Genomic DNA, 70,665 nt, shown 5'->3' with positions numbered 1-70,665 from the left:
TCATTTTGGCAAAGCTCATAACCTGCTGATTTGAGAACAGTGCTTAAGCTGACTGTACCAAAAAGGTAAACAAATAAATTGATGATTTTCGATAGTTTTTTATTAACAAGTTTTGCACCAATAAATGAACTAAAAATGGATGGTTCCGTAATGAGATATGTATGAGGGAACAATTAATGTTTTCTGCATTTTGCATGTTAAGATGTTAAGCGAGGCCATGTGAGGGAATCAGGTTGTGGACCTAAGGCATTGTGAGTATGAATGAAAAAAAGTGGAGAAAAAGTGTTAAAGGAAGAAACATGGGTGAAGAGCAGTTCAAAAGTAGTGGTGCAATGAAGTGAAATAAAATACACTGCGCGATAGGACAGTGCCGTTCAACTGTTAAGGAGCCATTTTTTTCACGAGAGAGGAAAACTGTTCAATTCTAACTTTATTAACACTTCATTGGAAATAATAATAAGGAAAAAAGATAGAGAAGAGAAGAATGGTTTCTTTTTCTCTTATTAATCTTTAAGTAGTCAATGTGATTATATACAAATGTTGAATTACAATATATAAAGATAAAAATATATAAAAATAAATAAATTATTTAGATTACGTGAGTGCACAATCATGTTATGCACACTATGAAAATGATGTGATTGTTTGTTGAAAATCTATTACTCATCTTAATTTAACTTAGGATTTTATGAGGTGATCTTTGATTAAGATCTTTTCACAAATTTAACCTAAGGATTGTAAATGTTCAACTTAGAAAAAACTGCTTTGAATGTTTTAGGATGAAAATGTTTCGAGTGAGTAGATTGTAATTTGACAAAAAAAAGAAAGAGACACGTAACAAGTGAGTGACATTACCTTAAAATTTATTTTTATCAATGACAATAAACTTTACTATATTTTGTACACTCATGAAATGTAAGATTTTTTTGTCATATGTATATACTCTATTATCACAAAAAGTTACAAAAAAAGGTAAGAATAAGGAGATTCAAGTTAGTGCATAAATAATACAACTGTTGGAGTTCACTAGCGAGTCCGGCTAATGCTTTATATTCTGTTTTATAAGAGGATTTGGAGACAATCTCTTGCTTCTTGGACTTTCAATAAATCAAAGCATCCCAACAAAAAATACAATGTCCTGTAATAGAACGTTTACTGTGAGGACAACATACATGCCCACTTAGAATATAAAAAAGCTCGAATACTACATTTGTTTCGTGAAGGAAAAAATAAGACAATATCTAGAGATCCTTTGAAATATCTGTGAACATGATGAACAACTTGCATGCGAGGTTGCCTTGGTTGAGAAACATATTATTGACTCAATTATTAGATAGTAAAACAAATGTTTGGACATGTATTAGTTAAATAAAGCAAATACCCTATAAATCTTAAATACTCATAGGGGTTATGCAACAATTCTCCTTCATCAATGCACAATGAGTAAGATGGATCCATAGGAGATGATGCAAGATTGCAAACATGTCATTGCCATAAAGTAGGTCAGGATAATACTTTCTTTAGTTAAGTTTTGTACCATTAGTAATGTTCCTATCCTAAGAAAAAACGAAGAGAGTCAAGGTTCTTGATCCCAAAACTAACTTTAAGATGATTTTTTATAACATTCATTTCTTCTATATTGTTTCAAGTGAAGAATAAAAGGTACTTGAACAAAGCCCAAAGTTATAAGAATGGAAGTAAGTTTAGAATCTCATTCATACTAACTTGCTTTAAACTATAAAGAGACTCTTTTTTTATATTTGGAAACTTGTTATGGAAGAGTAAGATGTAAGCCTGGTGGTGGAATCATATATACCTCTTCTTGCAAGTCATAATGAAGAAAAACATTGTTGACATCAAGCTGATCTAGAAACCAACCTTTTTATTGTTACAACTGATAGAATAAATTAAACAATATTAAGTTTTTCAACTGGAGAGAAGGTTTCAAAATAATCTAAGCCTTTTGTTTGTATGTATCCCTTAACAATCAATCGTGCATTAAATATTTCAATTGTACCATCAAACTTATGCTTAATTTTATAAACCCATTTACATTTAATTAGGTGCTCAAAAGAGTAAGTAACTCCTTATTCATGGCTTCTTTCCAACAATCCTATTTAGACACCTCAATAAAGGAGGTGTGGGCTCATTTTGAGAGGAAATGTTAGAACAAGAAATCGTGTGTGATTGAAGAGAATTAACAAGAGCCATAAATTTCGAATAAGATATTTAATACCTAAAAACAAATGGTTACTAGCTTGAGATATAAAACTTGTGTGAAAATCCTTAAAGTACTCATGTCCTTTTCTTATACGATTAGACGTATGTATGATGAACTTATTTGTATTTTTGTTGGAGTAATAGAGTTGGTAGATTGATTGTAAAATCCATTGGGACATAATTGAGTCCAATATTTTCTTCACATGAAATGTTGGTGTGATTATTATTCTTATTAGGTGCAGAAGCAAAAGATTGATACATAGGGTAACTACCATAAATCTCACGGAAAGAACTTATAAAAGTGTTTTCCATAGGTTCTTGAGAAGCACTTGATGCGTCTTGATCAACATGGCCAAAAGAGAACACATTTCATAAAAAGCACCTTTGTTGAGCTCTTGATCTAAGTTTATCATGTGAGGCACTGAGGGTACTAGCAAATGCTAGACACCCAAGTATTTTTAAATGACTAACATTTGGTGAATGACCATGTAAAATCATAAATGGGGTTTATTTTTTAATAAAGGATTTGGTGTTCTATTAATGAGAATAACATGATAACAAATTATTAGAGTTGTAGTAAATTTTGATTGAAAGATGAGAGCACGAACAACGTTCATAATGTGTTGGTGTTTTCCTTTTACAATATCATTTTGTGAAGAAGTTTCAGCATAGCAAGTTTGTTGAACAAATCTTTTATTGCTAAAATAATCGTGCATAGAAAATTCAGGTCCAATATCATTTCTCAAGATTTTTAATTTGCTTTCAAATTGATTTTCAAATCTAATTATTATATTTTTGCAAACTTGTTCTTACATCATATTTTACTTTTAACAAAATATCCAATTGAACCTAGTAAATCCACTAGAGTACGGAAATATTTGTAACCTTTAAAGACGAGATTCTAAGTGATCCCCAAATATCAACATGTAATATCTTTAGAAATCTTGATAAAGCATATGTTTCAAATCATATACCACTCATAAAAAATATATGGAAGTCACTGAAAACTTTATTATTTGTTAAACTTTCTCACAACTATAACAAGCTTAACTATTGATACTGCCGACAACTCGAACGTGGAGGAATCGCTTCGTAGCACTCTCTGCCCCGTCTACGCGACTGTGTTCTCTGCAAAGTCACCCTCAGAACCTTCTCTTGGATCTCCAAACGCGACCTGCAAAACACACAGACGGCGCCTCTAGCGGCCGTTTGCACTTCGACGATCAAGTTAGACCACAGAACCACCAAAAATGAGAGAAACTGGTAGTGTGTGTGAAAAACTCTTGCTCTTTCTGTTCTATCTCCCCTGACTCTCACCCTGATTCTCTCTTTTATGTCTCTGCCTGTATCTGGGCCTAACAGAATTCTGTTATGCCTCTCTGACATGTGCCAGAACCCTGTTATGCTTTTCTGCGACAACGTACCTCTAGAATCAGTAGAGTGAGAGCGTGAGAGTCTGTGCGTGTCTGCGCGTCTCTGCGCCTGTCTGTACCCTTAGTGGTACGGAGTGCACCTTTATCTGGACCGCGCCCCTCTCAGATGATGACACGTGGAGGCATGCAACTCACATCTAACCACACACGTGTCACTTACTGGAAGGGCTTTAGCGCTTCTCTTTGGGTGCCTAAGTTACTCCCTTGCGGAGTAACTTAGGATATTTCTTCCACCTGGGTAAATCGCATACTCTCAGGAGAACGCCAGGTGTGGCCGGTCTAGGCACACTCACCGAGCGTTGCTCTCTGCGTAAACGGCTTACCCTTCACGGTGTCGCGCACGTGATGGGTTGAGGGAATCACCATTCACTGACCGGTTTACTAGCTCCCTCAGGCCACTCTCGTGCACGATTCCTTGAGATGTGCTCATGCGAGGTCCATGTGTAACGCACTCGCTGGGAACCTCAGTCCCAGTTTAACTGCGTGTAACACGAGACCCCGATGACCATGCACTCGATGACTGATCGGTGCTCTATTGCTTCCCGCGTTCTGCCCCCAGGCGTTCATTTGGGAACTGGTCTGTTGGTGGCCACTTGATTACTGACCACCGATCACCGTTCTGGGTGATCTATCCCCCTGACTTCGCTGCCGCCTGATCTGTCGGTGGTCATTTGGTTAGTGACAACCGATCTACCTGTCACCTGGTCCGCGTGTCACCTCGCGAACGGTCCACGTGGTTCTCTGCTGCTGACGTCATCGACTACCGATGACCGATCGGATCACAAGCCCCCCAGTCTCGAGTCGTGAACTCGTTCTCGGCGAAGAGACTAAGTGTCGTGCCCTCAGTCCACGTGGCAAGTGGGACCGCATCACGTGCCACCTCACGTGTTGCTTCTTTAACGTTTGGACTTCCTTCCTTAATCTCGCGACACGTGGCCCCATCGACGGCCATCGTGGTGTGTCGCTAGCGCTTCCCTTATTCAAATAGGCGCGCGCCTTCACTGTTCCTTCATCTTCTTCAATCAACTCTGAGACTTCCTGCGAACTCTCTCTCTGCGCACCCATCCTTCTTCAAGTTCTCTGCTTCCAAACCTCTCGCGATCACCCAAAGGTATGGTTTTTCTTCTTCCTGGGTCTATTTAGGTCATTTTTACCGATTACATTTATCTTTCTCGTTATCATGCATTCATCTTCTCTGTTTTCCCTCTCTCTACCCGCGCTAGGGTTTTTCGCGTTCTTGCTCTGATTCCTACTTCTCCTTCTTCCTCTTTTCACCTGGGCATCTCTTTCTCCTTCCCCTTCTCTGTTTTCACCGAACCATTCATCATTCCCTCTTCTTCCATTCATTCTGACTTTTCGTTTTTCCTCCATTGCAGCTATCTCGCGATGGCTCGCTTGAAACAAACCGCTCGCATTATCGCCTCGTCTTCTGGTGCACAGCCTTCCGCAAGTGCGCCAGCTCCACCTCCACCCGTTGCAACCTCCTACCATGACAACGCCAGGGTCTACGACTGGGCCCCCCTGGCGTTGCTGGCCGAAACATCCACCCTACTACCGCAGGGTCATCTCACCTCCCTTCTGAGCCATGACCCGGATGAACCTTCGTGCGCCATAGACAGGGAAAACGATTTCAACATCCAAATCCGCATTCCTCCTCGAGGGATGCCCATCTGCGCGGACGATAGGGCCACCAATGGGGTGCCCTTCGTCTTCATCTACTCCGCCATCTTCAAAAGGTTGAAGCTACGCCTGCCATTCACCTTTTTCGAGAAGGAGCTGATGATGGAGTTGAACGTCGCGCCCTGCCAACTCCATCCAAATGCCTGGGCTTTCATCCGGGCATTCCAGATTCTCTGCAATTACTTCGGACTCAATGCCTCCGTGGACGTGTTCCTTTACTTCTTCGAGGCGAAGAACCCCAGGGACAGGTCCTGGGTGAGTCTGAATGGGGTTGCTGGACGGGTGCTCTTGGGCCTGTACCAGCAATCCTTCAAGGACTGGAAAGGCAGGTTCTACATGATATCTGCCACCCCACAAAGTCCAACCCTGCTCGAGGGGTACCCCCTCTACTGGGTTCCTGGGGTTGAGTTCAAGAAACCCCGGGACCTCGAAGCCATGACCCCCTATGAGCGCGAGCTATGTGGGCTGTTCCTGGGGGCCAAGTACAGCTCTGCTCGCCTCATCAAAGATGAGTTCGATGTGTTGGCCCTGAAAAAGTACATAGGTAGCTCTTCTTCTTCCACCTCTTAGGATACTTGCACATTCTCATGCATGCTCGCATTCATTTTGACTTACTTGCGTAACTAGGCCATCTAACTTTTCTTTTTCCCATCGATGTAGATTCAATGTCAGGGAAAGACAGGAGGAAAGCTTTGCTGGAGCTTGCCAAGCTTCGGGGGACCAAAGGAACTGGCTCCTCTTCTTCCACCACCGAGCCCATTGCAGCCCCTCCTCTCTCGGTCGCGCCAGCTGAAGGCCCCGAGCAAGGAAGGAAGAGAAAAAGATTGGTGAAGGCCTCTACTTCACCTACCGCTGTTGCTGTTGCTCCCTCAACCGAAGAGGAAAGCTCTGGTTCTCCTCTTATACACCGCAAGAGGAAACTGCCAGCGGTTGAGGGGGCCTCATCTCTTCAGCCTGGGGAGATCGAGGTGGTGGAGGTAGAGGAAGGTTCACCCCCTCCTCCCTCTACTCAACCTGCCCCAGAGCCCACGTGCCTCCCTTCTCCCTGCCAACAGCCGCCTCCAGCTTCTCAACCATCATCTCCCCCCCAGCAGGCCAATCTCTTGGTCCATCTGCTCCTCCTGCTAGGGGCGCTTCTGCTCATTCGGGGGGTCTCCCGCCACCACTGCCAACCTCCACTGCTACTGCTGAATGTGGTGGGTCCAGCTCGCGACCAAGCGTCTCGAGGGCTAGCCACGAGAACTTCAGCCGGGTCATCACCTTGGTTCGACAACTCATCAGCAACCGAGAGCTCGTCGAATGGAACGGTGATGAGGTGGACATGCACCTGGCTAGGCAGATGGTGCTCTCTTTGGAGTTTTCCACCCAACACTGCAAGCAAATAGCCCTGGAGAAGAGGGTAAAGGAGCTTGAGCATGACAAGGAGTCACTGCGAAGTGACTTCGAAGCTGCCCAAGGGTCCGTAGATCTGATGCGGGGCATGGTGGAAAAAGCTAGGAGGGAGTACCTAGCGCAGGTCCAAGAGACCATCAAGACTGAGATCTTGATGGGGCAAACCGTTAGCTCTCTGGACTGCGAGGTGGTGCAACTGAGGGCCGAGACCTCCTCCCTACGCCAACTGAACTCTCAACTAGTGGGGGAGCTCGAGTCCACCAAGGAAACGGCCGCTGCTGGAGAGAAGAAGCTTGAGGAGGTGGTGGGCAAACTATCTGAAGCCTAGGGCCAATTGGAAGAAGCTGCCTCTTCCCTTGCTGCCCTTACCACCAAGAAAAATGCTGCGGAGGCCTCAAGGCAAAAACTGGAGGCGAAGAAAGCCGATCTGATGAACGTGGGTGCTGACGCCCTTACTGACGGATTCGAGCTGGCACTCGAGCAAATCCGATGCGTTCTCCCAGACTTGGACCTCTCGCAATTCAGCATTTATCACGAAGTGGTAGATGGAAAGCTCACCCCTCCTCCTTAATCTCTTCTCTTTTTTGTAAATTTATACTTCTGCACAACTTTTTAGTACTTGGAATTTGTATAAGACTTGGTGTGAATACATATTCTCCATTTGTATAAGCTTCTTTTCTTGTATTTTTCTTGAGCTTCATTTTTCCTTATGCACACGACTATCTGTTAGCTAGCTTAGGTTCAGCGCGATCTTGTACTCTTCGATCTTGGCCTCTACTTTGATCGCGACTAACGACTTCCTTAGCTTTGTCTTTAACAGCCCTTGTGCGCGGCTTTGTGCCACTAACCAATCACTGACGACTCATCGGTGATCATTCTTCGATCTTCACTTAGCTTCTCTGTCGCTCTAACGCTAAGTGCATAGAGGTCTTTGACATCGATCGCTCGAGGTGATGCCTTGTTTTGGGGAAAGAAAAGTGTTTATCGCTAACCCCTCTTACCTTCCCCAAGGTCATCACCCTTCGGCGGATTGGGTCGTTCATTCCCTGCCTCACTCCTGGGGTGAGAAGGGTTTCGAACTAAGAGCCTTACTGGGCCAATATTGGTGTATGCCAAGTGGGTAAGGACATTTGTCAAAATCTTTCCTTTCCCTCTCTTGGTCTTACTAGCACCCCTGACTTTTCAAACCCTAGTCGCCTGCACTCACACCTGGGGTGAGGACGACCTAGATCAGTGCCAGTACTCGCGCCTAGGGTGAGTAAGGCCTAACCGATCACCTGCACTCGCGCCTGGTGCAAGGAGGATTTTAACTTTAATACTTGCGCACACTTGATATGCTGGAAATTTTTTCATTGGGTGGCCTCGTCAAAAACCCTCCTTAGGGAAAAGAGTGCCCCCTTGTCTGTTCAACTGTTTCCACTACATACAAAGCATGTATCTTTAGCGCGAGAACGCAACTACTTTACAACTTAACTGAAGTAAAATTTTAAGTGGGTGGCGTTCCACGTCCTGGGGATTGCTCCTCCCTCCAGAGTTTCTAGCCGATAAGCTCCGTTCTCCAACGTCTCAACCACTCTGTACGGGCCTGTCCACTTTGGAGACAACTTGTTCTCCATCTCATTCTGATGCGCCTTTCTCATCACCAGATCACCTTCCTGGAAGCGCCTGGGCCTCACCTTAGAGTTGTGCCTCCGTTCTACTCTTCTCTTTACGGCTTCAGCACTGACTCTGGCTTCTTCTCGCACTTCGTCCAGTAGGTCGAGATTCACCTTTCGCTCTTCATTGGACTCTTCAGCAATGAAATTCAAGAATCTGGGGGAGCTCTCCTGTATCTCCACGGGAATCATGGCGTCGGTCCCGTAGACAAGTCTGAAGGGTGTCTCATGGGTGTTGGACTGTGGGGTGGTATGATAAGACCATACGATTCTGGGGACCTCTTCTGCCCAGCCTCCTTTAGCCTTGTCTAGTCTTCGCTTCAGCCCCCTGAGCAGTACTCGGTTGGCCGACTCCACTTGCCCATTGGTTTGCGGGTGTTCCACTGAAGCGAAAACCTACTGTATCTTTAACTCCTCGCACATCTTCCTCAGCTGATGACTCGTGAACTGGGTGCCATTGTCGGAGACCAACCTCTTGGGTATTCCGAAACGACAGACGATGTTCTTCCAGACGAAGTGTTCGACTTTCTGTGCGGTGATGTGTGCGACTGGTTCTGCCTCCACCCACTTGGTGAAGTACTCGATGGCCACGATGAGAAACTTCATCTGCCTTATCGCCAGGGGGAAAGGTCCTAGGATGTCGATCCCCCATGTGTGAAATGGCCACGGGCTATGGATGGATCTCAACTCCTCAGGAGGTGCCTTGGGCCAGTCTGCGTGAAGTTGACACTGTTTGCAACGCTGAGCAAACCTCACGCAGTCTTCCTTCAGCTTTGGCCAGTAGTACCCCGCGCGGAGTATCCTACTTGCCAAAGCGCGACCACCTACATGGCTTCCGCACACCCTCTCGTGCAGCTCAGACATGAGTCTGGTGCATTGCTCGCCGTGCACGCAGATCTGCATAGGGTGAGAGAATCCAAATCTAAAGAGGTTTCCATCAACTAGAGTAAACTTACTTGAACTCCTCTTTATCCTTTTTGCCTCTGCCACGTCAAGTGGGAATACACCATCTTCTAAGTATAACTGGTATGGCGTTATCCAGGTGTCGGGTTCCTTCACCGCGCGGACCTCCATCGACTCATCGATCTTCGACGGTCGCGCTCTCACCCTCGGTGCTTTCAACGTTTCTTGAGTCAACGACCGATGACCGATCGTCAGGCGCTCCATTGATTTGTACACATGAAGTACCTGGTTGTCTGACACGAACGCACGCGGTACCTTCAAGGTCTCCTGAATGACGGTCCTCTGCTTCCCCCCTTTGCCTGAGCTGGCTAGCTTGGCAAGCAGGTCTGCTCTGGCATTTTGCTCTCTTGGCACGTGCACCAATTCAAACTCGGTGAAGGACGTCTTCAGGAGCTGTACATACTCCAGGTAGGCTGCCATTTGGGGATCCTTTGCCTGGAACTCCCCTGTAACCTGCCCGGTGACTAGCAAAGAGTCGCTTTTGGCCAGCAGGTTTCTTGCTCCCATTTCTCTTGCTAGCAACATTCCTGCGATCAGGGCTTCATACTCCGCCTGATTGTTGCTGGCCTTGAAGGCAAAGCGGAGGGACTGCTCGATCAGTACCCCGTTTGGGCCTTCTAAAATGACTCCAGCGCTGCTCCCCTGCTGATTAGAGGAGCCATCCACCGATAACACCCATCGGAAACCTAGACCTTCTGCAGGTGTCGCGATCGACGACAGCTCGACTACAAAGTCCGCGAACACCTGCCCCTTGATCGGTCCTCGGGGCTCGTACTGAATGTCAAATTCTGACAATTCCACCGCCCACTTGACCATCCTTCCTGCTACGTTAGGTTTCTTCAGCACGTTTTGGATGGGCAGATCTGTCATTACCACCACTGTGAAGCTGTGGAAGTAATGCCTGAGTCTCCTTGCTGAAAATACCACCGCCAGGGCAGCCTTCTCGAGGGCCTGGTACCTTGTTTCAGGGCCTTGCAGCACCTTACTCACGAAGTACACAGGCCTCTGGGCCTGGTCTTGCTCTTGCACCAGGACTGAGCTGACTGCTCTCTCCGTCACAGCGAAATATAGACGAAGAGGGATGCCTACCTGAGGTTTTCGCAAGACTGGTGGGCTCGCCAGATACTCCTTCAGTTTGATGAAGGCCTCCTCGCACTCCTGTGTCCAAAGAAATCTGCTGTTGCTTTAAGACACTGGAAGTACGGATGACCTTTCTCCCCTCCGGCGGACATAAACCGGGATAAGGCTGCCAAGCGACTGGTGAGCTGTTGCACCTCCTTCACCGTCGTTGGGCTCCTCATTGCCACGATTGCTGCGCACTTCTCTGGGTTAGCTTCGATTCCCCGCTCTGTTAAGAGGAAACCCAAGAACTTCCCAGCCTCCACGCCAAAAATACACTTCTCAGGGTTGAGCTTCAGCCTGTACTTGGCGATGGTGGTGAATAGTTCCTCCAGATCAGCTGCATGATGCTTCTTCTCTTGGGACGTGACCACCATGTCATCTACATATGCATGTACGTTCCTTCCCAGCATGGGCGAGAGCACCCTATCCATGAGTCGCTGGTAGGTCGCCCCGCGTTCTTTAATCCGAATGGCATGACTCTGTAGCAATAGCAAGACCGTTCCGTCATGAACGCGTTCTTGCACTCATCCATGGGGTGCATCCTGATCTGGTTATACCCTGAGAAAGCATCCAAGAAGCTGAGTAGCTTCCCCCCTGATGCGCTATCAACTAGGGCGTCTATACTGGGTAAGGGGTAAGAATCTTTGGGGCATGCCTTATTGAGGTTAGTGAAGTCCACGCACATTCTCCACTTGCCGCTTGCCTTCTGAACCAGTACCACGTTCGCTAGCCACTCGGGGTACTGGATCTCTCTGATGTGCCCTGCAGCAAGGAGCTTCTGCGCTTCGTCGTGGATCACCTTCCTCTTTTCCTCGTTGAATTTCCTTCGCCTTTGTCGCACAGGTCGAACCTTAGGATCCATCGACAGACGATGGCAAAGGAAATCGGGGTCGACTCCTGGCATGTCGGACGCTGACCATGCAAAGGCATGCATGTGCTTCTCGATAACACCGACAATCAGCTTTCGCTCTTCTTCAACGAGGGATCCCCCCAATTTGAACTTTTTCCCCCTGATGTCCACTTCGACCCATCCTTCAGCTGGGTGGGGCCTTCTCTCACTGGCGATGACCGCCCTCGCGATCCCTGACTCGCGAGGAGTGATCGCGCCTTCTTTTTCTTCTTCAACCTGAGCTACCTGGGAGCCCCCCACTGTAGCGTTCTCCATCCTCTGAGCGCCCTGTGTCTCCCTAACCACCGCTCGCTCTTCGCGCACACCTGGTGGTGGCGTCGTGGTGACGTGACATACACTTCTCTTCTGCTTCAGGCTGTTCTCATAACAGCGTCTAGCCTCAGCCTGATCCGACTTGATGGTTATTACGGTCCCCTCCATCGACGGCAGCTTTAGCTTCATGTGCCTCGTTGATGGTATCGCGCCCAACCTATTGAGGGTTGGCCTCCCCAACAAAACGTTGTACGCAGAAGGGGCGTTCACCTCCATGTACTTTATCCTTTCGGTGCGGGCTGTCGTTCCATCAGTGAATGTTGTCCTCAGCTCAATGTACCCCCGCACCTCTACCTGATCTCCTGCAAAACCGTAGAGACACCCGGTATACGACCTTAGTTGATCAGGGGACAACTGCAACTTGTTAAACGTCGGCCAGAACATGACGTCTGCCGAGCTTCCTTGATCTACGAGCACTCGGTGCACTCGCCTTCCTGCCGTGATGAGGGAGATGACCACAGGGTCGTTGTCGTGCGGGACAACGTCCCGTAGGTCAGCTTTCCTGAAGACAATATCTACTTCAGGGTAATGGCTCTCATTTACCGAGTCTACCGCCATAACCGACCGAGCGTACCTCCTTCTCTGCGACGCGGTGCATCCCCCACCAGAGAAGCCTCCCGCGATTGTTTGCACTTCCCCGTGCACAGGGACTTCATGCTGCTGTTCTCCAGCCTGGGATCCCGACGCGCGATCACCCTGCGGCTCACGCAGGTAATCTGCCAGGAATCCAGACTTCACCAACTCTGCCAGTTGGTGTCCCAACGCCAAACAGGAGTGAAGTGTGTGGCCAAAGGCCTGGTGAAACTCACACCACTCATTCTTCTTTCTACCAAGTACCTTATCTGTCTTCTCCAGTACGCGTAGTCTTGCTGCTACAGCAGGAAGGGCGATGAGATCCGCCAATCCCACCATGCAATTGTATCTTGGGGGTGCATTGTTCTCCCTTGCACGCCCTCTGCCCTGGTCCTTGCCTGGTGCGTAGGGACGAGGTTTTTCCCGCACCTTTTTCCCCTCCTTGGCCTCATGCACCCTTGCTTGCTGCTGCGGTTTCCCTTGCCCTCCACGCGGTCTTGGTGGTGCAGCACTCCCTCTTTTCTCAGAAACCTTTGTTTCTGCCACTATGTGCGCCACCGCGCGACGTCGGATCTCTGCAAAGGTGCTAGGATGGCTCCTGATGAGGGACTCACTGAAGGGGCCAGGCAGCACTCCCTTCTTAAACGCGTGCACCAGCATATCCTCATCCTTGCTGGGCAGTCTAACCACTTGTGCTCCAAAGCGGTTGAGGTAGTCCTTCAGTGACTCGCCTTAGTACTGTCGTACGTCGAACAAATCGTATGACACCATTGCGGGTGCTTTGTTGACGATGTACTGCTCAGTGAAAAGCTTTGAAAACTGAGAGAAAGACGTGATATGCCCTTCTGGTAAGCTCACGAACCACTCCATGGTGATTCCGCTTAGTGTGCTCATGAACATTTTGCAGTACACAGCGTCTGAGCCCCCAGACAACATCATCTGGGTGTGGAACGCCGTCAGATGCGCCTCCGGATCTTCTGCCCCTGTGAACGACGCCTTCACCCCCACCAGGTTGGGGGGCACCATGGTTCCCATGACTTCAGGGGAGAATGGCATGGGGAACGCTCTTGGGGGCGACGGTTGCCTCGACACCCTTTCGTCAACCGCGTGTTCCCTCTGTGCCTGTAACGTCCTCCTCAGCTCTTCATTGACGCGATTCAGCTCGTCGTTCCTGCTCTGCGACGCAGCCAACTCCGTCTGCATCCTTTCTTGTTCAACTTTCGACGCTGCGGCGTTTTCCTGCAGCGTGCGCACCATCTCCAGGACCTGCGCCATTGTCACAGCTCCTTCGTCAGCAGATGGCGCAGGTGATGGTTGTCTGTTCCTTGGCATCTTTCCCTAGCAAAGAACTTGGTGAAAACTTTAGTGAGCTTAAAAAACTGTGGTGTATATGGGACCACGATTCACTCGGGCCCCACGGTGGGCGCCAAATGATACTACCGACAACTCGAACGTGGAGGAATCGCTTCGTAGCACTCTCTGCCCCGTCTACGCGACTGTGTTCTCTGCAAAGTCACCCTCAGAACCTTCTCTTGGATCTCCAAACGCGACCTGCAAAACACACAGACGGCGCCTCTAGCGGCCGTTTGCACTCCGACGATCAAGTTAGACCACAGAACCACCAAAAATGAGAGAAACTGGTAGTGTGTGTGAAAACTCTTGCTCTCTCTGTTCTATCTCCCCTGACTCTCACCCTGATTCTCTCTTTTATGTCTCTGCCTGTATCTGGGCCTAACAAAATTCTGTTATGCCTCTCTGACATGTGCCAGAACCCTGTTATGCTTTTCTGCGACAACGTACCTCTAGAATCAGTAGAGTGAGAGCGTGAGAGTCTGTGCGTGTCTGCGCGTCTCTGCGCCTGTCTGTACCCTTAGTGGTACGGAGTGCACCTTTATCTGGACCGCGCCCCTCTCAGATGATGACACGTGGAGGCATGCAACTCACATCTAACCACACACGTGTCACTTACTGGAAGGGCTCTAGCGCTTCTCTTTGGGTGCCTAAGTTACTCCCTTGCGGAGTAACTTAGGATATTTCTTCCACCTGGGTAAATCGCATACTCTCAGGAGAACGCCAGGTGTGGCCGGTCTAGGCACACTCACCGAGCGTTGCTCTCTGCGTAAACGGCTTACCCTTCACGGTGTCGCGCACGTGATGGGTTGAGGGAATCACCATTCACTGACCGGTTTACTAGCTCCCTCAGGCCACTCTCGTGCACGATTCCCTGAGATGTGCTCATGCGAGGTCCATGTGTAACGCTCTCGCTGGGAATCTCAGTCCCAGTTTAACTGCGTGTAACACGAGACCCCGATGACCATGCACCCGATGACTGATTGGTGCTCTATTGCTTCCCGCGTTCTGCCCCCAGGCGTTCATTTGGGAACTGGTCTGTTGGTGGCCACTTGATTACTGACCACCGATCACCGTTCTGGGTGATCTATCCCCCTGACTTTGCTGCCGCCTGACCTGTCGGTGGTCATTTGGTTAGTGACAACCGATCTACCTGTCACCTGGTCCGCGTGTCACCTCGCGAACGGTCCACGTGGTTCTCTGCTGCTGACGTCATCGACTACCGATGACCGATCGGATCAACTATGAAGTGTAATATTTTAATGGTGCAGTGATTGTCACTTTCTCACACCATAAGAAATGATTGAAAATTATAATTGATTTAAATAATTTTCTCTTAACAAAACTGATAAGTGACTTGTTCTTACCTACATGAACCTTATTCATAGAATCTCTAATTCTAAAGGTTGAGTTATTATCACTTGTTTGTTTTCAAATGACTAAAATTTCATCCCCTCAATGTTTGTAACATAATATTTTTTGTAGGAGTTTAAGCCAAAAGGGATAAACCAAATTCATAATTTACTTTACAAACACAAAATGTTTCTTGATCGAAATTACTTTATATTGTAATTTCTCAATTTATATTTTTAATAAAATATTCACCACGAAATTCTTCATTTATCTTAAGAGTAATAAACTCTAATTTCATAATTTTGTATAATTAATCTCAAATTAAGTATAATGACATACTCATTAATGATTTTTTTTTTAACATTTGAACAATATATCCAATTAACATCATTATGTTTTTCCAATACATTGGAAAATTCAACACACCATAATTTATATTACTTGTCAAGCATGTCATATTATCTAAAATTTTATAATATGAAGAATATGACATTCCATGTTGTATCCAAGTAAAATTATCCAAAACATTGATCACAACATATAAATTATTGATATCTCATCCAAAAGATAATTATTTTCAAAAGTCACATTTAAAAAACTAACTTCTTAAATAGATGTTTTCTTACAAAGAAAAAAGATTTTACTCCCTAAGAAAATCCAAACACACACAATTATAAACATTTCCATCAATCAACCATGTATACTTAATCTTTTTTTTTTAGTATGATGATGTTAGTCTCATTTGGTCATGTACATGTCTTAAAAAAATATCATCACTAATAATTTACGTGACAATTCTCAAACCACAACAAGATTCATATTAGAAAATGGCTTCAACTCCTTTTGATTCACACTCAAAAATAGAAGTTTTTAGACCGAATTCAATGCATAAAATCATATTCCATCGTTAAATCCAAAAAATATTGTCATCATTCAACTTATTTTAAACTTAGCTCCACCATTCTTCTGTTTAATAAAATGATTTCTTAATAACCATAAAGTCAAGAAATATCACTTTTAAAATCTCTATAAAGGCTCTGTTTTATATACGATCAATCTTAAAACTCTACGACAAATACCTCACAACCATGACTGTCATAATATTATACACAAATCAACACAAATGAAAAGTTATTAATGGTTAATACATACCAGAGCAGGATGTTCAACACTAAGGATGCGTTGCAATTAGTTTGTGGGTAGGTGCTTTTAAGGGTATGAGTACAGGACAATCATCCTTAGCCATGTTAATGACATATGGATGTGACACCGATCAAAACCACTCCATATACTGTTGAACGCAGGCGCCAAAATAAGGTGCTACGTCCATATCCTGTATGTCATAATCATTGAAATGTAACCATCACCGATCTACTTGATTTGTAGTTAGATCGCCATCTTTAACTACAGATGAGTGTCGAGAGATCATCTGCATATATCCACACTGACGGAGAAACGTTCCGGCTAGTGTAATTTTCTCTAATTTCCAAGCCTCAGATAACCAGAGAGTAACGATATCAACTCAAATGGACGTTCTTCCATGTGCTCGTCATATGGGAAACATTTCTCTGGTTAATACAACCTACAACGAGGTTCCTCTTTAGAATACTATGAGTGTCGAGGGATCATCTGCACGTATCCATACTGAGAGAGAAACGTTTCGGCAAGTGCAATTGTCTCCAATTTCCAAGCCTCAAATAACTAGAGAGTAACGATATCCACTGGACGTTCTTCCCCGTGCTGTTGTATGGGAAACATTCCCTAGTTCATACATCCTACAATGGGATTCCTCTTCAGAACATCGTGATTGCACACGTCTCATGCCTATAGACGATAAATGCTCATAAATTCAACCTTGCAACAAAGTCACATAACCAGCTAGTTTCCTAGTCTTTGCATAACTACATCTACTAACTGCTTATACATGTGGGTTAACGCAACTGCCACCCAAGCATATCCCTCAGTCAGCCTCAGATCAACAAAAAATCCAAGATATATCACACTGAAGTAGCACTCTTGTCAGCAAAGATAGTGCAACCAACAAAGTGAAGTAAATAAGCTTTGGCAACTATAGTCCACTGTCTCCTTGAGCATGCGTCCTCGTACACATCTCTCAACCAACTAAGGCGCACATGAGCTCCCCAGCAGTGTTGTATCTCTTTAAATGCAACTCCCCGATCAACACGTAGGGATTCTACCAACAAACAATTCGCTACATATGCAACTAATAAAATTGGCCAACAATGGGCAGATGCAACAAATTTGACACATCATCAAGAGTGATGATCATCTCCCCAATAGGTAAATGAAATGTGTTTGTCTTTGCATGCCACCTCTCTACAAATTCACAAAGCAATCCTCGGTCTAAATTCTCATAACTTGCATGAACTATACCACCTAAGCTAGACATGTCTACTGCAACCTCTATGTGTTCATGTAGTGCTCATAACTTATTCATCTTTCTCCCATGAGAAACGACCTTCAACTCACAATGATCCTATAATAATCAACAAATACATACATAAGACACTAAATTAATGTTCATTACTTACCAAACCATCCTATAACTTTCTAGCCACATGATCTTCATAATTAACCAGTAATGTCTTATCCACTAGCCCTCCTAGATAGCCTTCATCATCAATTTCCACTTTTTCTTGTTCAATATTCTCTTCAAACTCCTCATTTACAATTGAAGTACTAGGACCACCACACTTTCTTCTCACGGATGCAGTTGGTCGCACATGGTCCACATTAGAAAATCCTCTTCCTCTAGTCCTCACCATGTTCTTAATCATAAAATGTCATCAAATGAAAAAACAAAAAAACGCACACACATTGACTTCTGAGTTTTCACATCCAGAACCATTGCCTTCTGGATTCTCACATTCGGAACACTCGCAAATATCCAAATCCAAAGGCAAGAAATTCCAGATTTCACTTCCGGACACAACCATCCAGGACATACATATTCGGAAGTCGGTGAATTTGAGAAAATTTACTGAAGTTATGCACTACACTGTGTATCAGATCCCAAGCCTTCTCCACGTCTTCTTCGGTGCACACTTCTTCTCCTTTGTCGACATGACAACTCCTTCTCTCTCCATTGTCGTCGTGCCTCAAGGAACGATCTCAGTGATGTGTATGTTGGATGTGTAAGCAATGCAGTGGTTAAATCTCATAAACCTAGGTTTTAATTCATTAAGGGTACAAAAGCCTTTTCACATAATGTTGTTGAATGCATGTCTTAAATGATATGGTGCAACCGGAAGTATCAACTAACCTTGAGAAGGTGGGCGAATTCTTTCCCCCAAATCACCTTTGATATTTTTTTTTGTTCTTTTTTTTAATTTTGGAATGTGAAACCAAATATTATCGGATTGTAGAATCCAATATTAAACTTTATGATTTTTTTGTATTTTTGGATTGTACCGTCCAAAAAATCAAAATACAAAAATTTGTATTCCATAATGTATAATAAAAAATAAATTATATTTCTAATTGCATAATCTAAAATACTGTGTAATCCATAATATTTATATGTATTTTTAGATTGTACACTACAAAATAGAAAATTTCTTGTATTCAGTCAGAATTGCACCGAGAATATAACATATCTCAGAATGGATATTTTTGGAATTTTTGAATGTATGAAAGCACGGGTAGAAATCATGGAGATGCGGGAAGAAATCACCCAAAAGGGGATGCCATACATATTATTAACCTATTTTGATGAAACAGCAACTAACAAGTTTCATGAGATATCAACATTCTTGAGTCCAGAGTGCACATAAAAAAGTTCATACTGTTATCAATGTTTACAAATGATAGGACCTAATAATGCCCTAGTGGTTCTTGTAAAATGCCATATATACACTTTAAGTAACACAACCTAGGAAATACTTAAACGAGAACATCCTATGAAAAGCTACATAGATACAAAGTTTTTGTTTTTTTTTCGTGGTAAGTCTCATATGCAAGTTGATGCCTTTGAAGTCCGTTGATTCATCCCAAGCATGATCACAATTACGGTTACATCGTCATGGTACTTCCTTCTCCTCCCAGCTGGAATGTTCATCAACTCTTCCATGCTTAAACCTGCATGAGCATTTCTTAACCAATAATCATATAATAAAACAAGCAACATTTATATTGATGAAAATAAAATTCAATTTAGCATAAGATATGGAAAAATGACCGGCAGAAACAGCTGCTCTAGCCACGAGCTGCTCTATGAGAAACTTTGCTGGATCACCAAAAGGGGTGCTCAAGATATAAGACTCTACAAGCTTTACTGCCTCATCATTGCTGAAGAAGTCAAATAAACCATCACTCCCAACTATAACAAATTGATCGGAACCTGAGATTCTATGGACATTCAGTGATGGTTGAGTGGATATGTATGGTGGGCTTTTAAGATCACGAACTCGAAGGATTCCCATCAAAGCATCATTCAAAATTTTCTGCACCAGAATAAAATAAGAAAATCAAATCTATGTTTAGTACTTGGTAGGACAAAGATATATTCTTTGCAACCATCCACTCACAATCACAGTATGTAGCTTGAATTTAAAGGTTTATAATTATCACCTTTACTTGCTAAGACATCAGTACCAAAGTCTTTTGGTGATCGGAGAGAATACCAACCTTTTTCAAGTAGCCAACTCCAAAAGCGCGAGTAACCTTCAGTTTCCCTTTCACTTTTCCTGCTACAACGATCCTGGGATCATCGGGATGTTCAGCCAGAAGTCTAGTTCTTTCAACTTCATTATCAACAGTGTGATTATCTGTAAGCTGTATAGCCTTGAGTCTCTCACTCGTATCCATTCGGTAACCTGTAATGCAAGTTGCCAAAACTGCTCTGCTGTCACCTAGATTAAGTGTATACAAATCATTACCATGAAGAATCACTAGTAAAACACAAGATCCAATAGAAACTAAATCTGGACGTTCCTCCATTTCCCGCTCCACCATGTAAAGGAAATCATTCTCTGCCTGACTAATAGCACGTTCAAGGATATCAAGTATCCCTTTTGAAAATGGATCACATGATAGTTCTGACTTAGTAGTTAGACTACACTTTGCATAACATCCATGATTAGAATCATTTAATGCTTTAAATCTTGCCATAGATTGATCCTCGTGATAAATAAGTCTGTCATTCAACTTACATTCCAGGGATTCATCCAAACCCCCATCATTATAAGCTTCGATGTAACCTGGCTCCAATTCCTCGATTAACTTGTTAAAGTATGATATGATGGTGTCATACAGGGTACCAGCCAGAAAATCGGCTGCATCTCTTCCATTAAAGCCATCATAAATTGCACAGAAGAGCCACCCATTTTCTTCAGAACAAACTGCCTGAACTCTATCTTCACCAGCAGCTCCTCCTGCTACTTGAACTTCCTTAACATTAAGAAAACCTTCACTTCTGGAAGGATCGGTCATGGATTTTAACGTGCAAGAGTCATATTCAAGGATGTCACTTGTAGTAGAAGGACTGCAGCTAAGGTAAGACAAACTACTTGGGAGGGAAGATGATAGTATGTCCAACTTTGAAAGACTTGGCGAAGAGGTTACCTTACGAAATGAATTAGGAGAGTCCCAACTTGGAAGGATCTCTTCACCTATTTTACCATTGCAGATGTTTGTGTTGGCTAATGTAGCATTCGCACTTAAGGCTGCCCCTGACAAGCAAGAGAAACTACTTGTTCTACGTACTCCAGGAAGGATTTTGCAGCCACTGGCAACCTCAATGGGAATACCTCTATCACTGTTGCATTTATAGCCAAAACTTATTTTAAGTTCTCCTTCAGAACTAAGCATTATACCCTGCGCTAAAAGATCCGTTCTCAATAGTATCAGTATCACAGGTATACATATACTGAAAGGAAAACAACACAAATATTCCTATATAATATAAGATGATAGGAAAACTGATTTTTGTTAATTGATTTAGGGATTAAGATTTAGGATAAGTTTGGAATTAAATGATATGAAAAAGTATTAAAATAATAGTAGTGTGAGTTGTAATGAGATTGTATAAATAATTTGAGTTGTCAACATATCATTACCCTAAAACAAAATAGATGTATATATAACCAAAGTGGTTATAGTGCATGAGCATTGCAAGGAAAAGACAAATTGCTAACAACCATCTGCTCAACAATGTTGCCAGTTAACGAATATGATAATATTTAATCAAATATGTGCGTCCAAAGGTTCTAATGTATTTGTAAGACAATAAGACAACCGAAAGATATAAACAGAGAATAAGAGGAAGAAGGTTTGTAAGCGGGGAAAGAGGCATGTAACAACTGGAGCAAGCAATTCCCTCCCCTTGCTCACTCACTCAACTTTTCAAAGAAACACAAAATACCATAACAATTTGACATGTGATCACCAAGCACTAAAATATATTATGGCTGGAATTAAAAAATGAGACTTCAAATTTGTAGAACTTGTACTTAAAGCTTTTCGGTATCAGCATTCTGTTCCATATATAGCCAGTTTATTTATTTTAAGATTTTGATGAACCTCATGGATTCTTTGGGGAATTGCTGATATCGAAGAGATGATTACAAAAAGCATCCAATTCAGAGATTTCGATCAAAAGATTTTATTTCATTCTTTATCCCTGAGTCAAGAGTATCAGATCTTCCATCATGATGCCCATTATCCATACAGAAAGGTCCATAGCAAGACAACGAAAACAACGAAAGTCCAAACCATAATGATTACCCAAATGATTCATAATAGTTAAGAAAAATGAAGCATCTGCACAGTAAAATATTAGCTTCAGCCCAAAAAATTGCAGGCAATACACATGAGCAGGGAGATGATAAAAATTAAACTGCATAGCTAGCTTTCTCTACGTGTGTATAACGTTATTATATAACTCTTTGGTTTGAAAACCAAGATTAGTTCCACCACAAAGACCCTCCCACCACCCCATTAAAGAAAAGAGGGAGGGGTGGTAAAATATAAACATTAATTCATTGAGAAAGGGTGTCCAATGCCCCAGCGATGAGCAAATGATGGGAAGCAGATTTTGGTTGGCACCAATTTCTCTGAGAGAGAAGGTGCCTACTGTGAAGGTATTGGTATGAGCAGGCAATGCAAGTAAAAGTTGAAAAAGCAAAAGCTGAGGTGAAATGAAAGCATAGGAAATGCTAATAATCAGAGACAGCCCACCCGTAATAAAGAAGAAACAATCGAAATCGAGCGATGGCAATCCGTTGGAAAAGGCATAATAGAGAAAGAGAAAATATTTAAGAAAAGGAACTGACCAGTGAGGAAGCGAATTGAAGAGTGAAGAGTGAAGGCAAAGAGAGAGGGGGAATTGTGAGAATGCGGGTATGATAGAAGAGAGAAAGGAGTGAGCGAAAGTGCGAGTATATATATAGAAGAGAGTGTGTGACTTAGCAAATCCCGAAAGGGCAGAGAAAGAAAATATGTGTGTGTGTGTGTGCGGCAACAAGTGGAGAATACGTATCACAATGAAATTGCATTTGGAATTGGATGGTATATATTAGCCGTTGCCAACCCAAATCATCTCTCTTTCACTCTTCTTTCTCCTCTTCGTTCTTTCGGATTTACCCTATTCTTCACCAACCCTTCTTTTCTCTCACTCAACGCTTCCTTTCTCAACCCGTTGACTTTTCCTTTTACTCTTTCTCTCTAACTTTACTATTTATATACAACATATCAACTCATTCCATCATCAATTACGAAAATTCAAGCTATTAAATTAGCAAACACAGTTATAATAATAGCAAATTTAGATATTAAATTTAACCCATGATATAAAATTAATAAGTAAAATCATACATGATGTCGCTCTTTATATTCATAAGCTATTTTTACTGAAAATTATACAGATCTAATTTTATTTTTAACAGTTAATAAATAAGAGTATCTAAATGGGGCAAATCATTTTTTTCTCGTTATCTTTAAAATAAGAACAAAATGAAAAATACAGTAACATCTCTATAACGTGTTTGGATGCATCTCCACCAAAGACAGAATGCATCATATTTGAAGTAAGTATATGAATAATAAAATAGTTACATAATAAAATATGAATAAAAAAATGAAAAAATACCGGTCGATGTTAATTAGAGAAATCTCGTTTTAAGGTAAATGGTAAATTCGGTTTCAGGTTGATTTAATTTTGAATATGTGAAAAATACAAAGTGATGGTTAAATATTATAATTTGAAGATAAAATAGTTTTTAGTTTAACATAAAAATAATCTTACAAAAGTTAACCGTTACTAAATTGAGAAGAGTGGATCCATGGAAGGATAAAATTATTGGTTTAGCCTGTTCTAACAAAGAGTAGCATGAGTAGTGATGGATGTTGCTTTATGGTATAGAATAGATGCTGATTACATTACTGCCAAACACATGCAGAGATGCTGCCAGTGAACTGAATGGCTGAACGTTGGGTTCCCGTTGTGTGCTGTTGCTCTTACTTTTGCACTCACGTGTCTCCATACAGAGTATTTTTGCCCAAAATAAAAATCACCAACCAAATAGGAAATTGAAGTAATAATAATAGTGTTAGCAGTGCATTTCAAGATTGGTTCCTTCCTGGCACACTTTTGACCGAGTAATAATGCTGGTTATAATGTTACGGCTTATTTATGGACCATACGATATTCACGAAGGATGCTGCCACTTTGAACAAAAGGGTGTGGCGGCTGATAGCAAAAGAAAGTAGCTGCGCATTATACCCTTCCATGCAGATTTTACACGGACCATTCTTGCACCCCTATTATTGGCAGCCTAAACAAAGAAAAAGAGTTTCGACTTTTCACAAGGTGCCAAACTCATCACTACCACCCATTTTTTTTATTTTAAATTTTAGTAAATTCAATTTTCTCATTAGCATGAGAAGAGCTGGGACACAGAAAGATCAAAATCATTATGATCGTGACGTGCATAACTCTTTGGAGAGGAGGCGACAAAACCACATACCTACCTGCATTTGAAACATATTGTCTAGTAGTCAACAGATCAATACGCGTGAGTTTGAAGCAAATCAAAGGGTGATTGATTAGTTTGATTTTTGGAAATTAGAACCAGGATTTGGATTGAAGAGAATATGGCATGTCGAAGTGGATAAAGATGTCGTGTGTAGGGGCAAACTACGATACTCTGACAATATTTCCCACTTATACAATACATGAGATTATTTTAACTTGTTCAAAACCTTTGTTTCTTTTATAATCTTGTTTTCTTTTGTAAATGTTTACAAAAACACTTTATCTAAATAAGGACCTAAATAGAAACTACAAATTCAGCTAGTTTTCTGCGATGCTTATCTAAGAGCAGTCATAAGTATGGAGCTAAATTAGCAGTTTCACAGCAGCAGCTCAACCGCATATAACTAGGATTCAACTTTGTAATAGACTTTTGTCAGCCCCTTCTTCGAGCGAATTTGAGAAACCTGATCAAATACACACATTATAGAAGCATACAACATAAACTTGTTACCAAGCAACCAAATATAACTAAAAAAGTCTATCTTTTTATAAACCAAGTAAGAAGTCTTTGAACAACAAAGTTTTCATTAATTCAACAGTTTCAATGAAAGAATTCATTGGTGCTACTTACAAAGAGTGAAGCCTGCTCATTACAAAGAACAAACTAACACAAAAATATCAAATCAAAGCAATCTCGCAGAATAGTTCAAAATAATGGGATTTCATACCTTAATTTTTACGATGTCTGAAATGTCAGCAACATGAGTACCACCACAGGGGCAGCCAGGATTATCTCCTATCCTCACAATGCGAGGTGTGCTTTCCTGTGAGAGGTGAAGCATCAATATTGAAACAAACTATGGTGCAGAAAATAAGAACAAAACCAGATTGATCGTAGAAATGAAATTAACATAATTTTGTATACTATACTTTAATATATTATAAGAGTGTGATGATAAGAGTGTGATGTACATAAATGCGAGACAGTGAATGCTATCCATCAGCTAATTGCACAGAATTGCTCCAGTTAGTTACATCATAAGAAAGTAACACACGAGCAAGAACCCTGTAGCTTGGGCGTTGAAATATATCAGACATTCTAAAACTGCTTACCAGATACAATCACCAGTTTCATACTCAATAAAAATAATGAGGCATACATTGATTGACACGTAAACAAAAAAGGGAAAACATACAATACAGCTACTTCAAAAAACTGTTTTCATAGACTAAAACAATTCCACACTACTCGTAAATCAATTTCTCATCTAAAATTTGTAGAGTTTTGAAAATTATTTTAAAACAAGTGCTTCAAAAACAAACAAAAATTAGAAATAAATGTTTTCTCATTCTCTTTTTCTGCTTTCTTCGAGTACTCCAAAGACAAATTTTTAGAAAACAAAAATGTGCTCAATAGAAAAACACGTTAAAATATCCTCACGTGACGCAAATTTTAGAAATCATACAGTTTTCCAAAACAGTAAACCAACATGATCGAAGTCTAATATATGACACTCTCCAGGTCGGTTCTAGTATAGGGAAAGAAGCCAGTCATATTGGCGACACTAACACACAAATACAACAGTAACCAAGCAAAGGGACAACAGCTGTATTCCTTCACTGATACTGGGCTTGAACTGATTTTATCACATTCACAATGACTGGAACATGAGTTTCTTCAACTTTCATCACAACAATTTCATAGTCACGACTTATAGGTGGAACTTTGACAGCAAATCTAACAGAAGTTTACTGTTTTATGCAAAAAAACAAAAGGTCTTGCCCACACTGGAAGGCACCTTGTAAGATAACAATGTGACAGGAAAGGTATAATGGTTATTGGTTATAGAAAAGCTAACTAGTTCTGTGTAAAGAACACAGGCAATTATTTGCAGTAAGAATATACATTTTATACACTGACCTTAGAAATATAATCAGGAAGACTCCCTCCGCAAATCTCAGCAGCATCACCAAATGGTAATATATCAACAGAAATCTATATCGCAAGGTGAAGATTTTCAGAGCCTGATGTCACATATAAAAAACAATTTATGAACATAACAACTTACTCTTCCTCCCATGGAAATTAATGCATTGGCCTCCAGCTCTAGATCCTTTTGCTTACTCTGCATTTCATTTTGTGGAATTGTACCCTTATATTCAACCCAAGGCCTGGAAATGATGCAATAGTCAGTACGGAGCAAACTTTTGTAACTTAGGAACACATTTAAACCGAATACTTATGGGAAGTACAACAGCAGGAGTTTAGCCAATGTAAGATCTTTCTTTTGAGAAAACCCCTAAACTGGTCTTCCACATATTATTTTGTTATTATATTAGTCTTTTAAAGATTCTTTTCACCATACAAGTCTCTCAAAGATCTAAACATCACTAAATTCTATATTATAAAGGACTGGTTAAAAAATCACTAGAAGAGTAAGGTGGCACCATGCTAATCTTTGTATGACCAATTTCATGCTTTATTGTATTTGTAGACTTCTAATAAACCCACTTAATCATCATTAATATTATCCTAGATCAGCAATGATTTGATAACTTGAACATTGCCTCTTAGCTCGAGTATTAAATAGATCACTTTCAAGTCTCAAACCTGGTTCAGATTAAGCAGTCATATCCAAGCCTTGAATTCAGTACACACCAAAAGCATAAAAAGCAGTAAAATGATATACCCATCAGAAAAATGGTAGGCTTTGCCAGGCTCTAAATGACCCAATCCTATTCTTGGCAGACAAATATCAAGCAAATGTCCTGCTGAATGCAATCTACACAGAGAAAAGCAAGGAAAAATGAGATTTACAGAAACAGAATTATAAATTTTCTTATAAGCAGTGCAGTAATCATAGATTCGAAACAGAAAAACAGCCCAGCAGAAATAAAATCCAAGCTAGAGTACACTCTAAAAAAGTACTAATTAAAAATTGGCAATATCATATGGTCCACTAGGGAAGAATGGAGAATAGATAGTAAGACATTTCCCTAGCTGCACAAGAAAAATAAAAGTGTGTTTAAGAAAAATAATTTATATAAAACAAATGACATGTGGGATATCTCAACTCAATCTAAAAGGAAGTGAAGAAAAACATAAACAGAAACATTTGAAGAATTTCATCCCCTGAAAAAAAAAGTAAACCTGGAGTTCAGTTTTCGCCTGTGCTCATCAACAAAAAGTGAAACCTCATTCCCTTTTTCGTGTGTAGGCTCAAATTCCCCTCCCTCATTCTCAAAGAAACCATAGTGAAAAACCTACATCATAATAATAAAAAGAAATCCAAGGATGTGTACAAAATAATTGATGACCCCAGAGACAGGTTCAACAAAAAAAAAGAACTTTCTACTTGAAACTTACAATTCCTCCATCTTTGGATCGAACATCAGAAACCAGAAATTTGTTTTCTGAGCCATGAATGAGTACAAAGCCAGTATCCGCGGGTTGACCACCTCCTTGCGGATAGAATATTGTACGATCCAATATCAAAACCTGTCTACCATCATCGGCCTATTCATTTTACATCAATAACGAAGCAAATTAAGATTTCCTTCTTTGTATTTCCCACATATCTCATTTCTCGTCTCTCAAAAATTAGCGGGTGTATAACTAACAAACAAACAAATAAGAAGTAACAGAAACTAACCTTGAAGTAAGATAATAGCGTGGCAGTGCATTGGAGGCTCCACATGTCATCGTAGTATTCCAGCTTCGTGGGATTCTTATACAAATCCATAGCATCTACGGAACCCTGAATCTGTTTATTTGGGTTTTTGTTTAGTATCATAAATCGCCCCGTGAATGTCTCAGACTCATACACCACCAACCTGTTCCCAGTTTTGGTACTTGATACATTATTGATAAATATATACTTTTAAAATAACTATATAATGGGTAAGTTTGTTTAGACAATATTAAAAATAATAGTTTTTAATAACATACTTATTTAATTTAATTATTAAAATAAATAGAATATATTTTTTTTTAAAACACACAAATTAAACAAACACTTAAAAAAGTTGTGATACAATCTAAATTATATTAATTTATTTATTTTAGAAAAATTGTCTAAGTCTTAACTTTTTTTAAACAGTGAATTTTAAAAAACAAGCATGTGACTGTAGATATTCAACCTAAAGTGTGGGAGTGGGTGTTTGAGTAAGAAAATAGTAGATCTAATTTTTTTTAAGGTATCTTATATAATATAAATGTGTATATATATATATATGTATTTTGAATAAGTAATGAAATGTTTTATAAATGTGTGTTTGTTATATATTTATTAGTTTATGTATGCTTAGTAAAAATTATATATCACAAAGCTAATATCATTCATTCATACTCTAATTTGAAATTATAAAGTTATTTTTTTTATCGAATCATGTTGTAATAATTAAGTACCTAATATTACAAATAAAAATTCATAACAAAAAAAACTTCGTTCTCTAAATCTAAAAATAATATCATACTAAAATATGTACTATCCAAAATTCAGTTAAAAGATTAAAGTTTACACTATCTCAAGTTCATAAATATCACACAGTGAAATTGAAAAAAAATAAAAATCAATTGAATCACACAAATAAATATGTATCATCAATTTTTTATCGAAATAAATGAGACCATGTAAGTCAATTCTTATCACTTAGATAATCAGTTTAATATATCAATTCAAAATAGTTATACACATTCAAAAATATATGTGATTATATTATACACATGTTTTTAAGTTGATATAAATGTTAGGTATATCTGTATAGATGAAAAGATTTAAAGATGTTATTTAATTAATGATGTGAAATAAAATGTGTTTATATTAATAATAAGTTATAATGTAATTTATGTGGCAAAATAATACGAGAAATTTGGGTTTATAATTTTTTTAAATATATATATATATATATATATATTGTGATGTATTTCATGTTGATACCTAATTAAGTATCATCATGGATTTTATGAGTATACGGTGAGGAGACATGATATATCATAATATAAATAAAATGTTATAACTACATATCTTATCATCAATCATGTCTTCTCGCGAAATATAAAAATACAAAAGAAAAATGGTTTATTGAAAACTTCTATAGACTCTCAAGAAAACTTAGTAGTAACTCTCTTTATTACCTACACAATACATGTATATTTCACAAATAAAGAATATTAATAAAGATAGACATAAAAAGGATAATGAAAGCATTTGATTCAACTCAGTTTGCATACTGAGAGGTGCATCTAATTTAGGAGAATCAATTAATTAAAATTCCTAATTCCTCTCTCCACAATCGCTATCACACTAAAATTATTAGTTGGGTGAAATCTCATTAATTCAATAGCTCACTATTTGAAATTTGTTGACCAAAATTATGTAAAATTTAATATTTTTGCATAATCAATTAGAAACATGTGTGTCTCAGTTGATATTTATTTATTAATTATCATTTCAATGACTAAATAACTTGTACCGTTCGGGTCTCGGTCTTGGCCATTGACCAAAAGTCAACGAGGGACCCCGTAGGTTGGACCCGCAAAGGAGGTTCAGTTGACCAAGGAGGAGCCTTGTCAGGCTCACGAGTAAGGGGAACCGAGGAGGAGGCGACATCGTATAGGAGGCCTAGGATCACGAGTCAGAAAGGGGTGGCTTGAAAGCCACACATCAGCTATCAATACGGAGAGGCCCGGATCACGAGGATCCATGCATGAGGTGTAGGGAAGCGGCAGTACGCCCCACCATTAGAGAGCCACTGGGACCGATACGACTCACCAGAGTCTCGTTCTAGGGGCGATCGGCATGCACGGCACGTGAAGGGGCAGAGTACGCTCAGCATGGATGACCCCTCTGATATTGGGCGTATGAGTCTACGCCTGAGTGGCAATCCCGCACCAGATGCACTTCGAGAGGGTAGCCTCGCACATTGGAATTTCCCTAAGCTTGGGTTATGGTGTCGTGAAGGCGCGCCTGCAGTAATGCTTAGTGATGGAAGAGGGCCAAGCACCAACCCAAAGGAGAGCCAAACATCAAGACATATTGGGCCAACTACAAGGGTCATGACTAAGAGGCTCGATGAGGATTGGAACACTACTACTGATGGTAGAGAAACTTACCTTTACATGTTCCAAGAAGTCCAAAATCAAGCACAACATAGTCTTTAATTTCTTGTCAAAGTAGCATAGGATTTTCTTTTGTAAAATTGTTTAAATTGTAATTAGGTTATATGTTGGCTTCTAAAAACCAACCTAAGTTAGATTAGGGTTTCTAGAAACACCTAATCTAACTAAGGCCGGTCATTTAGACCTAATGGCATCACATGAGACACACCTTGTCACACTTGCCATGTGAGCTACCATTAGGCGCCAACTTGCATTTCATTAGGATTTGAATTTCCTACCAATTTGGCTTTTCATTTCCGGTCCTCCTTGGCTATAAAAGGAGGAGACTACCTCATGTTTTCACAAGATTAATTCATTAGTGAAATGCTGCCAAATTTGTGCCATTCTCACTCTTTGCCTAAGACTTCTTAGGATTAGGTTTTTAATCTTCCGAAACTTTCACCTCCAAGAAGAGTAGGCTTCACCTCTCTCAAATCATACTTCTCATGCACCTCCAAGGCTATCACAACTCCTAGGAGAGCCTTGTTCCACCATCAAACCATGGAGCTTCCGCAAATCCACTAAAAAACCACAAAGAAGAAGACACAAATCCATCATTTGGTATCATGAGCTATGGTTCTACAAGAGCTAAGTGTCTTCTTCCATTTTTTATGTTTGTGTTCTTCTTATTTCCGTGTTGTTCTTCACTTCTTCATGTTGTCTTGCTGTTTTTTACATTTTAATTTGATTTAGGTGTTGTTTGAAGAAATTCAATCGGTGCATTGTGTTCAAATTGTTCTTGAGCTTCTAATTTTCACATTTGTGTAGGAATCTATATAGAATTGTGTTGCTGCTTTGTTTTTAGGTTGTTTGAGTCTTGTTTTGCAATTCTATTCGGTTCATTATATGTGTCTTAAGTCATTTTATTTTCTGAATCCTATTATGTTTTGTCTAAGTCATGTTTCTCCTAATTTGTCATCAAATCCTTGTAGTGCTAATTTTGTTGATAATTTTGGTTTCTTGATTTGATTTGAGTCCAGATTTATATTTCTGTGTTTGTTGATCTTTTGGTGCATTTTTCTTTTAGTTTGAGTTCATATTTGTGTGCTAGATCCATACAAATTCATATACATCTACTCCATTGTGTTTTTGAAGTTTCTTATTCTGTTTTTAAATTCCAGAATTAGGATTACTCTGTTTTTCAAATTCTGTGTTGGCTGTTTGTTTTGTTATGAATTTTAAATACGTTGGAGAAAAATTCTGAAAATCTGGATTTATACAGTTTGATGTGTTAGAAAATCAAGAAAAAAAATAGATGAAAAGAAAAAATAGAGAAAAATTGATAAATAAAATAAAAAAAGAGTGCATCCTGGCGCCAAAATATACGATAGTTGGACAGTGATTTTGAAAAATTTATCACAATTATTTGGTGCATGTTTTTGGTGTGATTCCAGCGCCAAAAGTGTGCTAAGACATTGAATCGTTTGTGGTTAAAATTTCAGAAGCAAATTCAAAATAGCCAGCTCAACATAAATTTTTTAAGCCACGCTTTGTGAACCTGAATTTTCCAGTAGAGTTGTTTTGGTTTTTCAAATCATTTCTAGTGCCTTTCTTTAGGTTCCGTTTGTGTGCCATCCTTTGTTGAGTGCCTATTTTTATTTGCTTGTCCAATATCATTCAAAACTCTTTCTAAGTTGTGTCATATAATTCAAATTCATTTGATGTGGTCCTGTTTTAAAATTTAATTTGTTTCTTGTTTTTATTTCTTGACCTCTAAATTGTTGGTGGATAAAATTCAATTGGTGCTTGTTAAGTGGAATTGACTTTGTGGTGAGTCTATCTCTACTTAGTAGGTACTGTTTTGGATATTTTAATTGTCTAATCATAAGAGGTTAAGGCAAGGAGCTGCAGCAAAATACAAATACAAATACAAACACATACACTTTGGAGAACACAACAAAGAAAAGCAATTACAAGCCATGGAGTGCATAGTTTAGGAAATCTGAATTTTAATTTGTGTAATTCAATTTCTTTGTATTTCTTTGAGTTGTAATTACATTCAACCTTTGATTAATTAGTGGACTAATCACGTGTAGACGGTGAGTGTGTCTTCAAAGGCTCCAAGTGTCTAAGAAGCCTCACCTTAGGATTTTCCTAGTTTAAAGCTTTGTAGTTAGCAATCTTTAATTGTGTTTAGCTAATTGCTTTACGTTAATTACTTGTTTAGCATTGCTTATTTGCTTTGTTTGTTTAATTGCTTTGCATTATTTTTCCTTTGCATAAAATTTGACTTTTAATTCCTCATTGTGATCTAAGTAATTTACTTAGAAAATGAATTGTGTGAAGTTTTTGAGGGATAGGTTTTGGCAAGGAAAAACTTGGTACTTAAGAAGTCCTAGTGACTCACCTCTCTTTCCTGGAAAGCTACCTTCACTACTTTCCTTTTTTTTCTTGAAGTAAAATACTTTTAAACACAAATCTTTAGTCATGTCAAATCACTCTTCTAAATCTAATGAAAGTGATATAAAGTCCATCAAATCTCTTATAAAACAATTAGCCAAGGACTTTCAATCACTCTCATATAGACAATTGGAGCATGAGGCCCAAATCAAAGAGTTGAGAATGACTAAAGAAAAGAATGAAAACTCTCAAAAAAAAAAAATACGTTCTCATGCATCTAGTTCTCAAAATCATGATTCTTTTGGGGAGGAAAGCCTTAGGATAAATGAGTACTATCAACCACCCCCTAGGAGAACTAGAAGAGATAGAAGAGAACAAGAGGGCCCAAGAGAGGTTAGGGTAGACCTACCCCATTTCCATGGAAAAGAAAACGTAGAAGTCTATCTAGATTGGGAAATGAAGGTAGAACAATTATTTGCTTGCCATAGAGTAAGTGAAGAGAGAAAAGTACCCCTAGCCACTCTTAGTTTCCAAGGGAACGCTATGTATTGGTGGACGGATTTAGAAAGAGATAGGCGTCTTCATAGGGAACCTCCCATAGAGTATTGGAATGATCTTAGGGGAGCCCTAAGACGCCGCCATATACCCTCCTACTATAATAGGGAGTTGATGGACAAGCTCCAAAGACTCCAACAAAGAACAATGAGTGTAGAGGAGTATAGGCAAAAGATGGAACTCTATATGATGAGAGCCTCCATTAGGGAGAATGAGTCCACCACCATAGCTAGATTCTTAAGTGGGTTAAATTTAGAGATAAGAGATAAAGTTGAACTCTTACCTTATCAAGACTTGAATGATTTGGTTCAACTATGTATCAAAGTTGAACAACAAAATTTAAGGAAAACTTCAAGTCGAAAGGAAGGTTCATACCCTAACTCCTATCCAAAAAGAGATTTTAAAAGGGAGGGTAGTACATCCAAGGAAAAACCAAAAGAGACTCCCAAACCCATAGGCAAAGATATGCTCACTCCACCCATTCGCACTAGGGATGTTAAATGTTTTAAATGTTTTGGAAGAGGACATGTGCAAGCACAATGTCCAAACCAAAGAACCTTGTTTTTGAAAGGAATAGATGAATATACTAGTTGTGAAGAAAAACCTAGTGAGAAATAAGAAGGGGGAGAAGATGAGAGAGTGTATCCTTTAGAGGGGGAATTATTGATGATTAGAAGAACCCTCAACAACCAAACTAGTGTAACCATGGAAACACAAAGAGAGAACATCTTTCACACAAGATGCCAAGTTTTAGAAAACATATGTTCTCTCATTGTGGATAGTGGTTCATGTTGCAATTGTTGTAGCACTAGGTTGGTTGAAAAGTTAAATCTACAAGTAGTCCCTCATCCTAAACCTTACAAGCTTCAATGGATAAATGAAGATGGGGAACTAACTGTAGATAAACAAGTGAAGGTCGAGTTTTCTATAGGTAACTACCAAGAGAATGTTTTATGTGATGTAGTACCTGTGGAAGCTTGCCACATTTTATTGGGTAGACCATGACAATTTGATAAGAAAACCTTGCACAATGGTCTAACCAACGAAATTTCCTTCACCCACAAGAAAAAGAAGTTTGTACTTAATCCTTTACCACATTCCCAAGTGGTAAGAGATCAAATACAAATGAAACAAAAGAGGGATGTGGAAAAAAAATAGAAAAAGAGAAAATCCTTAGGGATCGAAAGGCGTGGGAAAAGAGTGTTCCATCAACAAGACAAAACAATTGAAAATACCTTTGAAAATATGCTTCTTGTTGAACAACCTAGCCTTATCTTTTGTAAAGGAACACTTACATGCACTGCCACAAATCTTGAGACTATGATTCTATCTCCTCAAGTAAAAGATCTTTTAAATGAATTTGATGATATATTCTCTAAAGAGGGGCCCATAGGACTTCCTCCTTTTAGAGGTATAGAACATCAAATTGATTTGATTCCGCGAGCAAGTCTACCAAATAGACCAGCATATAGAACTAACCCCGAGGAAACAAAGGAGATAGAATCTCAAGTACAAGACTTGTTAGAGAAGGGTTGGGTGCAAAAGAGCCTAAGCCCTTGTGTTGTACCTGTCTTGTTGGTGCCCAAAAAGGATGGCAAATGGAGAATGTGTTGTGATTGTAGAGCCATCAACAACATCACCATCAAGTATAGGCATCCAATCCCAAGACTTGATGATATGCTTGATGAACTACATGGGTCAATCATATTTTCCAAAATTGATCTTAAAAGTGGATATCACCAAATTAGAATCAAGGAGGGTGATGAGTGGAAAACCGCTTTTAAAACCAAGTTTGGACTATATGAATGGTTGGTGATGCCTTTTGGTCTCACTAACGCACCTAGTACATTCATGAGGCTCATGGATCATGTCTTGAGAGATTGTATAGGTAAATATGTAGTAGTTTATTTTGATGATATCTTAGTTTATAGTCAAAGCCTAGATGACCACCTAAGACACCTTAGGGAAGTTTTCTTAGTGCTTAGAAATAATAGTTTGTTTGAAAATAGTGATAAGTGTACTTTTTGTGTTGATAGTATAGTTTTTCTTGGTTTTGTAGTAAACAAAAAGGGGGTACATGTTGACCCTGAAAAAATCAAAGCCATCCAAGAATGGCCAACTCCACAAAATGTAGAAGATGTGAGGAGCTTTCATGGTTTGGCTAGCTTCTATGGACGCTTTGTGCCTAACTTCTCAAGTCTAGCTTCACCACTCAATGAGTTAGTGAAGAAAGACACTACATTTTGTTGGGGTGAAAAGCATGAACAAGCCTTTAAAAGGCTAAAAGCTCAACTTACTAATGCACCCATTCTAGCTTTACCAAATTTTGCTAAAACTTTTGAGCTAGAGTGTGATGCATCGGGGGTTGGCATAGGTGCGGTTTTGTTACAAGGGGGGCATCAAATTGCTTATTTTAGTGAAAAACTTCAAGGAGCCACCCTTAACTATCCCACCTATGACAAAGAGCTCTATGCACTTGTGAGGGCATTAAAGACTTGGGAACACTATCTTGTTTCTAAAGAATTTGTTATACATAGTGACCATGAGTCTTTAAAATATTTGAAAGGCTAACACAAGCTCAATAAAAGACATGCAAAATGGATGGAATTTCTTGAACAATTTCCTTATGTTATCAAATACAAGAAGGGAAGCACAAATATAATGGTGGATGCTCTCTCAAGGAGACATGTGCTCTTTTCAAAACTTGGTGCTCAAATTCTTGGATTTGACAACATAAAAGAACTTTATCAAGAAGACCAAGACTTTGCATTCATCTTTGCTAAATGTGAACATAGATTACAAGAAGGTTACTATGTGTCCGAGGGGTATCTTTTTAAAGAAGACAAACTTTGTATTTCCCAAAGAACACATAGAAAACTTCTTGCAAAGGAATCACATGAAGGGGGTCTCATGGGCCATTTTGGAGTTGACAAAACTCTTGATCTTTTAAAAGGAAAATTCTATTGGCCACACATGAGAAGAGATGTCCAAAGACATTGTTTTAGATGTATTTCATGTTTAAAAGCCAAATTTAAAACAATGCCTCATGGACTTTATACTCTCTACCGATTGCAAATGCTCCTTGGGAAGATATTAGCATGGATTTCATCTTAGGACTTCCTAGGACTGCAAGAGGTCATGACTTCATCTTTGTGGTAGTGGATCATTTTAGTAAAATGGCACATTTTATTCCTTGCCACAAAGTGGATGATGCTCAAAACATTTCTAAACTCTTCTTTAGAGAAGTGGAAAGACTTCATGGTTTACTAAGGAGTATAGTATCCGATAGAGATCCAAAGTTTATAAGCCATTTTTGGAAAACCCTTTGGGAAAAACTTGACACTAGACTACAATTTTCAACATCTTGTCATCCTCAAACGGATGGACAAACCAAGGTAGTCAATAGATTTCTTGGTACTATGCTTAGGGCAATCATGAAGGGTAACCACAAATCTTGGGATGAGTACCTTCCCCATATTGAATTTTCTTACAATAGAGTAGTTCACAAGACTACTAATGCTTCTCCTTTTGAAGTTGTATATGGTTTTAAGCCTCTTACTCCTTTGGATTTGTTACCCCTTCCTAATCCACAAGAATTTGTGCATAAGGAATGATCTATCAAAGCTGAATTTGTTAAGAAAATGCATGAGAAGGTTAAAATGCAAATACAACAACAAACTGAGAAGTATGCCAAATACAACAATAAGGGGAAGAGAGAAATCATTTTTGAGGAAGGAGACTTAGTTTGGCTTCATCTTAGGAAGGATAGGTTTCCAACTAAGAGGAAGTCCAAACTTAGTCCCCGTAGTGATGGACCCTTCCAAATCCTCAAGAAAGTCAATAATAATGCTTATAAATTAGATTTACCTACCGAATATGGAGTACATGATACTTTTAATGTCATTGATTTGTCTCCTTTCGTAGGTACTAATGAAGAAGATGACATCTTGGATTTGAGGACAAATCCTTTCCAAGGGGGAGGGGATGATGGAAGAGGGCCAAGCACTAACCCAAAGGAGAGCCAAACATCAAGACATATTGGGCCAACTACAAGGGCCATGACTAAGAGGCTTGATGAGGATTGGAACACTGCTACTGATGGCAGAGAAACTTACCTTTACATGTTCCAAGAAGTCCAAAATCAAGTGTAGCATAGTCTTTAATTTCTTGTCAAAGTAGCATAGGATTTTCCTTTGTAAATTTGTTTAAATTTTAATTAGGTTAAATGTTGGCTTCTAAAAACCAACCTAAGTTAGATTAGGGTTTCTAGAAACACCTAATCTAACTAAGGCCGGTCATTTAGACCTAATGGCATCACATGAGACACACCTTGTCACACTTGCCATGTGAGCTACCATTAGGCGCCAACTTGCATTTCATTAGGATTTGAATTTCCTACAAATTTGGCTTTTCATTTTCGGTCCTCCTTGGCTATAAAAGGAGGAGCCTACCTCATGTTTTCACAAGATTAATTCATTAGTGAAATGTTGCCAAATTTGTGCATTCTCACTCTTTGCCTAAGACTTCTTAGGATTAGGTTTTAATCTTCCGAAACTTTCATCTCCAAGAAGAGTAGGCCTCACCTCTCTCAAATCATACTTCTCATGCACCTCCAAGGCTATCACAACTCCTAGGAGAGCCTTGTTCCACCATCAAACCATGAAGCTTCCGCAAATCCACTCAAAAACCGCAAAGAAGAAGACACAAATCCATCACTTAGGTTAGAAGAAAACACGTGGCAGAAACACTTAGCAAATGTATATAAGCCTTTCTGAAAGGCTAAGTAAGGTACGTTTTACACGTGACGTTCATTACATCACATTCTTTACACACACTTTTTCAGAGACTTAGGCATTTGGCAAGCTCTAAAAGTGAGGGAGAATTCTGTTAGAAAACAGTTACATTCAGTTATGTGCTGCCAAGAACACTGAGCTTGTGGTGTTCTGCGATGGTAGCGCGGTGATGTTTTCAGCCATACTGACTTGAGCGTCGGAGTGCAAACGGTCGCGAGAGTGCCCTTTGCTCTTCTGTTTCAGGTGCTCATGGCGGAGGAAGGAGAGCAAGATTGAGCGAAGACGAAGGAGCTTTCGAGACGTGGATCGTTGAGACGCACAAGGACCTCTTAGCTCAGCCGGCCGAAACATTTGGCGCCCACCGTAGGGCTCGTTCTAAAACATCTGTCCCACCGCGAGAGGTTCAAGATCCAGAGAAGTTGCAGAGGTTTGTGAAGTTCGTTGAGGTTTTCAAGAATTTGGTGAAGTTAGTCAAGAATCTTGGAACGTTCGTCAAGAAGCTTCAAGATTCACTTTGTTCTGCAAGGATTCACTGAAATCCTTCAAGAATCACCAAGAAATGAGAACCACTAGGCAATGCTCCACTGCGCTGGTGGAGGAGGGAAGTTTGACCTTACAGCAGGTCATGGAGATGATGCAAGGTCTCTAGGACGTGATGGCGGCATCGCGCGCTGATCAAGAGCGCATTTAGATGGACTTGGCTGCGTCTCAGTCAAGAAATGAAGAGCTGCATCGAGCGAATGAAGAGTTGCGACATGAGTTGCTCAGCCAGGGGGGAGTCCAATGCCCTTCTCGCAAGAGATAATGGATGTTGTGATCCCGGCTACGTTCGTGGGGCCAAAAGCAACGTTCACGGGAATGGAAGATCCGGAAGCACACCTCACAACATTCCACACTTAGATGATGCTGATTGGTGATTCTGATGTCGTCAGGTGCAAGTTGTTCATGAGCACGTTGGTAGGGACGGCAATGGAGTGGTTCATCAGCCTTCCAGACAGCCACGTGACATCATTTGCACAGCTGTCAAAACTGTTCAGGGAACAGTATATAGCAACTCGTGCTCCCCCACCCAATTCTTACGATCTCTTTGACGTAAGGCAGTACCAGGGGGAGATGTTGAAGGAGTTCGTGAATCATTTTGGGGCTCACGTGGTGAGGGTGAGCACCAAGGACGAGTTGATGATCGTCCATGCCTTCATGAAGGGGATATGCCTTGGGCCTTTCAGCGAATCGCTTATCAGGAGTCGCCTAATAAGGCATCGTGCGGTGGCGCATATTGCAGCGGAGGGCGAAGTAAATAAGAAGCGTGCGAGTATTGTCCCAGCGTGCCCTAGAACATCGTCACATTCATAGCCTTTGAGGGTGAATGAAACAGCGACAGGAAAAAGGGGTCAGGGAGGGAAGCGACCCTATGAGCAGAGGAAGCCTCAGGCTAAGGGACGGTCAATCGCCAACAAGCCGGTGAGGCACAACTTCGTAGTTGAGTTGAAGAACCTGATCATCGTGCCCAACATAGCGGATAGGTTGAAGATGCCAGCTAAGTCGGACAAGGTGTTGGAACAGCGTAAGGATTTGTGGTGCGAGTTCCATCAGAGGTTCGGTCATACGATCAACAACTGCTTGGCATTGGCGCATCAGCTGGATGAGCTAGTGAAGATCGGTTTCCTGAAAGACTACCTGGCGGGGGCTACGCCAGCAAACGACCAAGCCCATGAGATGCCTATCCATGGGGAGATCCACACCATTGCAGGCGGATTCTCAGGCGGAGGTTGCACCTCCTCCCAACGCAAGAGATACGCGCGTTCGGTGATGTCGGTGGAGGAGCAAGCAGCGGACGATTTGCTCGACGTCGACCTCACATTTACGAGGGCCGACCTTCGTGATGTTGTCCCCCATGACAACGACCTTGTGATGATTTCTGTTGTAACTGCAGGGAGGAAAGTGCACAGAGTGCTTGTGGACCAGGGGAGTTCGGCAGACGTTATGTTCTGGTCCACGTTCAACATGCTGTAGTTATATCCTGACTTGCTCAGGCCATACACGGGGTGTTTGTATGGCTTCGCGGGAGATCAAGTGGAGGTGCGGGGCTATTTGGAGCTGAGAACGACTTTTACGGACGGCTCCGCTTCTCGCACGGAGAATATCAGGTATCTGGTGGTGAACGCCCATTCAGCGTACAACATTTCGTTGGACAGGCCGGCGTTGAATCAGCTAAGGGGGGTATCGTCCACCCGCCACATGAAGATGAAGCTCCCAGACTTGAGTGGAAAGATGATCGTGATCAAGTCCGATCAGCAGGAAGCTAAGAGGTGCTATGAGAGTAGCCTCAAGATGTAAAGGGGGGTGTTCATGGTGCTGGAACGCCCGCCCCTGGAAAAGGAAGACCGCGCAGGTGTTGCACGCGCAGAGAACGCTCGGGAGAGGAGACCCGAGCCAACTGAGAATGTCGTGGAAATGCAGATAGGTGGTAAGACGTTTATGTTGGGAAAGTGGTTGGGCCCGTTCGAGCAAGATCAAGTAGCCGGGGTGATCGTTCGACACTTGGACGCCTTCGCATGGTCTTCCTCGGACATGCCAGACATCGACCCCGATTTCCTATGCCAGCGCCTTACAATGGATCCTAAGGTAAGACCTGTCCACTAGCGTAGGAGGAAGTTCAATGAAGAAAGGCGACAAGTCGTGCGCGAAGAGACCAAGAAGCTGTTGGATGCCGGCCACATCAGGGAGATTCAATACCCTGAGTGGTTGGCTAACGTGGTCTTAGTCAAGAAGGCCAATGGGAAGTGGAGGATGTGTGTCGACTTCACTGACCTTAACAAGGCCTGCCCAAAGGATTCGTATCCCTTGCTCAGCATCGACGCGTTGGTGGACAGCGCCTCAGGCTGCAAGATGTTGAGTTTTCTGGATGCGTTTTCTGGGTACAATCAGATTAAGATGCACCCCCGTAATGAGTGTAAAACGGTGTTTATGACCGAGACGTACTGTTATTGCTATAAGGTGATGTCGTTCGGTCTGAAGAACGCGGGCCCCACCTATCAGAGGTTGATGGATAGGGTCCTGGCACCGATGTTGGGTAGGAATGTGCAGGCCTACGTGGACGATATGGTGGTGACCTCGCAGGAGAAGGGTCAGCATGTCTCAGATTTGGAGGAGCTATTCGCTACGATAGCCAAGTATCGTTTAAAGCTGAACCTTGAGAAATGTGTGTTCGGGGTCGAGGCGGGTAAGTTCTTGAGTTTTCTACTCACGGAGCGTCGGATAGAAGCAAATCCCGACAAGTGTGCGACAATCCTCGCCATGAGGAACCCGACCTCGGTGAAGGAAGTTCAACAACTGACAGGGCGGTTGGCGACCCTGTCTAGGTTTCTATCTGCTGGAGGAGATAAGGGTCATCCTTACTTCTAGTGCTTGCGAAGGAACAGCCGGTTCGTGTGGACTGAGGAGTGTGAGGCAGCGTTCCTCAAGTTCAAGGAGTACCTGGCCGCTCCCCCAGTGTTGTGCAAGCCACAGATGGGTGTGCCGCTTCGATTGTATTTTGTTGTAACGAAGCGGGCAATCAGTTTGGTTCTCGTCCAGGAGTAGGACCAGGTGCAGAGACTGATCTACTTTGTAAATAAGGTGCTGCAAGGACCAGAGGCAAGGTATCAAGTCCTCGAGAAGGCGGCCTTGATCGTAGTGTTCTCGGCCAGGAGCTTCGCCATTACTTCCAGAGCTTCACAGTGGTAGTAATGACGGACCTCCCCATCCGGAGAGTGCTGTAGAAACTGAATGTAGTTGGAAGAATGGTGCGCTGGGCTGTGGGGCTCTCTGAGTTTGATGTGCAGTATGAGCGCCGGGGCCCCATAAAGGGTCAGATTTATGCGAACTTTGTGGCAGAGCTCTCCCCGGGGAATGAGCAGTCTGAGGAGGAGATCAGCTTCAAGAGGGTGCTCTCTGTTGATGGGTCCTCCAATCAACAGGGCAGCGGAGCTGGCGTCATCTTGGAGGGGTCGAACGGGCTCTTGATCGAGCAAGCCCTAAGGTTAGCCTTCAAGGCAAGTAACAACCAGGCGGAGTACGAGGCCCTCATAGCTAGAATGCTCTTGGCCAAGGAGATGGGTGCGCGGAGCTTGCTGGCAAAGAGTGATTCTCAGCTGGTGACGAGTCAGGTGACCAGGGAGTACCAGGACAAGGATCCACAGATGGTTGTGTACTTAAGTTACGTGCAGGTTTTGAGAAAGGCGTTCGCAGTGTTTGAGCTAGTGCATGTCCCTAGGGAACAAAATGCCCGTGCTGATCTGCTCGCCAAGCTGACCATCTCAAGCAAGGGGGGAAGGCAGAGGACAGTTATACAGGAAACTCTCAAAGCACCACGAGCGTTCGTGACAGATAATATGGTAGGCGTCCTCCAAGTTGGTTCGTCAAGGAAGGGGGCGAGGACTCGCTAACCCAGGAGACGCTGAGGGCGCCCAGTGTGAGTGTATATTCGGACTCACTGGAAGGAGAAGACCCCATGCAGGTATGCGTGCTAGAGGAGGGGGACACGGGGATGACGCCCTATAGGCACTACCTTGCCGATGGGATACTTCCAGTGGAGCCCGAGGAGGGCAAGAACATAAAGAAGAACTCTGCAAGATATACCCTCTTGAATGGAGAACTGTTCAGACATAGGTTCACACACCCAATTTTGATGTGCGTGAGCAGAGAACAGTGTACCTAGATCATGTTCGAGCTCCACGCGGGGATTTGTGGGAGTCATGTTGGTGGCAGATCCTTGGCGTCGAAGGTTGTCCGCGCAGGGTACTACTGGCCAACGTTAAGAGAAGACTACGTGAGATACACCCAGCGGTGCAAGTAGTGCCAACTGCATGCCAACTGGCACAAGGCGCCGCTAGAAGAGCTGAGGTTAATTTATAGCCCGTGCCCTTTCCACACATGGGGAATTGACATTATGGGGCCCTTCCCGTTGACAATAAGGCAGATGAAGTACTTGATAGTTGCTATCGAGTACTTCACGAAGTGGATTGAAGCAGAACCGGTGGTGCAGATCACCGCCCACAAGTACAACACTTTGTGTGGAAGAACATTGTGTGTCGCTTCAGTGTACCGAGGCGCCTTATCTCCAACAATGGTACACAGTTTGCGAGTCAACAGTTGGGTAAGCTGTTTACGGAGGTAAGCATAAAGCAGGTGTTCGCATCTGTCGAGCACCCCCAAACGAACGGGCAGGTGGAGTCTGCCAACAGAATTTTGCTCTGAGGACTGAAGAGGAGGCTCGAGAAAGCTAAGGGAACTTGGGTAGAAAAGGTACCCAGGATTGTGTGGGCTTACCACACCACACCTCAGTCCTCAACGAAGGAGACGCCCTTCAGCTTGGTGTATGGGTCGGACGTGATGATCCCAGTTGAGATTCACGAGAGCTCGCCACGTTTCCAGAGTTTTGTGGCCGAGGAATCCAATGAGGAGAGAAAGGTGAATTTGGACTTGTTGGATGAGGTCAGAGAGGAGGCGAAGATAAAAGCTGAAGCGGTGAAGAGAAGGGTGGAGCACCAGTACAGCTCCAAGATAAAGCCCCGCCAGTTCCAAGTTGCCAACCTAGTCATGCGGAAAGCTCACCCATACCAGTTGGAGAACAAGTTGTCCCCCAAGTGGACCGGTCCCTTTAGAGTAACCGAGGTCCTGGGAAACGGGACGTATAGGCTTGAGACGTTGGAGGGAGGCGCCATCCCTCGCACTTGGAACGCAACAAATCTCAAGTTTTATTTTAGTTAAAAACTTTGCATTGTATTCAGTTTAAGGGGACGCTCTGGGTTTTTTAGTGAGGTCACCCAATAAAGTTGTGTTTTGAGCACATGTATGCTCAAGTTTCTTTTGAAATGCAGGGAGGAGTGGCGCGGCTCTAGTGCTTAGACGCCTCGAGTGAGAGTGGCCCTCTCCTATAGGACACCTTTCCCGAGCGTAGGCACCGGGCGAGGACAACGTGGTTCAGTAAGAAACGAACTCGTGGCCTTGGGGTTTAGACACCTCAGCCGGAGTGGCGGGGACGCCTCCTCTGGGCGTGGGCACCAAGTGCGCAAACCACCTTGACGTTTAGACACCTTGAAGGGAAGCGGCGGGGGGCGTATCCTTCGGGCGTGGGCGTCGAGTGCGAAAGGTAAATGCAATCCAGCTAAAAACCGGGCGTCTTGGTGTGCGAACACCCCGGCGAGAGTTAACGGATTCCTTCAAGACACCTCCCCCCAGGCGTAAGCATCAAGCCCCCGGTCGCCCTGATGTTTAGACACCTCGAAAGGAAGTGGCGAGGGGCGCCTCCCTCGAGCGTGGGCATCAAGTGCGAGAGAGAAGTCCTCCTCGCCCTCGAGCGAAGGTGAGGCCAATGATGCATTGGATCGCCTTGATGAAGGGACACCCCGGGCGGGAGTTAACGAATTCCTTCGGGACACCTCCTCCTCGGGCGTGAGCGTCAAGTGCATCGATTGTTTCGGTGTTTAGACACCTTGGCAGGAGCGGCGAGGGGCACCTCCTACGTGCGTGGGCACCAAGTGCGCTGATTGTCTTGGTATGTAAACACCCTGGGCGAGAGTTAATGGATTCCTTCGGGACGCCTCCTCCCCGGGTGTGAGCACCAAGCGCAGTAGATTTCGGCCAAGAGAAGTCCTCCTCGCCCTCGAGTGATGATGAAGCAAGACGAACAGTAGGCTTCGACCGAGTTAAGTCCTCCTCGCCCTCGAGCGATGATGAGGCCAGTTATGCATTTGGAGGCTGGACACCTCGAGATCGCAAGGTTCAAGTGAATTCCAAAGCAAGAGTTCCTTGACCAGAGCAAGAAACAAAGGCAAGGGCAGTGGAAAGGTACACGCACACTCCCCACCTGAGCAATTCGTCGAAGCAAGTTAAAGAAGAAGGTCGAGATGGCGTGCTCCCTAAGTTTAAAGTTTGGAGTCCTAAGAGCGTTATCTAGAGGTTAGTAGCAGAAACACTGTTAGAAAAGGACACAAGTAGAGAATGCAAGTGGGCACACGAAGCAGAAATGTCAAGTTAAATGAGCAATTAAGTTAAAGGTGAATTGACATTATAATGTCAAAATGTCATAAAGAGTTATAGCATAAGAAGGAAAAGCTAAGAGTTCATTCAAGGGGACGAGGCATGATATCGCCATCAACCACATGGTTGGTTGGGATGAAAAACGCAATGTCCACCTCAGGATGCTTGCAAGCCACCTGAGCCAGAGCATCTTCGAATCTCGCACCATAGGCCTTCGTGGCGTCAGTAAGGAGCTCTGCCTCGACCTCCTTGGCCTTCTAAGCTTGGGTGGTTTTCTCCTGTTCGGCTCGGATGAGGGCCTTAGTTTTCTCTGCCAGCTCTTGTTGGCACGCATCCAGGGCCTTGGTCTTTCAGCTAGCTCGCCTTCGACCTTACCCAGGTGCACCTCTCGGGTAACCACGCGCTCCTCAAGGTTGCCCATCTTGTCATCCTTTTCCTTAAGGGCGTCTTTGAGATCCGCTATCTCAACTCGCAGAGGCACCACCTTGGTCGAGAGAGTGGTGTACTCCTGGCCTTGGTCGTGAAGTTTCTTGTTGGCATCCACCTCAGCCTTCCGAAGCACTCTCAGCTCTTCGTTTAGTGCGTTCTCTTGGACAAGGGAGCGCCGAATTTTGCTGGGCTAGCTGCTCCTTCAATTTTACCACCTCGTCCGCCAAGGCTTGTCGTTTCTCTGCAACTTGTTGGAGGGAGGAGTGGGCACGTGCAGTATGGACCCCAAGGCTGAAGAACACGCTCTCTTGCAGCGCCTCATCGATTGCTGAGCTCCCTAAGCTCTCTTGCCGTCAGCCCTTTAGAAAATGCTAGACGACGATGGGGAGCTCAAGGGCGGTTGCAGAGCGAATTCAGGTGTAGTCTCCACCGCCTCCTCGAGAGCAAGAGTGGGTGGAGGAGAGGAGGCGCTCAGGGGATTGCCTTGAAGGTTGGTGGGAAGCCTTGCAGAGGATGAGTGAGACGTGGCCACCATCGTTGTTTTCCTCCTCTTGAAGGCAGGCCCCCAACGGGTTCTTCTTCATCGTCCGAAGCGATGTGTACCACCCCTTCATTCAAAGGGGCTTGAGGTGAAACAACTCTAACCGTGGCCAAAGCGATAACCTTGATTGGAGCTGTCGAAGCAGGTGCAACCCTTGGAGAAACAAGGGTGGGGGTTGCTCGGGGCGAAGCAGCTGTTGGCGTGGTAGGCATGAAAGCTGCCACGGGCATGGTAGCAGAGGTAGGGGGCGCAGAGGGACCTGCCTTGTTTGCAGCACTACCACGAGTCAAGAGCCCAGTCAGCCTGGCGCGTTTCTCTTGGGTCATCACCATGGCTGCACCAAAAAGGAATAGATAAGAACGAAGTTAAGCAAGTATGAACAAGCTAAGGTGTGAGTATTAGTTGAAACAATATTTGTTATCAGCTAAGCATGCATGCGAGTTAAAAGATGAATGAGAATGCGTATGCATAGTATATGGGTAGGAGGCGGGAGAGCAAGTTCCTATACCCAAATGATTAGTAAGGGCAGCAGTATGGCCCCCAAGGCTGAAGAACACGCTCTCTTGCAGCGCCTCATCGATTGCTGAGCTCCCCAAGCTCTCTTGCCGTCAGCCCTTTAGAAAATGCTAGATGACGATGGGGAGCTCAAGGGCGGTTGCAGAGCGAATTCAGGTGTAGTCTCCACCGCCTCCTCGAGAGCAAGAGTGGGTGGAGGAGAGGAGGCGCTCAGGGGATTGCCTTGAAGGTTGGTGGGAAGCCTTGCAGAGGATGAGTGAGACGTGGCCACCATCGTTGTTTTCCTCCTCTTGAAGGCAGGCCCCCCAACGGGTTCTTCTTCATCGTCCGAAGCGATGTGTACCACCCCTTCATTCAAAGGGGCTTGAGGTGAAACAACTCTAACCGTGGCCAAAGCGATAACCTTGATTGGAGCTGTCGAAGCAGGTGCAACCCTTGGAGAAACAAGGGTGGGGGTTGCTCGGGGCGAAGCAGCTGTTGGCGTGGTAGGCATGAAAGCTGCCACGGGCATGGTAGCAGAGGTAGGGGGCGCAGAGGGACCTGCCTTGTTTGCAGCACTACCACGAGTCAAGAGCCCAGTCAGCCTGGCGCGTTTCTCTTGGGTCATCACCATGGCTGCACCAAAAAGGAATAGATAAGAACGAAGTTAAGCAAGTATGAACAAGCTAAGGTGTGAGTATCAGTTGAAACAATATTTGTTATCAGTTAAGCATGCATGCGAGTTAAAAGATGAATGAGAATGCGTATGCATAGTATATGGGTAGGAGGCGGGAGAGCAAGTTCCTATACCCAAATGATTAGTAAGGGCAGCAGTATGGCCCCCAAGGCTGAAGAACACGCTCTCTTGCAGCGCCTCATCGATTGCTGAGCTCCCCAAGCTCTCTTGCCGTCAGCCCTTTAGAAAATGCTAGATGACGATGGGGAGCTCAAGGGCGGTTGCAGAGCGAATTCAGGTGTAGTTTCCACCGCCTCCTCGAGAGCAAGAGTGGGTGGAGGAGAGGAGGCGCTCAGGGGATTGCCTTGAAGGGTTGTGGGAAGCCTTGCAGAGGATGAGTGAGACGTGGCCACCATCGTTGTTTTCCTCCTCTTGAAGGCAGGCCCCCCAACGGGTTCTTCTTCATCGTCCGAAGCGATGTGTACCACCCCTTCATTCAAAGGGGCTTGAGGTGAAACAACTCTAATCGTGGCCAAAGCGATAACCTTGATTGGAGCTGTCGAAGCAGGTGCAACCCTTGGAGAAACAAGGGTGGGGGTTGCTCGGGGCGAAGCAGCTGTTGGCGTGGTAGGCATGAAAGCTGCCAAGGGCATGGTAGCGGAGGTAGGGGGCGCAGAGGGACCTGCCTTATTTGCAGCACTACCACGAGTCGAGAGCCCAGCCAGCCTGGCGCGTTTCTCTTGGGTCATCACCATGGCTGCACCAGAAAGGAATAGATAAGAACGAAGTTAAGCAAGTATGAACAAGCTAAGGTGTGAGTATCAGTTGAAACAATATTTGTTATCAGTTAAGCATGCATGTGAGTTAAAAGATGAATGAGAAAGCGTATGCATAGTATATGGGTAGGAGGCGGGAGAGCAAGTTCCTATACCCAAATGATTAGTAAGGGCAGCGGGGTCGCACCCATGCTTGATGAGGTCAGCTGTGTTGAAGATAATGCCCAAGCTGGCCAAGACCTGGCACATTTCGCGACCAACTGATGAAAGCTCGTCCAGAGTCTTGGCCTTGTTGAACTTGAGCTTCTCCACCCTGTACAGTGGGAAGTCGTCGAGGGTTGTGCGGTCGTGGTCAGAGGCGTACACCCTGAAGAATTTTCCTCTAAATCCCTTGTAGGATTGTTGAAAGAGGGTGAAGAGAACTCTCTCAGTAACCCAGCTCAGGCTCACCCAGAGATTGTTTCCAGGGTTTTTGGCTTAAAAAAAATGAAGGAACACGTCAACTGAAGGGGTGAGGCCAAAATGCCCTAAAAGGATGGAGAAAGCCCTGATGAAGGCCCAGCTGTTGGGATGCAGCTGGGCAGGGGCCACGTTCAGTTTTGTGAGGAGCTCCTTCTCGAAGCTGTTGAAGGGAAAACGTTGCTCTACGCGTTTGAACACCGTTTGGTAGAAGAAAAAGAATGGCTCCCCGTTGTTGGAGCGATTGTCAACACAAACGGGTTCGACGGCGGTGGAAGAGCAAACAGAGATGTAAGCGTCGTGTTCCCTCCCAAACGCTTTTCCTTCGGGTTCGCTATCGAGGTGGGCCCTCTAGTCTTCGACATTGAGTAGGGTGGAAGATTCGGCAAGGAGCCTATCGGAGGCCCAAGTATAAGAAGCTTTATAGTTTATGAAAGGAGGTGGTGGGTTGGCCGTGACTTTGGTTCTCGCCATGGTCGAGGAAGCTGGGGAAAAGACAAGCAAAGGTTCAGCAAGGGGAACTATGGTGTAAAACTAGAGCAAACCCAGAAACCCTACCCACGCGAGAAAACCCAGAGAAATAGGGAAATGAAGGAAATGCAGATGAAAACGAGAAATGCGAGAATTTAAACAGTCCCAGGCAGTTTATCAGAGCAGAACATCAAGAGATAAGAGCAATCAACGGAGAAAAATTGTACCTTGGTGGTTGATCGGAGAAAGTTCTGGTCTTTGATAGAGAACGAGAGTGCAGAGAGTTGCGGAGAAGATGAAAGCTTGTGTGAGAAGTTTTGAGCGATGGAACAGTGAAGTGGAGCGCGTTTTAGGGTAACTTAACGTAAACATGGAAACTCAAACGACGTTAAGCCTCAACCATTGGATCGAACCACGTGTAAGCTGTTTAAACGTGGGCAGAAAGTGCCTTTAGTGCACAGTGCACGTCCAGTCATGGAGTGCCACGTAAGATAACCGGGCATAGCCATAGTCTCTTCGCTGCACGAGTCGACAGCTCAAGACTGGGGGGCTTATGTATCGTCTGGGTCTCGGCCTCGGCCGTTGACCAAGGAGGAGCCTTGTCGAGCTCACGAGTAAGGGGAACCGAGGAGTAGGCGGCATCGTATCTGGGCGAGGAGGCCTCGGATCACGAGTCAGAAAAGGGTGGCTTGAAAGCCACACATCAACTATCAGTACGGAGAGGCCCGGATCACGAGGATCCGTGCATGAGGTGTAGGGAAGTGACAGTACGCCCCACTGTTAGAGAGCCACTGGGACCGATACGACTCGCCAGAGTCTCGTTCCAGGGGCGATCGGCATGCACGACACGTGAAGGGGCAGAGTACGCTCAGCATGGATGACCCCTCTGATATTGGGCATATGAGTTGACGCTTGAGTGGTCATCCCGCGCCAGATGCACTTCGAGAGGGCAGCCTCGCACACTGGAATTTCCCTAAGCTTGGGTTACGGTTTACGGTGTCGTGAAGGCGCTCCTGCAGTAATGCTTAGGTCAGAAGAACACGTGGCAGAAACACTTAGCAAAGGTATATAAGCCTTTCTGAAAGGCTAAGTGAGGTACGTTTTACACGTGACGTTCATTACATCACATTCTTTACACACACATTCAGTTACGCGCTGCCAAGAACACTGAGCTTGTGGTGTTCCACAACGGTAGCGCGACGGTGTTTCCAGCCATACTGACTTGAGCGTCGGAGTGCAAACGGCCGCGAGAACGCCCTTTACTCTTCTGTTTCAGGTGCTCACGGCGGAAGAAGGAGAGCAAGATTGAACAAAGACGAAGGAGCTTTCGAGACGTGGATCGTTGAGACGCACAAGGACCTCTTAGCTCAGCTGGCCAAAACATAACTTATAAAGACTAAAATAATAGAAGAAAAAACTGAGAAGAAAGAAGGGATTATTCAAGAGATTGAGAAAAACTAAAGCAAGATCTTAGGTCCATCAATGATCTTTACTCAATTTATTAACTAAAATTAGTCATTCTCAAAAAAAAATGTCTTAAATTGATATTTTACAAATATTAGTTTCATATGTAAATTATTTTGACTAAAACAGTTTTCCAAATTAAATTATTTGTAACAAAATATTATTCTTATATTATAAACCTTATATTTTTTATCCGATAAAAAGGATTTATGCCAGGCATTACCGTAGCACCTCAAAGCTCACCAATAATGTGTTATCACACAAAATATATTATTAAAAAAGAAAAGAAAAGAAAAAACAAAACCATGAAGTATATATACCAAACCTATGGAAAGAAAAAAGCAAAGTAATCCCTCTAACTAAAGAGGCATAAAAAACAAAGCATCCCAACTTCCTTCATCTTCCTCTAATATCTCAACACACCAACAAATTAGAAAAAAAAGCTCTGCATAACAAAGAGTGACACTCAAGCCAGACACATTTACACCCAAGTCTTTGAGCTTGCTCTATAGCAAGAATGGCCCCATAATCCTCTTTTTTTGCATCTCCTAATGTATGCAGACACTTAAAGGAGCAGAAAACATCAAAACCTTGCTTTCTTTCTCTTTCATCATTACACAGCGTGAGCAAGCAATGAACAAAATATATCTGCCTCATTATGACCCTGTAACACAATTATTTTCTAAATTTTGAGATCGATACCACCCTGAAAGATGTGAAGTATCCAACCATTCGTATGAGGTACCCTATATGAAGGTATCACTCTCCTTACAACGTTTGAAAAAAAACGATGATTCTTATTAGTTGGTGAACCATGTCACTAACACCAAAACAAACCTCTCATTGAATACGTTATAATATACATTTAACTATGAATCCAATCATTGGTTTAATAATCCTAATTTTAAGGACTGATTTAGTGTTTACCAGCTTAACCCATTTCTAATTAGCTTTAAGTAACGAGTCTTTAGCATCAGCAATTACAAGTTTAACAAGCACTCATGTTCCCAAATCTTTGAAAATATTGTAAGAGCATAATAGCTAGCTTGATTCGAAAGATGCACAAAACACAGAAACTAATTGATTAAAAATGTGTTATTAAAAAAAATAAGGAAACAAATTTGTAAGGGGAGTCCTGTCCTCGATGTTGGTCGTTTTAAATAGATCCAGTCTCGTAAATTTTAGAATGAACCAAGGACATCACAATTAAAATGTCAATCATCATTTTGAAAAGATAAGTTTATGCATAACATTAAGTTTAATTTATGAAGAATTTTAACCAATATAGGCCAATGCAGCTTAGACGGATTTTCATCGAACTTAAAAATCATTTATGCCACTCGTCGTGGTGCCGACTTCTTCAAGTTGAGCGGAGAAGCAAAATCACCTTTTACAAGGATAATAATCACATTAACAAGCTGAGCTAATCTCAATTATAATCATAAATCAATGGAATGTATTGAAGTAAAGAAACAAATATTTCTGAAGGCGGTGTCAATCGATCAAAAAGCATCTTTCAGCTGAGAAAAACAAATATTGCAAAAGTTATAACTAAATACCAAACTTCCACAATCATAATAGTGAAATATCCCCAGGAATCGTAGAACTTCAGGCAAAAATTTGATCATTTCTAGTGTTGTTTAATTTCTGCTTTCTTCTTCAGCCACAACCTATCTAGTGCACTGTCAGCATCACCCTGGAAAAGAAAACATAAAATCATTAGTAAAAAGTTGCAATCGTGAGTTAGTTGTTAGGAGCATCCTTGAAATCTCTATGCATGTGCCATATGCCCAACAGCAATCAAAGTATATAATAATAAACCTAATTTTCCATCATGCATGAAAACAAACAACTGCCACAAACCCGAAAATATACTTCACTGTTAAATGCTAATTATATCATTCAATCGTAGTTTCATCCAACAAAAAGTAACGCACAAGACTACACTACAAAAGAAGAAAACCAAATGTTCCACACAATCCAACCCCATCCATGCACATTCCCACGCTACTTTAGTTTTTTAAAAGGATAATCATTGGTAATCAACAATGCTTGTGTACTTATACCATATAGGAATGATACTGCTACAGCAGCCACTGCAAGGCATAGAAGTTGTATGATATACGAAAGATGCTACCAAGTGCTTTATTTTAAAACATAATTCACTAACCACGACTGCAAAAAAATCTGGGCAAAAGCACAATTAGCCAAAATCAACCAATATACAAAAAAGAATGCGTAATGCCATTGTAATTGGAAAAAAAAAAGTACTTCACGCTTACTTGCCACAAAAATCTTGGGATGATAAGCCATAATGCAATACAATAATGCTTTAGAGAAAGGCAAAATAAAAGCATACGGACCTGTGCTCGAAGGAAGCCACAGAGAGCAAACGTGGAAAAATGACCATTGTGGATACCATTCTCATCCAAATGGCCAATGTTCATCTGAACTGAGGCATGGTCCTTTGCAGTTATGAGTCTGTTAGTGGCAGAGCTGAAACGTGGTTTAGCGTCAGTTCAAATTCCACAAAAGAACAACCAAACAAACCCACAATTCCAAACACAGAACTTATATACACCATTTCCTAGGAACGTATAACTCAGTGAGTTTTCCTTCCTCGTTCTGCATCTCTTATATCACCGTATAATCAACCCTCTTCGTCGTAAATATAGAAACCTAAGTCAGATACATTAAGACCATTAGTCTTCCACGAGTATCAACACAAACAACTTCTACTTCAGCAAACTTTCTGTTTCGTTGCTAATTTCTAGAATTAAAATAAACTCTAAAATATTTACGCGTTTTATATTAAAATTACACATCAAATAAAAATCCAATACAAAAATAACAAAAACATGAATAAACAGAGAGAGAGAGAGCATACCGGGAAAGGCGAATAAGGCTCTTGTGAAGACGACAAATTCATATAAAGCTGAAAAATATCTAGCTTAGGTGGACTTTGGGTCGGTTAGATTTTATTCTAAGCCCAATTTAAGGCCTTGTAATTCCCCATATTGATGCACCATGTCAATTTTAAACTCCACTCTATCATTCTTTTGAAATTTTCAAATTTATCCTTATTCTAGATTTGAAAATTCAGAATTTAATAAATATAATTTAAAGTCAAAAAATACATAAAAATAATAATTCTGAAACACAAAATTGAAAATGCATTCTGGATAATTATGTCCAAAATTCAAAAATGTGTTTCAAAAATCCAAAATCCAGAATATTTCTGGAAAAAGAATTCCAAAAATAATTTTTTATCTACACTATCTTTTTATTTAAGGTTATTTTCATTATTTTGTAAAGGTATTTTTGTTATTTTCAATAATAGATTGGGTGCAGGTTGAAATTGATATGGTGCCAGAAGAATTTGTCATTTAGTTAATGTCTGTTTCTTTCTAGACTGTTTCTTCCTGCACCTCCATATCTTCTTCTGGCACTTCCATACACAACATAAAAATACAATTTTATCCTTCTTCCGCCACCCCCATAAAATAGCTTCCGGATTATGTAATCCGGAAACGCATTTGAAAAAAGACTTCCGGATTACATAATCCGGAAGTTAAAAAAAACTTCTGGATTATGTTTAACTTCTGGATTATGTAATCTGGAAAGTAATCATGCATATGAAAAAAGACTTCCAGATTATATAAATCCGGAAGCTAATTACAAATTTGAAAAATGACTTCCGGATTATGTAATCTGGAATCTTACAGAGGGGTATTTTAGGAAATACGAAAATGTATGGAGGTGAGAGAAGAAGGTATGGAGGTGTAGGAAGAAACAGCCTTCTTTCTAATATCAGGCCCACCTACAACACTCTGATTAAGCTTTCACTTACATGACTAAAGGGTGGAAATAGGTAAAGCCAGAATAAGTTAGGTTTGGCTTCTTAAAGAAAAAGAAATGGAACTGATTTATTTATCTAATATAGACTTTTTTAATGCATAATTTGATTTGCATAAAAGTTTGGTCTAGTGTACAGGTAGGTGAGTTTAAAAGCATGTTGTTAAAAAAAAATATACTTATTAACAGCTTCAAAGTTAAACAAATAATTACATACACATTCATAAATTTATTTATTAACATTGTTAAATGTTAAAAAAATCTTCTGTATATTTGATTTTTCTGTTTTTAAATTACTGTAACAATTTTTATAATTTTTGTAATAATAATATTTAAAAAAAACAGATTTAGATCTATAATTTCAATCTATAATTTCAATTCATGTAACAGAAAAAAAATATTCAAATTTCAAGAAATTTTTTCAATAACAATATACAATTTTAGATAATCAACTTAACACAATATTTAATTTACTAATATAACTATTTTATTTTTCCTAAACATTTACATCTAAAATTACAAACTAATTAACATCAATAAGTATTTTAAAATAATTTAAACAAATTAAATTTTAAATAAAAATAAACATCTAAACTCAAATTATAAAAAAACACACATAACTGCATAACAAAACCACAACACAATGCAAGTCTAAGAAGATTAAATTGTGCCTGAAAAAAAAATCATTCAAAAATTAAATAAAAAAACACAAAAATCAAAAATCTAGAAAAATAATAAACATAACCGATTATCACTTTCGTTAAAAACAACACATAATTGATTATCCAAATATTTATGGCACATAATCAATTATTCATGCAGTTAAAAAACCAACATAATCGATTATGTTCACTTTTGCATAGCCCCCATAATCGATTATGTCACGAAAATGTTTACCGATAATCGATTATGTCATGAGATGAGCATAATCGATTATTAATTGTTTTTTACTAGATAATCGATTATGGGATACGTTGTTTTTCAGTGCTAATTGGTTATGCACGAAACAAAATTGACAGAAAGCTCACTTGAGGTCAAAGACGAAGAACCAAGCGCACTCTCCTGCCACTATGCTTACTCACGACCCTCTCCAAGCTCTCTATAAACCCTCTACAAGCTTACTCACGAATGAAGAACTGTCTGTGCTTTGTGAGGTTCGTAACCACCTATATAATGGTGCATCACTCTCTTTATTACGATCCATCCACTCTCTCACCAACTTAACTATGCATTCATTTCGCATTGAAGTTGGTCAAAGAGATTCCTGAACCATGGTCAAAAATCTCATGCGCTTGTTGAAAAGCTTGCTCACACCACTGTGCATGCATGCTTCCACGTTGCTGAAAGGCCAGCCCATATACATCCAAAATAAAGCACAAAACTAAGGACATAAATGACTTTCCACTCATCCTACGTGGCTTTCACTCCCACACACTCTCTTTTCTCTTCACTTCTCAAAGGTCCTTCATTTTGGCCAACTTTCCACTCACCCTCACCCTCACCCTCACCCTCCACCATCAGTAGATCCAAACGGGGGTGACACCGCTCATCCATATACGGCTACAGTGCCACCCCCAATCCAAACACAGTGTAAAGAAAAACTATTAGTAATTATAAGTTTTATATTATTATTTAATATATGCATTATGTATATGTCCATTTATATGTATACAAAATATAAATAATAAATTACTTATTTGAAAATATATTTTGTAATAATACTCTTAAATAATATATAAAGTCACCTTTCAATGATCTTATGAATTTATAGTTTAAGATGTATGAAACTAACTAAATATATAAATTTCATAAATAAATTAAAATTTGTTGGTTAAAATAGTTTGATGTTTCATAAAACATTAATTAAATTTATGAATACTAGACAATATTACATACATTTTGGTTAAATCTTTTAAATATTTTGGTATTTTGATTTTTCACTTAGTCAATATTAACAAACATATCTAAACATAAAATGTACAATTTGAATTATTCAAGATAAAACACCTAAGGGCGTTCTATTTCAAAAATAATGAAGGAAGGTGTATTATACATGGTTGAGATGCCCAACCGAGGACATACAAATTTTATATATGGTTGAAATGGTCGACCAAGGTTTAATCTCTAAAGGGATTAAACCTGTCAAATTTGAGGAACTAGTGTACTATGGATGACTAAGAGGACTAATCGAGATCATACAAACACTAGGATTATTCATGCTAAACTTCTTTTAAACCTAGGACTAGTATGTTATACATGGTCAAGATGATGATGGATTGAGGTCATATTAACCTAAAATGACTAGTATGTATGAATAATGATTAAAAATCAATTAATGCTCTAGTTACTCCATATTGTTAGGTTAAGACAAAATTAACCTAAAAAGTCGTTATATGAATAATATTTTCACTCACCTTTATAAATAGATAAATAGATGAATGTTACCTGGTGAAAAGTATATTTCATACAATATTTAATAAGTTATGTAATGACTTAAATCTCATTATTCATACTCAAAATTAATTTATCTTCAAAAGAAAAAACATTTTCCAAAAAAACAATATTTTTATATAAGTAGTAGTATTGTTAGAAATTTCAAATCACTTCAAAATTAATAACAAAAATCTATAAATAGTGATATACAATGACGAGCCAATAAAAACATAGTCAACTTTTTCTAATTTTATTTATTTTTATTAAATATATTAACCTTTGCAAGACAACACTTTAAGATTTTTTCACCATTACAAATAAAACACCATACATAATAAAAACAACACTCCTGGACTAAAATGTACTAAAAACAATTTGTAACCTGGTTGGACCAACAAGAAAGTACTAATTAGATTTGTTTTTCTAATTTCAGAAACATTAAAGACTCCATTTAATAAGATAATTTCTAGAAAAGAAGTCTAATTTCACTTGACCCTCTCCTGAACACGTGTCATGCTCTCATTTGCCATACTTGTTTCCTAATATAAATTGTTTCCTGATACAAAGAACTCACATGAACATTAACACCAGAATCTATAAAGCAATCATTTGAGTTAAAAACATAATTTAAGTGAAAAACTAATGACATGGTAGCACCTATATTATTAGGTTTTAGCAAAGTTATTTTATTAAAAGCATGGATTTTGTATGAGGCGTCACGCTCCCACTAACAACTGGAACACCTTCAATTAGCCTAAATAATACCTGATATCCGAATGGTTCCACTCATTTTTTCTTTCTTAAATTCTTCTCCTACTTGAACACTTTCACAGAAGTAGCTATCTTGGATTGTAGAAAGTTAAAACCGGTGTTGGAGTAGAAAATTAGGGTGTGCAGAAAGTAGGAGTGGGTTAAAGCAAAGTGGCAGCCATCGTAAATAAGATGTACATCTGAGGACATTTTGGCGTAAAGCTTTGCATATAAGGTGAGAGAGGAGAGCATCTTTATCCTGTGTTTTGCCAACTCAAATCAACCATGGGAACCTCCACAACCTTCTTCTGTGCCTTCTTCCTCGCATGTGCGATTCTCGCCCAATCCTCATCGTCCACTCTCGAATTCACCGCCGACCTCGGCGCCTTCTTCCTCCCTGTCAAGTCTGAATGTCGTGGATCCGTCGCCGAGTGCGGCCTCCTCGCCGCCGCCGACGACGACGCCGAGTTTCTGATGGACTCCGAGACCAGCCGGCGCATTCTGGCAGGAAAGACCTACATAAGCTATGGTGCGCTGAGGAGGAACACAGTCCCTTGCTCGCGACGCGGCGCTTCCTACTACAATTGCCGGCCCGGCGCTCAGGCCAACCCCTACAGTCGCGGATGCAGCGCTATCACCCGATGCAGACGTTGAAAAAAAACTGTTATTCCTCTCATTTTATTTAATTTAATTTTAATTTTAATTTTTGTAATTGATGAAAATCATTGTTGTCATAATGTCACGCTACTACATATATACAAGTAGAGAAGAGAAAGAGAAGTAGACATGAATAAAATCTAATTGCCGCCGTTTGTATCTGTATTGTAATTCAATTTAATCTTAGGTACACATATTATTGTTTATTATTATTATTTGTTGCGATTTGGATGTGTGAAATTTGTCATCATTATTCATATTTTTCTTTTATTATTTATTCTTGTCAATTTCGTCGGTGGTTTCTGTTTGAGTGCCTGTATTCCTTCTTTTCGTGTCGGAAATGAAAGAGAAATTTAGGGGTAATTCATTGATTTGATAGACTTACATGGTGGCAGTGTTTGGTTTGGAAGGCAATATGAATTTATTGATATTTTCTTTTGCTTTTGGAAAAAAAAGAAAAACTATTTCGTTCATTTAGTATTATGATCCATCTTGATGCAATACTATGTATTAACTGTGTTTTTTTCAATTAGAAATGGAAATATTACATAAAACTTGGTGGCAATTGAGATGGTATTTGAAATAATTTGTAGGAAGGGAAGGGTAAAAATGTGAGTGTGTGTTTGGATTTTGGGATGTGTGGCTTGAGAGGGAAGGAGGGTAGCATCTGTCCCATGTGCTGGCCCTCCGTGTTTCCCTTTTCTCTTTCCAGCACACGCTTTGTTGAAATTGAGGAAAAAAATAGTAGAAAAACTAATAGGGCCATTTTATCACAAAAAATAAAAGAATATGAAGATGAAAAATGGGGAAAGACAGTGGATGCCCCTAAGAGTATCTGTTTATGAGAAAAAAAAGTAACACTTTGTTTTTTGTTATAGGAGCATATAGCAAAATTTGAAAAGGGAGATTGTTTTTTCTTTTCCAGCCTCAGTGCCGCAGATAGCGCAGGTATATAATTTGAACAGTTGTATATTTACATCTGCAAATTTGAGTCCCCATAAATAAATTGAATAACAGCAAATAGTAGTAATGGTATGTATGGAGGAACAATTACTCCTTTGGTTGAGTTAGTTATCAAATTTATTGTGGTCTTTATCAACCTTGGTAAGAGGGTAGTCATTTGAAATAAACAGGCTTTGAATTTCTTTTAAAATGTTAGCTTTCTTTTGGTTTCCATTGGAGGAGGAATTGTATTCTTATCCTGGATTTTAAAGGCAGAGTCACATGCATTATTATTATTATTATTATTATTATTATTATTATTATTATTATTATTATTATTATTATTATTATTATCATTATGAATTGAAATGAGTGAACGCGCTCCTATGATTATTATGATGACATTGGCATCTTCTTTACCTTTATTGTGTGACAACTAAATACACCTCACAAACCCTTGTCCCATTATCTTGTGTACAACTATAATTTTGTCTAAGAATGAGAGAGCCCAAACCCCAAACCCAACAATACTCTTCTACGTCTTTCTCCATTCACACTTCATAGTTATTGCATTATTTAGCAATTCTGCGCCCATATGCTTATCTCAACGTGATTTTCCAAATAACTCAACAAACTATGCTAAGCTGTCAAAGATCATTACACTTGGTGATGCAACCACAAATCAAAACAAAAAGCAAAAACTCAATGTAAAGAGAGAGAAAATCCAGCAATTCTAGACTAACTTGTAGTTTTCGACGATCTAGAAAAACGCGCAAATCATGCAAATTTCGGTGAGGATCCATAAGTCTATCTCAAGCCAAAAAAATGGTTTTTGAGTTTTAACATTTGGAAAGGGATCCGATAATAATTTTTTAGTAAATATTTTTATATAGCCTGATAATCTTTTCTATATTGACATACAACTATTCATTTTTTACATTATTTTTTTGCAGCAAACAATTTTTTTTAGAAGAAAATGAAATAATAGCAATGTATATATATATATATATATATATATATATATATATATATATATATATATATTCCCAATCTCGTCTCTGAAAATGGGATGCGTAGTTTAAAATGAAGGACTTTATTGCATCAACGCCACCAAATTAAATGAACTATTAATTATCTCATATAAACATGTTTCCTATCTTCCATTTTCTTTATTAATTCTGCTCTTTCTTCCCATTAATATTAAAATTAAATTAAGCATAAATTACTCTTAAAAAATTGTTGAAGAGAACAAAATTATTTAAGTGTTGTAAAGAGTACTCTAAGGATACTTGTAGGTGATGTAAGACATCTTAATAATTAGGAATAAATTTTTGGCCCTTTGGTTTTTTTTCTTGATGGAGAAAGTTTCCTGTAAATAATTACTTATGTCACCCGAAAATAAGCAAAGAAACGCGTGTCTTCTTATAACTTGAACCAATCTTGGAGGAAGACAAGGCAAGTTAATATTTACATTAAAATATATCATAAAATTAAATAAATTATTTTAAACAAAAGGTAAAGAGGTAAGATTGTTAATTTGTAGTACTATTTATTTTAATACCCACCTAGGAAAAATAAAATGGTAAAAACTTGGTCCTATTCTATTATTACATAAAATAAACACCTATCTCCCTTTATATATATATATATATATATTATTTTTAATAATACAGTATTGCATGAAAGTGGTTTATTTATTTTTAAATAAATAAAGAATAAAAATTATATAAATATATTATAAATGTTTTTTTATTAAAAAATTATTTCTCCAAAATTTCATTTTTTTAAACTTTCTCTGAAATTTTAAGTTATATGTTTCATAATATTATCACCAAAGAAGTGAATTAAGATAAATTGATCATAATATTGATTTGATAAGTTATGCTGAGAGAACTCCCGACCACACACAACCACATAATAAGGAGGATGAAGACCTAAAGGTGGTTTATAAATTTATTTTCAAATATGTGTCTAATTGGGCTTTTGTTTATTTTTGTAGGCTCAATCAAGAGGATAACTCTAGGGTAAAAGAATGTACAAACATATCCAAGAAGACCTCCAACTCATGAAAATATAAACTAGAGCTTTGATCTGAAGAACACAAGAAGACTGAGTTTCAGCTGACTAGTCAACATTATTTTTGGGCCAAACTTTAGCTTAAATAAATTGTATAAATTGTTTAAGATTTCATGGGCCACGTATTGGACCTAGTAGCATAAAATAATTGGACCAAATATTTGGGCCAAGTAGCATAGGTTTATGGACTTGTATTTGGACCAATAAAAAAATAAGTTTAGTTAGGGTTGAAAGTAACTAGTTAGGGTAACAATTGAACTTCTTTGAGCCCAGTGCAACCATAAAACGTATAGGGTACATTAGAGGACGAAAATTACCCTTGCATGGAGCACATGGACGTCCACATGGAACCTAAGACCGGAGAGGAATTAGCATGAAAGGTGTGAGCTAAACATGGAAAACATGAGTCCACATGACACCTTCTCATTAGAGAGTTTTAGTTTCAATTTTCAAATTTTGGCTCCAAAATGTTCAGTCGTTTCTCCTATAAATTGAGGTGCTTGACTCATGAATTAAGAAGATCAATTTTATGAGTGTTATGATGCCAAGTTGCTAGCTCTTGCACTCTTTTGTCTAAACCTCTCTAGGTTAGCCTTTGGTCTTCTCCTTCACCTCCCAACTAATTACTCTCCCTCCTCCTCATGCACCTTCAAGGAATCCATAGCTCCATTGGAGCCATCCTTGTTCCATTTCTTCCATCTAGCTTTCACCCTATCTATCAACAATTCAAGAAATCAATTCAGAATGAAGGCACACACTATCAAATTATTATTTAATTAAAAGAGGATGCTACTAATGTAAAATTTTAAATTTGTGGATGTAAAATTTTAAATTTGTGGAACACAATTGACTTCTGGAAGATACAAAAGAATTTTTTTCCAAATAAACATGTTACCTCAAAGTAAAGAAAAGATAGTTTTATATCTACTTTAACTTGAATATTGAATTAGAGATGTGGTAATGGATTATCATTGTATAAATGCGTCAACCATTTAATTTATTTATATTAGTTACGTATATAACACATACATCAACTAACATATTTTACAACCATTAAAATTAAAAAATCTACAAAACTATGTAAATATAATACATATCAAAATACTTATAGGAAGAAAGTGAAAACCAAATCCTCTATTGACACATGCTCTCCTCCTATGTACAACTATAGTAGTTCATATATATATATAAACTAAGGGAAATTAACCATTTTTAAACAAGATACACACATACACTCTCATTAGAGCACAACAATAATTACAAATGAAGCATCTTTATTTAGGAATATAGGAATCCTCAACTGAATAAATGGAATATGGCAATTTTTCATATTCAACGCCTCCCAAGAAATTCATATGAAGTATATCACTACAAAGATTAATACTTGACTCATTAGAAAGACCATTAGGAGAAATCAATATGAGTTTCTTATGTCTAGGTGATTCCTTGTATCTACTATAGAAAGCACTGATACAAGAATCTCCTTTAACTTCTCACTAGATGATGTCTTATTTATGTGACTAGATTGTCAGTAAAATATGAAATATTTCCTTTTAGTATTGATGTATGTGCTTAATACTACAACCATTGGGGCAACAATAGTATCCTAAGTATTCCCTACCAAGCACTCATAAAAAGGACACAACACAGAACAAGGTACAACACAAAACAAGGTACAACACAAGGTCCATGATAAGTGCCATAATTCAATAATATTTCATACAAAAACATAAACACTTATGGACTTAAATTGAGAAAATATTTATAATTCAACCCCTAATTTAGGAATTTGAACCTTTTTACATATTTTTTTTATAAGATGAATGTCAACGATTTATTCTCAAATTTGTGTTAATTTGAGGATTCTAGGGGAAAATGGACATAAAAGGGCTAAAAGAGAATGGACAAATTGAAGACAAGAAGAAAAGACAAAGTGGAGTATTGAAAACTGGCTCAAGACTCGCTTAAGCGAGTTCACTCCAATAAAGTTGGGTTTTTCTCGTAAAGCTCGCTTAAGCAGGTAATATTGCGCTTAAGCGAGACTAATGACTTTTTACGGCAAGTGCACCGCGTTGTCAAAAGTAATAATTTGTCCCTAAGGAAGGATATTGATCCCACAAAGAACAATTGAATTATCAAGTACAATATTCGCTAAATGTAAAACAAAACAATAAAAAGTGTGATGAAAGTGGTTGTGTTAGTGATGATTAATAAGAAAGCAGACAAATAATTGGTTGCTTTAAGTTGGAAAAATAAGGATTAGGTTTCATCTTTCTCACTCTTATGTATTTTGATTAGCATGTTAAAATTATGTTCTTTGATTGAAAATGATGCTCGTATAAAATTCATTTATATCGATTTCTCGTATATAAAATTATTAAGAATGTTTCCTAAATATTGATTCCTCGCATATTTATAAAAACAACTTAGAATCAAGCTCAGACGTTAATAACAATTAACATTTCAAGTCTATTCCTATCACTCAAATATGTTAAGTATCGTTGTTTAGGTCAGAACCCTAAAAATACTTTCTAGTCAGATTTAAGATTCTAGATCAAGAGTTAGAAACCAAACAAGAATACCAATAATCAATCAAGAACAAAATATTATATCATATTTAAATATCACCTCAATACATAAGAGTTCGAACAGATTACTCTCAATCTGAAAAGGTAGAATTAACCACACATCTTCTAGCACCTTCTACTCTCCCAACTGGTTACAAGTCACTCAATGGTGTTTTCATCTCAATCTGGCACACTAGGGTCAAGCCTCAAACCCCCTATTTAACCTAATTTGCTAGGGTTAAGTGGCTTCTTGTGTCGTGCTAATGGGCTTGTTGATTAAAACATAAAATGGCCCAATGGTTCTGGCGCTTTCTCGCTCAAAATGTCTCAATCATCTTCATGCTCCTTTATGATGTAACAAAAATAAAAATTAAGCAACTTCAACTGTCAATTCATCAGTAAAACTCTCAAAATTATTTAAGGTTCACATACTCACTTGGTTTAATTGGTCTCTTTCCTTTTTGTTTTATCATTTTTTGACCTAATCAACCATCTTGTTAAATTTTCATGTATCACAATTTCAACTACATTTGAATAGAGATTCAATCATATTTCCCTTTCTAACCTGTGTCTAATTCATCTCACTATTTAATATTTAAACACAAATTATATTTTTCCACAATTCAAAATTAATATTCTAGTTTTTTTTATTTGAGAAAAATAAAACTAGAAAACTACTCAACAATTAAATTAAAACTAAAACTTATTCAAGGAAAATAATTCAAAAGACATAAAACTACTAAATAGAAAAAAACAACAAATTTATTCAAAATAAAAAATAAACAAATAAAACAAACTAAGCAAATAAACAGAAAACAAAATAACCGACAAATAAAATAAATAAAAAACCAAAACAGAAAATTTTTTAAAAATCAAATAACTTAAAAGAAAAGAGAATTAGAAAGATAAAACCATATTTTTGCTCAATCCTCTCTTCCTAAAAAGTCATCCAGCTCTTTGTTAAAATCTTCATTTATAGTCTTGCTTCATTTGCTGGATCTGCCTCCAAAATAATAGAACTTGTCCCCTGGCCAAAATACATAACCTGCAAACTGATCGTGAGACATATAGGGAGGGGTTACATTTGAGAATTTATATTTTAAGGAAATTTTACTCGCTTGAGCGACCCCTGTAAGAAAACTCCATTTTTCGACGTAAAACTTGCTTAAACGAGATTCCCTGCAGGAAAACTCTATTTTTCGGTGTCAAACTCGCTTAAGCGAGATGACTCCAGAGAGCACCCCACTTTTCGTCGTTCAACTCGCCTAAGCGAGAATGGACTCGCCTGGGCGAGAATCCCTACAAGAAAACATGATTTTTTGAAAGGTAAAATCAAAACAAAGATAACAAAACAACATAAAACTAAAATGTGGATTAGGTTGCCTTCCAGTAAGGGTTCGTTTAACGTCATCTAGATTGACGCCTGTTTATTTCAAGGTGGACAACTCCCTTTGTTACATCCTTTTGTACAAAATCTTCCCCTGCATTAAAAATTTTTAGACCATAAAAAAGATTAAAAGTTACCTCCTCATTTTGAGCTCTAAGTTGAAGTTCTCCTTTGTCAACATCAACTATGATTCTAACAGTCTTCATAAAGGGTCTACCAAGTATCAAGGGGACCTCCTCATCTTCTTTCACCTCCATTATAACAAATCCACAGGGAATATGAACTTATCCACCTTCACAAGAACATCTTCAACCACACCATAAGGATATTTGGTTACTCTATCAGCCAGCCGTAAGGTCATCTTGGGGGGTTTAATCTTCAAATCTTCTATTTTCTTCAGCATTGACAAAGGAATTAAATTTATGCTTGCCCCCAAATCCAGTAAGGCATTATCCACGGGAAGATTAAAAATTCTTGGGTCCTTGGATTTGTGAGGCAAGCCTTTTTGAATAATGGCACTGTATCTATCCTCCAACTTTATATTTCTTCTTGAATATAGCTCCTATTCTTTTGAAATCTTTCAAATGTTGAATCTTGCTTCATATTTCTTGCAAAATAATTTTTAGGGAGCAATTTTTCAAAAACATTTCTTTCCTTCTCTTTTTATAAGGAGCATGAGGATATGATAAAAAAATTTCAAAAACACCTCCCTCCTTATTTTTACTTTTTGCTCCTCACTTTTATTCTTATCTCTTTCTTTTTCATCACTCTTCCCCTCAGTTTCATTTATTCTTTTTTTCAGTAACTACATTATTGCAATGCTCTTTTGGATTGCTTTGGTAGTTGACAGAAAATTGGCCATTGTGTCTCTCTGCTAATTGTTTGGCCATCTGTCCCTTCTGAATCTCTATATTCCTAATCGTTGTCATGCTATTTTCTTGATTGACCACAAGTTTCGCCATGGCATCTTCAAGTTTACTCATTCTTTCAGACATGGATGGATAATTAAATTTATGTTGCTGTTGGAAAGGCCCCTGCTTATTAGATGAACCACAGTCTTGCTTCTACCCAAAATTTTGTTTTTGATTACTTTTCCAACCTTGAGAATAATTGTCGAAAAAGCCACCTTGCCCTCCTTGATTGCCCATATAACTTACCTCAATTTCAGGTGAGTTGGTTTGATAAGAACAGTGACCATTAGGATGATCACCTCCACAAAAATACACTTGATTGGTATACTCTGACTTTGAGATGAGTGAATTGCATGCAACTTTTGGGGCAATTTATCCATTTGTGCAGTTAGTTGCTCAATCTGCTGTGTTAGAAATTTTTTTTTAGCCAAGAATGCATCTTCTAACAAACCTTTCTTCTGAATACCTCATCTATCATGTTGGGCTTGGTAATCATTTAATGCCAATGCATCAATAATCCTTGTCGCTTGTTTTACATCGAGAACCATCATTGTGCCACCAGCTGCAGCATTTAGGAGCATCTTAGTATCAGATCTGAGACCATTGAGAAATATGATTAGTTGAGCAATATCTTCAAACTCAATATCATCTTGAATATCAATATCAATATCAACTCAATATTAGTTGACCATTTGGGCATTTTCTCAATATCATCTTGAATCTTTCCCATGTCTCATAGAAGACTTCATTTGCTCCTTGTCCGAACATAGAGATTTCATACTTTGCTATATTGTAGCGAGAGATTGGAAAAAATATCTGTAGAAATTTTTCCTCTACATCCTCCCAACTAGTGAGGCTCTGATTTGGAATTGATTTGAGTCATTCTTTAGCCTTTCATGCCAATGAAAAAGGAAACAAGTGCATATGAACATTTTCAAGATCACCTGATTGAATGTTCATTGTTCCCACCAATTCATAAAATGTAGACAAATGTGAATATGGATCCTCATAATCCATTACTATAAATTGATAGGCAATGATGAGAGTGAGAAAAACGGGTTTTATTTCCAAGGCCTTGACGGGAGCAGGTATTGCAATACTAGAAGAATGCCTTGGCCATTGGTACATGATATAATCTCCTAGTGTCCCCCTAGGAGGTGGTGCTTGCTCTTCTATCATGTTACTTTTCTCCTGAAAAATATTGTTAGTGGGAAAAAAAAAGTGGTTGAGGATTCCTCTCTAGTATCTCCTTGTCTTTCTTTTGTCTTTGTCTTGTTGTTTCTTTTGGCTACCCTATCAATCTTTGCTTCAAATAATAATCGGTCTTTGGGAATTTGACCTCTCAATATCATACAAGACAACTAAATCAAGGGTTAACACAATGATTTAATAGAGTAAGAGAGTATTTTAAAAAAAAATTAAAAACAAATAAAAGAAAATAAATTCAAAATAAATTTGAAGATAAAAGAAAAACAATTAAAACAAATCTGCAGAATAAAATAAACAAAAAATATAACAATAAAAAAAATAAAAAAAATCAATAAACAAATATAAACAAACTATAGAAATATAAAAAAGAATTAAGAGCTATTAACCAAAATAAAAACAGTTAGAATATTCACAATATATAGGAATTCATACTCAAAAATCAAATTGTTCCCCGACAACGACGCCAAAAGCTTGATGACTTTTTACGGCAAGTGCACCGCGTTGTCAGAAATAATAATTTGTCCTTAAGGAAGGATATCGATCCCACAAGGAAAACATGAATTATCAAGTACAATATCTGCTAAATGTAAAATAAAACAATAAAAAGTGTGTTGAAAGTGGTTGTGTTGGCGATGATTAATAAGAAAACAAGCAAATAATTTATTGCTTTAAGTTGCAAAAATAGAGATTAGGTTTCATCTTTCTCACTCTTATGTATTTTGATTAACATGTTAACATTATGTTCTTTGATTGGAATTGATGTCCGTATAAAATTCATTTATATCGATTCCTCGATATAAAATTACTAAGAATGTTTCCTATATATTGATTCCTCGCATATTTATAAAAAGACCTTAGAATCAAGCTCAGAAGTTAATAGAAATTCACATTTCAAGTCTATTCTTGGCTCTCAAATATGTTAAGTATTGGTGTTTAGGTCAGAACCCTAAAAATACTTTCCAGCCAGATTTAAGATTCTAGATCTAGAGTTTGAAACAAAACAACAATACCAACAATCAATCAAGAACAAAATATTATATCATATTTAAATATCACCTCAATACATAAGAGTTCGAACAAATTACTCTCAATTCCAAAGGGTAGAATTAACCACACATCTTCTAGCACCTTTTATTCTCCCAATTGGTTACAAGTCACTCAATGGTGTTTTCCTCTCAATTTGACACACTAGGGTCGAGCCTCAAACCCCCTATTTAACCTAATTTGCCAGGGTTAGGTGACTTCTTGCATCGTTGATATGATTCCAATAACATAATGGAGATATAATATGAACATGTTATGGATTCAACAAGAGTTGGAATATGATTAGGCACTTTCTAAGAATTGGATCAATGTTCTTAACATTCAAGAACTCACCAAAACACAAGTAACCAAGCCAAACTCATATAATCAACGATATGCTTATTTTGGCGACATTGTTGTTGCTGTAATCAAACAAGCAATACCAAATACGAACTTAGAAAGATTAGAAGTGATCAAAGCTGTAATTGTACGGACGAAACCCATAATATGGCATATGAATCGATTAAAACAAGATATAATACAAATGAACCGATTAAAACACAAGGAAACTCAACCAAAACCACAAGAACAACAAGCTAGAAGAAACTACCGAACAAAAACACAAAATAAGCAAGTTCTACCGATTGAAATGACTAGAAACATCAAAGACTTGTTTTAGAGTTTGTTTTGGAATGGAAATGGATGAAGAAGATGAAAAGAACTAGGAAACTTGTGTGGTTGTAGCTCTTGGAGATGTGCACGCCACTTGAAGGATGAAAGGCTTCAAGATGAGTGTAGTTGCCGCCACTTGAGAGTCCAAGAATGCACTTAAGATAAGACTAGAAGAGAAGAAGACACAAGTCTCTCTCAATTCACTCACCAATTTGGGAGAGGTTCTTTATTCAAAAATCAATTCTATCATTTCAAAGACTCAAGCCCTCCTTTTATAGGGAGAAGGATCGGTCACCAATTACAAAGAAGCTTACAAGAGAAGCTTCTAAGGTAGCCTATAACTCTTCCACTTCTAGCGCCTAAAATGGAGAGTGAAGGGGCACCTTCTAGACTTTTCCTAAAGCTAACGCCTATAGATGCTATACACAAGAGGTGTCTTTAGGTTTCCCTCTTTAGCACCTTCCTAAACACTACTCTATGTATTTTAAATTTTATACAAAAGAAACTACAATAAGAGAAAATATTTGAAGTCTACTTCCTAACTCTTTAGTTTTACTCCTTGTAATCCTTTGAGGTAAAATGGATGATGAGCTAATATGTCTTTGAGCATCTTCAACTTCAACCTCATCTTCTTCTTCTTCTTGATCTCCATCAGTCGTGCTAATGGGCTTGTTGATTAAAACATAAAATGGCCCAATGGTTTAGGCGTTTTCTTGCTCATAAGAGATATAGCTTGCTCAAGCGAGAAATGCGTCGATTTTTAACGTTGCCACTGGAGCATTCTCGCTGAAGCGAAAATGGACTCACTTGAGTGAGTTGCTCTACTGCTGAGTTGGGCTTTTTGTATTTTTGTGCGTTCCTGTGCCTTCCAACTTTCTTCTTTAACTTATATTATTCTTCTTTAGCCTAGTCATCTCCATTCTTCCCTAAAAACTTGAAATTAACACCAAATTTGGGAATAAAATGTTCTTATTCAAATAAAGATAATAAAATATGTAAAAAGGTATAAATTCATAAATTAAGGATTATTTTATATGTAATTTAGCAATTAATACTCATAAGTGTCTATATTTTAATATAAAATATTACTGAAATTAGGCACTTATCATATATGTCACTTAGCCCAAACCCAATTAGGTTAAATAGAAGGTGTAAGACATAACCATAGACATCATTGGGAGAAACAAATGAAGAAAACCTTAAAGGAGGCAGCCCGTAAAGGAGAAACGCTTTTGATCTTCTTTTCTTGTTATCCATGCTTGTAATAACCACAATGAATAGCTAATTATTTTCTTTGGGAATTGAGAGTAATATGTTCAAACTCTTATACATTGAGGTGATATTTATCTATAATATTCTATTCTTAATTGATGATTGGTATTATCATTTTATTCTCAAAGCTTGAAAATATTCATCGTTTTGATCCTTAGATTTGACTGGAAAGTACTTATAAGCATCTGACCTAAATGATAATGCTTAATATATTTGAATGTTAGGAATAGATTTGAAATATTAATTGTTTTATAACATTTGTTCATAATATAAGGATTTTTTACAAATATGCGAGAAATTGATATTTATGAGACTCTCTTAATAATTTTGTATTCGATGAATCAATATGAATGCAATTTATGTGTGCATCAATGTCAATCAAGATGAAATCTTATATGTTTAAAATACAGACGAGTGAGAATGATTAACCTCATTCCCAATAATTTTCTTAATTGAATTATTTTACTCATTTATTTTGTTTTCATTTAATTTTCACGCAAACTTATCTCAATCTCTTTCAAATCAAATTATTGTACATATTCTTATACTTTGTGAATGCTACTATTAGGATTTTAAACAACTGTTCCTTTTGGGTTCGATATACATCCTTAGGGACAAATTATTAAAAAATTATATTTTAAACTGAGGATAAATTTTGTTTAGATTTGAAAGTATAATTTGCTAAGTATTGTGAATATTTTTTAAGTTTTTATTTTTTTAGATGTGATTTTTTTAAAACTTGTTTGTTTTTTTTAGATATGAATCTTTTTTAAG

The 70,665-nt window shown here is 39.8% G+C and overlaps 6 protein-coding genes and 1 pseudogene across 9 annotated transcripts; 3 read left to right on the top strand and 4 right to left on the bottom strand.

The window, feature by feature from the left end:
* Window positions 1-18,748: 18,748 nt before the first annotated feature.
* On the bottom strand, window positions 18,749-22,557 carry LOC137806887 (probable protein phosphatase 2C 40). 4 transcript variants are annotated; one of them, XM_068607249.1, is made up of 4 exons: window positions 22,256-22,557; window positions 19,611-20,803; window positions 19,162-19,426; window positions 18,749-19,061 (listed from the first exon to the last, which is right to left on the bottom strand). In XM_068607249.1, exons 2-4 carry the CDS (start codon window positions 20,790-20,792, stop codon window positions 18,934-18,936), a joined length of 1,575 nt encoding a protein of 524 aa, XP_068463350.1. In that variant the 5' UTR covers window positions 20,793-20,803; window positions 22,256-22,557; the 3' UTR covers window positions 18,749-18,933. The 4 variants fall into 4 exon arrangements, with proteins under 4 accessions (XP_068463350.1, XP_068463351.1, XP_068463352.1 ...); XM_068607250.1 differs by having other exon boundaries at window positions 22,161-22,461; XM_068607251.1 differs by having other exon boundaries at window positions 19,611-20,798; window positions 22,161-22,439.
* A 1,604-nt stretch (window positions 22,558-24,161) lies between these two features.
* Window positions 24,162-27,854, bottom strand: LOC137806888 (uncharacterized). Its single transcript, XM_068607253.1, has 8 exons — window positions 27,609-27,854; window positions 27,323-27,472; window positions 27,107-27,219; window positions 26,646-26,738; window positions 26,025-26,127; window positions 25,877-25,951; window positions 24,684-24,779; window positions 24,162-24,419 (listed from the first exon to the last, which is right to left on the bottom strand). Exons 1-8 carry the CDS (start codon window positions 27,747-27,749, stop codon window positions 24,360-24,362), a joined length of 831 nt encoding a protein of 276 aa, XP_068463354.1. The 5' UTR covers window positions 27,750-27,854; the 3' UTR covers window positions 24,162-24,359.
* A 13,731-nt stretch (window positions 27,855-41,585) lies between these two features.
* On the top strand, window positions 41,586-42,230 carry LOC137839380 (uncharacterized). The gene has a single exon (XM_068648498.1). The coding sequence runs from the start codon at window positions 41,586-41,588 to the stop codon at window positions 42,228-42,230; it is 645 nt and encodes a 214-aa protein (XP_068504599.1).
* A 3,496-nt stretch (window positions 42,231-45,726) lies between these two features.
* On the bottom strand, window positions 45,727-47,722 carry LOC137839379 (uncharacterized). Its single transcript, XM_068648497.1, has 3 exons — window positions 47,332-47,722; window positions 46,535-46,927; window positions 45,727-46,130 (listed from the first exon to the last, which is right to left on the bottom strand). Exons 1-3 carry the CDS (start codon window positions 47,720-47,722, stop codon window positions 45,727-45,729), a joined length of 1,188 nt encoding a protein of 395 aa, XP_068504598.1.
* Window positions 47,723-51,556: 3,834 nt separating this feature from the next.
* LOC137805832 (small ribosomal subunit protein eS21) lies at window positions 51,557-52,964 on the bottom strand. The gene is made up of 3 exons (XM_068605742.1): window positions 52,719-52,964; window positions 52,501-52,633; window positions 51,557-51,833 (listed from the first exon to the last, which is right to left on the bottom strand). Exons 1-3 carry the CDS (start codon window positions 52,766-52,768, stop codon window positions 51,768-51,770), a joined length of 249 nt encoding a protein of 82 aa, XP_068461843.1. The 5' UTR covers window positions 52,769-52,964; the 3' UTR covers window positions 51,557-51,767.
* A 4,448-nt stretch (window positions 52,965-57,412) lies between these two features.
* On the top strand, window positions 57,413-58,044 carry LOC137806886 (protein RALF-like 33). The gene has a single exon (XM_068607248.1). The coding sequence runs from the start codon at window positions 57,461-57,463 to the stop codon at window positions 57,827-57,829; it is 369 nt and encodes a 122-aa protein (XP_068463349.1). The 5' UTR covers window positions 57,413-57,460; the 3' UTR covers window positions 57,830-58,044.
* Window positions 58,045-66,397: 8,353 nt separating this feature from the next.
* Window positions 66,398-66,504, top strand: LOC137808887 (small nucleolar RNA R71; annotated as a pseudogene).
* The last annotated feature ends 4,161 nt before the right edge of the window (window positions 66,505-70,665 follow it).

Source organism: Phaseolus vulgaris, chromosome 3 (genome assembly GCF_000499845.2).
Source record: "Phaseolus vulgaris cultivar G19833 chromosome 3, P. vulgaris v2.0, whole genome shotgun sequence".
NCBI lineage: Eukaryota > Viridiplantae > Streptophyta > Magnoliopsida > Fabales > Fabaceae > Phaseolus > Phaseolus vulgaris.
The sequence above is the reverse complement of the archived record's forward strand: the minus strand, read 5'-3'. Positions and strand labels throughout refer to the sequence as shown.

What these genes read in the sequence shown, in the direction of transcription:
- LOC137806887 (XM_068607251.1), bottom strand. Translation starts at nt 22,217, where the DNA reads ATGCCTTTTCCAACGGATTGCCATCGCTCGATTTCGATTGTTTCTTCT. An exon ending in TTGTTTCTTCTTTATTACGG is followed by an intron (nt 20,799 to 22,160) that starts GTGGGCTGTCTC and finishes CTTTTAGCGCAG; the next exon opens with GGTATAATGCTTAGTTCTGA. An exon ending in GAGTTGGCTACTTGAAAAAG is followed by an intron (nt 19,427 to 19,610) that starts GTTGGTATTCTC and finishes ATTCTGGTGCAG; the next exon opens with AAAATTTTGAATGATGCTTT.
- LOC137806888 (XM_068607253.1), bottom strand. Translation starts at nt 27,749, where the DNA reads ATGATACTAAACAAAAACCCAAATAAACAGATTCAGGGTTCCGTAGAT. An exon ending in GCCTACCATTTTTCTGATGG is followed by an intron (nt 26,128 to 26,645) that starts GTATATCATTTT and finishes CATCATTTCCAG; the next exon opens with GCCTTGGGTTGAATATAAGG. An exon ending in CAGACATCGTAAAAATTAAG is followed by an intron (nt 24,420 to 24,683) that starts GTATGAAATCCC and finishes GTATTTGATCAG; the next exon opens with GTTTCTCAAATTCGCTCGAA.
- LOC137839380 (XM_068648498.1), top strand. Translation starts at nt 41,586, where the DNA reads ATGGTGCGCTGGGCTGTGGGGCTCTCTGAGTTTGATGTGCAGTATGAG.
- LOC137839379 (XM_068648497.1), bottom strand. Translation starts at nt 47,722, where the DNA reads ATGGTGATGACCCAAGAGAAACGCGCCAGGCTGGCTGGGCTCTCGACT. An exon ending in GCTTCCCACAACCCTTCAAG is followed by an intron (nt 46,928 to 47,331) that starts GCAATCCCCTGA and finishes TTTTTGGTGCAG; the next exon opens with CCATGGTGATGACCCAAGAG. An exon ending in GCTTCCCACCAACCTTCAAG is followed by an intron (nt 46,131 to 46,534) that starts GCAATCCCCTGA and finishes TTTTTGGTGCAG; the next exon opens with CCATGGTGATGACCCAAGAG.
- LOC137805832 (XM_068605742.1), bottom strand. Translation starts at nt 52,768, where the DNA reads ATGCAGAACGAGGAAGGAAAACTCACTGAGTTATACGTTCCTAGGAAA. An exon ending in TTATACGTTCCTAGGAAATG is followed by an intron (nt 52,634 to 52,718) that starts GTGTATATAAGT and finishes ACCACGTTTCAG; the next exon opens with CTCTGCCACTAACAGACTCA. An exon ending in GTGGCTTCCTTCGAGCACAG is followed by an intron (nt 51,834 to 52,500) that starts GTCCGTATGCTT and finishes TTTCTTTTCCAG; the next exon opens with GGTGATGCTGACAGTGCACT.
- LOC137806886 (XM_068607248.1), top strand. Translation starts at nt 57,461, where the DNA reads ATGGGAACCTCCACAACCTTCTTCTGTGCCTTCTTCCTCGCATGTGCG.